The sequence below is a fragment of the Trematomus bernacchii genome, unplaced genomic scaffold (genome assembly GCF_902827165.1).
Source record: "Trematomus bernacchii unplaced genomic scaffold, fTreBer1.1, whole genome shotgun sequence".
In the NCBI taxonomy this organism is placed as follows: domain Eukaryota; kingdom Metazoa; phylum Chordata; class Actinopteri; order Perciformes; family Nototheniidae; genus Trematomus; species Trematomus bernacchii.
Window position 1 is genome coordinate 19,115,998 of NW_022987648.1, and position 60,948 is coordinate 19,176,945.

The 60,948-nt window shown below is 40.2% G+C and overlaps 3 protein-coding genes across 3 annotated transcripts; 2 read left to right on the plus strand and 1 right to left on the minus strand.

The window, feature by feature from the left end:
* Positions 1-25,348: 25,348 nt before the first annotated feature.
* Positions 25,349-33,681, plus strand: nme9 (NME/NM23 family member 9). The gene is made up of 17 exons (XM_034134434.1): positions 25,349-25,381; positions 25,473-25,530; positions 26,962-27,065; positions 27,165-27,236; positions 27,504-27,620; positions 28,424-28,505; positions 28,632-28,714; positions 28,807-28,899; positions 29,388-29,542; positions 29,828-30,024; positions 30,418-30,562; positions 30,644-30,751; positions 31,283-31,434; positions 31,531-31,675; positions 32,425-32,687; positions 32,889-32,972; positions 33,496-33,681. The coding sequence occupies exons 1-17, from the start codon at positions 25,349-25,351 to the stop codon at positions 33,564-33,566; spliced, it is 1,962 nt and encodes a 653-aa protein (XP_033990325.1). The 3' UTR covers positions 33,567-33,681.
* On the minus strand, positions 33,568-45,081 carry smarcal1 (SWI/SNF related, matrix associated, actin dependent regulator of chromatin, subfamily a-like 1). Its single transcript, XM_034134433.1, has 17 exons — positions 44,301-45,081; positions 43,870-44,209; positions 43,108-43,158; positions 42,715-42,975; positions 42,577-42,627; positions 42,291-42,474; positions 41,882-42,032; positions 40,475-40,636; positions 40,312-40,377; positions 39,414-39,554; positions 37,521-37,739; positions 36,501-36,571; positions 36,215-36,317; positions 35,855-36,037; positions 35,070-35,170; positions 34,467-34,563; positions 33,568-34,312 (listed from the first exon to the last, which is right to left on the minus strand). Exons 1-17 carry the CDS (start codon positions 44,655-44,657, stop codon positions 34,118-34,120), a joined length of 2,733 nt encoding a protein of 910 aa, XP_033990324.1. The 5' UTR covers positions 44,658-45,081; the 3' UTR covers positions 33,568-34,117.
* A 3,077-nt stretch (positions 45,082-48,158) lies between these two features.
* march4 (membrane-associated ring finger (C3HC4) 4) lies at positions 48,159-58,630 on the plus strand. Its single transcript, XM_034134484.1, has 5 exons — positions 48,159-48,448; positions 48,801-49,508; positions 55,021-55,176; positions 56,182-56,374; positions 57,879-58,630. Exons 2-5 carry the CDS (start codon positions 49,092-49,094, stop codon positions 58,292-58,294), a joined length of 1,182 nt encoding a protein of 393 aa, XP_033990375.1. The 5' UTR covers positions 48,159-48,448; positions 48,801-49,091; the 3' UTR covers positions 58,295-58,630.
* The last annotated feature ends 2,318 nt before the right edge of the window (positions 58,631-60,948 follow it).

The following is a 60,948-nucleotide window of genomic DNA, read 5'->3' on the forward strand; positions in this document are numbered from 1 at the left end:
TGACTGCAGCTATTAACCTGGAGCTGTTCCGGCTGTGACAGATAACAGAGACCTGCCTCTACTGATGCCACAATCCCAGCAACTATCTTGCACTTTAATTCGGGGAAGAAAAAGAAACTGACAGTAACATTCAAACTATCATGTGGAGCCATCACCTGCAACTTTGCTGCTTGTGCTAAACAACCAACAAAGGAGAAATACATAATGAAACATAATAATGGCATCCACAAAAACAGAATCATTAATTTCCACATTTTAATTAGAGCAGGTCTACTATACCCAAAGGGGGTTTTCTTTCAGTGCACTCTTTATATGAGGTGACCCATACAATGCAAAACTCAGTCATCATTTTCATCAAAATGATATTTCAGAAGAATCCTTTCTCACGTCTCATTGCCTGTTTTCTCCATTTTTAAGAAAGCAAACAAAAGGCATTTTTTGCTTCAGGCTGATTTTTTACAAATGGGAGGGGGGGTGGGGGGAGAGAGAGCTGGTAGATGCATCTATCAAACATGGCAATTTGCTTAATGGACTCTGACAAAGCCATTGGCGGTCTTTATTTAGATGCAGATGACTTCCTCTATAGTGGCTTGCTCTGTCAGTGGTGGAGCCGCCTGTCAGGGAGAAGAGAAGAAATCTCCCCTGTGTTTGTAAAGAGTGACAGTCAATCACGACCGCTGTCCGTCTGTGACTTACTGACTTACTGACGGACTGACAGACAAGTCTACACTCCCCCTCAGCCCCTTTGGCTCACACTAGTTCCCCTTCACTCTGTATATTTTCCATTAGGGCAGAAAAAAAGAGAACAAACCACCTCACATGGACTCCTCCATGCGCATGCAGGCACAGAGCCTCAGTCATGGTTGTCACGATGTAAAAGAAAAATGGGAAGTTGTCAGTGAGAAATACTATTAGGTCTAGAACTGTGTCTATGCTTCATTAAATCCCACGGAATAAATTCAAGCAGCATTGCTCTCTTTCCTAAACACAGTCTGGTAAAAAAGTTAGATAACACACTGTTTCTAATTCTTTCAGTTTGACAGTATTGGACATTATACACCATGACGTTTAAAATATTCACCAGCAAAAAATTAAGCTATTCTGTATTCAACTTCTGTATTGCTTACGGGATCATTTTTAGGCCTGGAAGAGCTGATACGCTTGCAACCAGCATATTGAAAGCAAAGGGCTTTCCTGCTATTAAAAAACTCACAGAGTAGTATGTGTGTGTAAGTGTAAGTGTAAGTGTAAGTGTGTGTGTGTGTGTGTGTGTGTGTGTGTGTGTGTGTGTGTGTGTGTGTGTGTGTGTGTGTGTGTGTGTGTGTGTGTGAGTGAGATTAGGAGGAGGGGCGGCACAATGTCGAGGCAACAGTGCCCTCTTGGGAGGAGCGAAGAGACAGCCTTTAAATGAGTGTCAATTAAAAGCATACATTTAAAACATCACATATAAAACAATGTCATGAAAATATAATTACATATGGAATCATGTAGGAAAACAGTTGGTTCTATACAAAGGTTAAAATTATTATTATTATATTCAACGTCAGCATTTTGATCTTGTATTGACATTGCATCAATCTACAGCTAAAACACTGAGTTCATCAATCGATGAACTGGCAATTACAATTGGGATCAATAAAGTACTATCTATCTATCTATCTATCTTACAAGAAAAATAATAAGCAACTACTTTTTAATCACTTAATTGTTTTGGTCATTTTTACAACAATAATAATAAAAGATGTATTTGCACTTTTGGTCATGTAAAGCTACACGGTTAGAGACATTGCTTTCGGCTCTGCAAAGATGCCATTTTTTCAAGTACTTTTTAACTGACTAAATGTTTAAAAATAATTGGCAGATTCATGAATAATGAAAATAATTGTTAATTGGTGCCCTACAGCAGTGCTTCTCAAACTTCTTTCAGTAATGTACCCCCTTTGAAACATTTTCTCAGCCAAGTACCCCCTGACCAACCCCGAACATTTTTGATAGAAAAAGCCTATATAAATAATTACAATATAGTGATGTTCCATCAGTGTGTGATTTATTAACTCCTTCATGCACGAATTACAACAAACTAAGGATATTTTCATCTTTATGCATTTTTTCAAAACAGATTTTTAAGTAATATATGTTTAACAAACCAATGAACAAAATGATATAATATGCAAAAACTATAACATACGAAACCCCATGCATATACAAGACATTTTGTTGGCTCAATTTTGGCTTTCTTTTTTTCTCCGTTGTCCACGTTCCCTGCTGTAGTGCTGCTACGTTCTAACCACGATTCCATTTCAATGTCTATTTGTTATAATCTAATATTGCAACTGGCTTCACGCTCAGCGTTGTTCCGGCTACAGCCTGATTTAGCTCTGGTTCTTCCTGTTTCCACCGCAGCAGAGCCGGCTCTCAGTGCCGAAACCCGGTTCTTAGCTGGCCCCACTCGGCTGCCCGGCAAGTATCAATACTTCACGCTTACATCGGAGGGGGGCGAGATTAACCTGAGCAATAACAGTTAATGGCGAGTACGGCAAATACAAGTTGTAACAACAAGCAGTAGTGCTGAGCAAAGTGACTAGAACGTGACCACACACTTTTAAAAACAGAGAAGAACCAGTTAAGCACCAGAAAAGCACAAGAACGGATCTTGAACCCTTGGTGGTTCTAGGAATATTTTATATAAAATTGGGTTTTCTATTTAACTAATTGTACTATGATTATTTTTGTAATCATGCATGGTAGTTTTTTAATTAACCTTTTTTTTTTTTTATCTCACGTACCCCCTGCAGTACCCCAACGTACCCCCAGGGGTCCGCGTACCCCCATTTCAGAATCACTGCCCTACAGCAATGCATTTAGGCTATTTGATGTACAGTAATACTGTGTCTCACAGTAGAACAAATAAATATATATTATTTAAATACACATCATTTTTGTTTGTTTTGAATTCATTCTTAAGTGTACAAAGCTGCAGACCACAGGGATTTCTCCAACATTTGTCTCAGAACAATTAGCTAAAGCCCTTTGGACCTGTGCGTTGAGGATGGTGGGATGAAGCCTCTATAAAAATAAACAAAACAAAGCAAATGAAGTTATTTTTTAATGAGGCTTAAATATGACTTCTGTATTTAAGATTTGCTAATGGAGATTAATTTTCAAAAGCCTAAACCTCTGAGTCTTTCATCACTGAGAGATTAACAGCAATTCACCAGAGAAGATGATAAGTGGTTTCTTCAAGGCCACATAGGAACCAAATCTATTGAGGGACTTCCGTTGCAGTGTACCATGGAAATCCTTCAGTGTGAGGTGAGCTTCAAGCAGAGACCTTCAAGGTCTGTCATACAAATGGGATGTGGAAAAGACTGACATCCTGCATAATACTTTATCAGAATTCAATTGAGGGTCAGTGGTGAAGTACTGTGGGCTTTAGACATCTTTCATTCAAAGTATTTTGTTTGATGTTTATGAAACAGAATAGGCCTAAATATTTTTTTTAAAGTATTTGCTTTGAGACATGATTCAGAGGGACAAGTACACAGAGGCTTGACAGTCACTGTCAGAGGAACCTAAATCAGATGGACAATATTTAAAAATGTAAAAATGCGTAATTGTGGTGTTATGGCAAAATGTTTAATACAGCGTATTTATGATATTCATTAATGATCACATGGTATTCCATATGATGTGTGTTACTGAGTTGGGTCACACACAGTTAGAGAGACAATGGTCGTTCTGAATTATCAATAGATGTATTCATTTTAAGTGAGCTGACACCGAGGGTATAGGAAGTGCAGAGAAGGCCTCAGGTTATAAAAACAGTTAACCTTTGTTAGTTAACTAATCCTAAAGATGTCATGAGATGATGACGTTTAAACATATACAGGTATAGCTTTCAGAGAGAAAAACATGTGACATTTGTGTGGTTGGCTGCATGATAAAATGTGTGTGCGTTAAACATGTTTGGGGAACATGTTCGTGTGTCATTTAGAAAAGTATATATAGCCCTGTGTTTCTTCTGTTCTGGGGGGCATTTCCACGATTGGCTGCTGTGGCAGCAGGTGATGTACTTCCCATTGTTGTTTGTTTGTTGCAACAACTAAATAATAATTACTTATCAGCTATATCTGTGTTTATGTTTTATTGATTCCTCTCTGTTTCATTCTTTCCTGTTGTGTTATGCTGGATCTCTCCACAACATTTTGGAGGTTCTACCGAGATGCCGATGCTGGAGGTTGCTGTGTTCCTTCTCTGGGGGTCTCAACTCACCCTGATCAGGCAGCTACATAGAAAGCTGTGGTAAAATCTCAAGGAAATGAGAAACCAGACTTGAGACTTCCACAGAAGAAATGCCGACTCACAGTAAGCAGAACGTATTTGGAATGAAATTGACTTTTGAAGTTGTATTGGTTATTTTTCCAAATTTAAGAAAAAAAGCAGAGGAGTGGAGTTAAGGCACAGCTATGGCTGAGATATGTGTGTTGATTGTTCTGTCTGTTGGTTGTCATTGTTGATTCGTAAAGGTCTTGTTTTATGTTGATAAATGTTTATACTGGAGAGATCACTGTATTCTGCTCGTAGTCTGCCTGAGAAGCTAAAGGTTTGACTGAGGGGATATGATCTTTGCTAGCCGTAAGGACATGTTATGCTGGAGGAATCACTGTATCTGACCTCGTAGTCGTGAATTCTGCCTGAGAAGATCCTAATGATTGTCTTAAGGTTCAGAGATTCATTTGGCTGAGGGGATATGATTTGCTTTGCGAGCCAAGTGCACATCCGGTCCGTTCGGTAATTAAGAGATTAATAAGCCCGATCTGAGTTCAGGGAGTTAAAAGTATAAAACTTGCCTGGCGACTCTGTGAATTCACTACATACAAAAGTGGAGGTTTCCATGTTTTGTCAGGCCGTAATATAATGTAGAGCCTGTGATAAAGCGCTAAATGTTTTGGTATACCATAGTTTGTTGTTAATTGTTCAAAGAAGCCCCCTTCTCCTGAAAAGGCTGAGAGCTCCAGCCGGGGTGTGTCTGTATTTGTCTGTGAAAGTATTTCCCCCTCTTTCTGATTCTGTAGAAGAGGAGACCCTTTGTTTTATCAGCTGTGAGAGCAGCAGCCCGGAGTGTGTCTGCTTGTTCTTTCGTCTAATGCCTGAAAGAAGGCTGCTGAGTGTTGAGTTTAAAAAAAAGAAGAAGTAGAAGATCAATGAGTGATCTGAAGTTGGAGTGAATACATTGAAAATTAATAGATCAATGTTTGATTTGATATAGTAGATATATTGAAATAAATAAGAAACAATGATTTGTTGTTTTTAGCATAGTTTTTGTAGGATACAGTTACGTCACATTGTGGTTTTTATGAGAAGTTTTGAGAACTGATTGTTACCGTTGCATTGCATTGTGAATTTCATGGTATTTGTCATTAACTAAGAAGTGTACTTAATTATATTTCATACAGTAACATTAAGGGAAAGTAAAAAGAGATTTACTGAGTATATGAAGTAGCTACAGTATATTGAAATAAAAAGATTTAGTGTTTTATTTTTACCTAGAATTAAGTTGTTTTAAAGAGTCTAGAGAGAGTCAAAGTTATATAAAGTGAACTACTATTCGGGAAAATGTTCCTATGGTTTACTGTTTTATGAGTAACATAAAAAAATATATGTATTTACTAGATATAAGAACAACATGCTTATCTAGGTTAACAGAAAGTTGCTATTAACCAGTTTCAGCTGCAACTATCCTATCTTTGTTCTAAAGAGAACATACGTTGCATTTACAATTAATGTTAAGAAAGTTCACAATTGATATCACTAAAGACCGTTTTGGATTAATAGGGCGTGTCTGTCATAAACATTCATGCTTAGAAGGAATAAAGTGTTGAGATGTTCTCAAAGTGGGAGTTTTCACAATGCCTTCTTTGTTGTTATTGAAACAGTGATAAAGAAAACTGTTCCGTGATGATTTCTTTAGGTTTTAGCTTTAGTAATGAAGATTACATTTTGTGAGGAAACCTTTCCACCAAGAATTCCTTTAAGTGTTCCAAAAATATATTCATTAACTGTAATCAGATTACTTGTTTTTCAAATATAGCGCGGGCTGAATACAGTTAGTTTTGTATTCTGTTACAAACCTAACCATGCTTGTAACACAACTTGGATAAACAATTAGAAAAAGAATAGAATAAGCAAATAGATAAAAGATGAGTCTATAGTGGTTAAGGAGGGTTTCCTTGTTTTGCTCATTGACTTAGAACTGAAGTAAAGAAGAATAGTGTTTTATGAGAACTGTCATTCCTCATGGTTTTTAAAGATAAATCATCAGTTTTTATAGACTTTGATGTTAAAATGGGTCATGGTGGAGAATTAATACCTTTTTGGTTTCGAATTTTAGAAGATTTTAAAGATGATGTTTATGTTATTTTCCTGACTAGAATTTAAAAGCAGGACGTCAACTAGACAAAAGAGATTTTACAATTTAGTTTTACTACTTTTAATGAAGTAAAGAATCTGGGTAAACTACCACCGTTAGTTTGTTTTAACATTCACATGTTTCAGCATTCCTGACCATATGGACACTCAGCCATTTTGTAACCCGTTGGGGGAGAGATTTAAATTGAGTTTTTCTCTAGTAGCTGATTGGCTGTGATTACAGCAGCACTGGATAGTTGTGCGCCACCTTTGGGTTGTACTCTGAATCAGTGTGTTGGTGAGATGTTGCTCACTACAGAAACAGAAGAAGTGTGCAAAGAACGCACCTCTGAGGAGGTTTTGACATTTTGCTTGTGCCTCGTTGTCAAGGCAACAGTGGTGTAAAGAGGAACTGCAGTTTTTGGGGATTTCTACTGTCCAGAGGACAACGTGTGTCTGCTGATTGTACCACATTGATCCAAGAGTTTCCTCCCCTCCAGACATCCCAGTGCCAAAACAAGAGTTTCCTTGATCCAACTGACTACAGCTGCAGAGGACAACAAATCACTGACTGTTCTCATTATGACAAGATCTTGAGACAGGCTTGTCTCAGACTGTTCAGACTCTGAAGAAATTATGCAATGATTTTACAGCATAACTGTGCAAGAGTTTTCCAGAGGGTGGTGCAGAACATTATGTTTAGTGTTTAAGAAAAGAGGCTGCTTGTTTAACGATGGTCTGGAATACTGAAAAGATTAAAGTTTAATATCCTTGTTTAGCATACAATACATCTGATTATTTTATCACACAGAATAATCTTGACATATAAACTAGCTATGGGTAAAACGTGTGGTCGTTATACCATTGTTATCATGAACTAAAAATAAATAGGGAAATAGTCTGGTTAAAGAAGAACATATTTGATATCCTAGAGAGGATTAGTTATATTGTGAATACTTCACAAAGTATTTACTAATGTATTTTGAAGAACAAATAACAAGTACACAAGTCCAATTTTGTTTTGTTTTTAGATTAAATTGTCCATTACCAAAACTGCTTTAGACTTTGATAGTAAAGGAGTATTTAGGCTTATTTTTATATATCTGACATTTTTGAAACATGTTGGCTATTTCCTAGATGGAGAGATGGCATTACTCTCCAATTGTTAAGAACATTTCTGAAGATTTAATATTTGTTCCATTTCTAATGTTCCTATTTAAAACGTAATTTTAGAGTAACAAAGGCTGATGCTGAACTTGGAAAACATGTGTTTGCATGTCGTAAACAAAGAGGCTTTGTTTGTTCAATCACCAGTTAAATCTCATACAGTAATAATGATTGATTTGGCTAAAGCTTAGTTTAACATCCTGATGAAACATTATGAGGTATGTTCACTTCTAAGGGTAAACAAATTGATTAAAATGGATTATTATTATTATTATTGATTAATTTGGAATATTAATTAAAAAGGCCGTTATCTGCAGGTTCACTGAGGAATGCCTTGCATGACCATTTGTCAGGCTTTGTGTTTCCTAGGGGCAGTACATTAATGAAGTTTATTGATAATTTGTTTGTTTAAACATCCGAAGAAAATTGTGCTGCGAACACGGGAAAAACTTTGTTGCATTGTTTGACATCAACACCATGATGTCACTAGTAAAAACTCCAGCTGGTAGAATATCAAAGTGCACTACTATAGGACATGAGATCTCGAGACTGACTTAGACTTTGCAAAGACTGAATGAATGTGAATTGATTTGTCAATTCCTGACTGTTACAGTAACACTGACCCACCGACAAAAGGTGATTTTATTTTGGGATGCACACAATGCTTTTGGCAATGGTTTTCTGACTATGCCATTGTTGAACCATTGTGAGATATGACGCATGGATTTTGTTTGACTCTGCATGATCCCTGCATGGCTTGATGACTATGTAGCTTGATTTTTAACATTGTTGATTCTTTTTGACAGGAGAAAGTGTTCCTGATGATGAGTCATAGGACTTTGAAATAACATTGTATGAGCAGATGGGTAACATGGTCTCTATGGGTTGGAGGACAATGTTTCCAGGAGGGGTATAATGGGTTTATTGTTCAATTTAGTAATTTAATTTCAAGATGTATTTGATAATATTTTGTTTCCATCCCAGTTGAAATCTTTCATTATTTCTTCTGTGACACATTGGTTTCAGATTTCTTTGAATCTTGTCACGTGAATCTTTGAACCCTCACATGATCCAGAGGGCAAATGAAACTTGTCGCCTAAAAAAACTTTTTCCCACATGGTCAAGCTCTCGATTGGGTTCTGCTAAGACGTATGATTGAATGTATTGTTCGAAGTTGAGATCTGATTGGTTTCAGCACCGTGGCTGAATAATGTTGCAGGAGATGTTTGTTGTGTGTTTAGGAAATTGTGGGTAAGTATAACACACAACACAAACAACATTTCATGGTTTCAAGAAGTTTAAAGATTATAGATAAGACTCTAAGACCTAGTGGTCGACTTTAGGCTGTTAACCCAGAATGCAAGTGCTATTTTCTACCCAGGTCAAAGCTGTCTTTTCCCTTGCAATCTTGAGGAGGGAAGATGGATCATTCTGAGGCAGATTGGAGTGTCAATGAAGGCAGCTGGATGACTTCCAGCTATTCTTCTACTGCTATTGTCTTATGGGTTTGGGTCAACACGAAGAACAAAACCCAAAACTTCTGAGATGATTTACAGCCAAGTATATTAGTAATCTCAACACTCCAAAGAACATATAGAAGATCCACCGTTAACTGTTCTTTTACTGAAGTCTCAGTTTTTCTGACTACAGTTCCGTCCAATTCAAATGGTAATGATGTTGCTTCAGATGTGATCAAGGGATTTTGCTATGAGATGGGACATTACAGCATGAAGGTTAAGATAGATATTCCATCTAAAGGCTACGCATGGAGATCGGAACGTGCACACCCTGAGGAAGTGATTACTGGACAATATAACAGAAGTAGAAAGAGTGGACACCAGTTACATCTTGCTATAAGTGTTTTGGAAGATTTTTCATTATGTATGTAAGTTTGTTAAACTTGAATGGGACAAATAGATGTTTTCCTCTGAAGCATACTGAGGTTTTTTAAATGATTTTCCATTTAAGTAGAGTAGGATTAGCGCAATTGTCTTTTCTTCCACTTTTTGTGTTATAATCAAAAAGGTGGTTTTTTGGCTATTGTGAGTAGGTACAGTACAGGTGACCTGTGACTTCTGCCTTGAGTAAAATTATTACCCATTGATAAATATTTTTCAGAAAGTCATTTTGGGCTTTCGAGGGCGGAACTCAGTAGGTTACTTGTAATAATAATCTTTTTTGATTAAGTGATCTTAATTAATAAAAGGAGGGAGTGTTATGGCAGAATGTTTAATACAGCGTATTTATGATATTCATTAATGATCACATGGTATTCCATATGATGTGTGTTACTGAGTTGGGTCACACACAGTTAGAGAGACAATGGTCGTTCTGAATTATCAATAGATGTATTCATTTTAAGTGAGCTGACACCGAGGGTATAGGAAGTGCAGAGAAGGCCTCAGGTTATAAAAACAGTTAACCTTTGTTAGTTAACTAATCCTAAAGATGTCATGAGATGAAGACGTTTAAACATATACAGGTATAGCTTTCAGAGAGAAAAACATGTGACATTTGTGTGGTTGGCTGCATGATAAAATGTGTGTGCGTTAAACATGTTTGGGGAACATGTTCGTGTGTCATTTAGAAAAGTATATATAGCCCTGTGTTTCTTCTGTTCTGGGGGGCATTTCCACGATTGGCTGCTGTGGCAGCAGGTGATGTACTTCCCATTGTTGTTTGTTTGTTGCAACAACTAAATAATAATTACTTATCAGCTATATCTGTGTTTATGTTTTATTGATTCCTCTCTGTTTCATTCTTTCCTGTTGTGTTATGCTGGATCTCTCCACAACAGTGGTGTGTACAGTCTTTCTTTGTCTGAACATGTGCCATATTGACTGACAGCAGTGATGAATTCAGCTGCACCGCTTTGAATGAGTTAGTGACATCTCGTCTAAATACCCTCCAACAATATTCTCCCAGTGCCCTCCCCTGGGACAGAGCAATCACATTTCAGTTTGCAGGAGTATTTGTTCTGCGTACAGTGAACGGCAAGCACGCAGCAGCAGTCATTACTGATGACATTCGACGACACAAAGGCCAATATTTGAATTGGGCACATGGGACAAAAGCATCAAATCAATGTTTCTCATTGACTTGATGGAACAAAAGAAATCGCTTCCTTGCATCTCTCTGATGAAAAGTAGGACAGAAACACACTCCTGAATTTTAGGCACTGTATGAATCTTATTTCTGAGGGCAAGGACCTTGTCACAGCAGCCATGATGGAGGGGAGGTGATTTTGGTTCCCATATGGCTGCATAATGAGCTCAGAGCGAGACTCAGGGTTACTAATAGAAACATGTCATACAGAAAGCAAAACAAACTGCAGGGCTTTGTCGCTAGCACAAAGGCACTGCCGTTTGAGTGTCTCATTTTAATATTCTCTTTCCTCACTGTTGCAGAGCACTGATTTGTCCTTTTACAAAATTACTCTAAATTGTTCAACTTGTTTTTCTGGGTCCACTTTGAAAAGGGAGGAGGCGGTGGAGCTGAACCGCTTAAGTGCAAGCAGTTCATTGAAATTCAAGCGGGAAGCGCATGCAGAAGTGGTCTGATCTCTAGAGGACCTATTTCACTATTAAATGAAATGTTACAGTTGGAGGGAAACCTCTTTGAGGTGTGAGGATAGCAGTGAGTGAAGAATATGAGTTTTTCTACACCAAAGGAAAAATGTACTGTAGGCTACTCAGTGTTTTTTTGGAGAAAATAACCTAAATAACTTGATGTAAACACCTGATTCTATACACTACATCAAGGACAAACCGACTGAAAAACAGTTTCTACCCCAGAGCCATACGAGAACTGAACACCGTCAAACGCTGAACTAGCACACACACAGTTACAATTTGCAACTGCACTACTTTTTAATAGTTTTATTAATTTATTAACTGATCGACATCAGAGATGCAAAATATCATCCCTGTGTTTTTTATATTGTAAACTGTATTTAAATTATGTGCGGGCATGTACAGTATGCATGTTGGTATGGATGTGTGAGCATATGTTTATGTGTGTATATGTTTATATAGATAGATATATATTTTTTCGTTTTATGTGGAAATGCACTGCGAGGATTGCTTTTTTAGTGCTAGTGGGAACTCGCAGATGGGGGTGCTGCAGCCCCCACAGCATCCCCCCTTTCCCGGTAGGGTCTCCCATGGCAAATTGGTCTCAGGCAAGGGGCCAGACTAAGATTGGTTCAAAAGACCTCATGAAAGACGACACACGAAGTCGTGGGGCTTCCCCCGAAGCCCGGGGTCCCCCCTTCCCCTTCTTCTTTAAAAGCAGCCAAAACATAAATAATAATAATCTTGCATTTAAAATTGTGCTTAAGTTAAATTACATAAGTATGCTATTAGCTACACAATGTATTAGAGATGTAAGTATTCATCATGCAGAATGCCCCCTGCCAGGATTTTTTCTATATATTTGATCATTAATCTTGATTTATCAACATGTAACTATTACTCACATTTTGTAGTTGATTAAGGTAGAGCTTTTTATAACTGCTTCCTGCTGGGTAGTTTAATCGTTTACGATGCATTACATTTTGAAGTGATCAAATGTGGAGTATTAAAAAATAGCAATGTCAAAAGTAGACAAAGCTGTGAAATAAATGTATAGTATCTCTATGATATGGGGAATAGTGTCCAGTAAGTCATGCCAACATCAAAACTACTTGAATCTACAGTCATTAGGTACAGCAGTGGATTAGAGCACACAACACATGATAGAGTGCCCACTGGGGGGCCCTTACACTGGAGAAAACAAGATGCAGTGCACTTATGTGTGCCATTATATAAAGAAAACACGATTTAGTGACACAATGGCTGCCCTGCATTTACAGCAGGTGACTCACTTTAGAAAGCCAGAGTCCACCTATGCTTGAGTAAATGTACTGCTTGAGTAAATGTACAAATGTACTTTTGCAATGCACTCTGCTCTGTGCACCTTCTATGTAATGAAAATACTGCTCAGTCTCTATAGCCCTCTCTTTCCATCATACTGTCTCGAAGTCCTAAGAATTTACTCATAAATGCAAGAACGAAGAACTGAGTTAAACAGGGATAAAGGTAACACAGCAAAATTAGTTGTTTCCTGTAACTTGAGACATCTTGATGAGGCTGTGGCTAATTGGGATAACTGGGTGTTTACCATAGACTGTATATATAAATGGACGTAGGGTCCGTGACGTCACCCATAGGATTCTGCAGAGTTGCCGAGAAGCCCTTAGTAGGCGGAGTCGGCCACTAACGGCTCGACAGTGGCGTCAGAGTTCCACTCCCGCCTGCTCCAGCCTGCTCCAAATAGAGTGGCGAAGTCCCTCCCCTTCCGGTGGACCTCCATGGGACCTTATTTCGGAAAAATTATGTATTGAAGTCAATGGAGAGAGAAAGATTATCTTTCGATCCCGTTTGAATTGTGCCACAAATTACACATATGATGTTTGTCAATTTAAAAGATAATTTTGCAAGTCAAAAAAAAAAAAAATGTGTCGTAAAACTGTGAAGTAACACATTTGTTTGTGTGAAACGCTCAATGAACTACATCTCTGGTCAACAACACACATCACCAAGATGGCCGTCACTACTGTCTTGTCAACAAAACGATTGACTACCCTCACTATCACCACAATGAAACACGTCCTGAAGAATGTCATGCAAAGCTGCCTGCCTGCCTTCCTTTGATTCTCTCTGAACTGCCTGGTCGTTTTAATGTTTAATGTCAACCATTGATACATACAATTGATGCGCCGGTGAAGATGGCCGCATCGTCTATGTGCTCCTCTCCAACTTTGCCCATTTTCGTATTTTGTACATATTTCTTTTACTTTTGCCGTTTTACTTTTAACATGGTTCGCAACATGCTAGCCGACCGCACCTACTCTGCCATACAATATAGCAGAGAGGAACTTCTCCAATTGCGAAACTTTGTGGACAATAATAACCCTCCGACAAACAATGGAGATTCACCATGGCTACCTGTTGCTGTTCTACCTGAGAGACGCAAGAAGAGGACAAAGCGGGGATGCCGGGCCGGGTTGCTGGTCAGACTGAGGAAACGAGAGAATCGGCCCCCTCTTCCGAGTATTCTTCTGGCTAATGTTCAATCCATTGAAAATAAGCTAGATGAACTCAGAAGCCGGATTGCTTTTCAACGGGACATTAAGAACTGTAACGTGTTAATTCTCACTGAGACTTGGCTCAACCCCGCTATCCCGGACTCCGCCATTGTCCCTGATGGATTCTCTATTTTTCGTCAGGACCGGACTGCTAACTCGGGGAAAAGTAAGGGAGGCGGTGTGTGTGTAATGACTAACAACAACTGGTGCTCAGATGTGAAGATTATTTCATCGGACTGTTCCGCACAGCTAGAGCACCTCATGATCTCATGTCGGGCCTTCCATCTGCCGAGGGAATTCACATCTGTTGTGATAACAGCAGTGTATATCCCGCCGCAGCCACTCGCCGACAACAACACGGCACTCGATCAGCTGTTTGGGATTATTGATAAAACCGAGACTTCACGGCCAGATGCGGCGTTCGTTGTGGCCGGAGATTTCAACACCGCCAACATGAAGAAGGTTTTGCCAAAATATTACCAACACATCAACTTCCCGACGCGCGGGGGAAACATACTGGACCATGTTTATTCCCCTTTCCGGAATGGATATAAAGCTCTCCCTCGCCCTCCCTTCGGCAAATCAGACCATATCTCACTACTGTTGTTGCCTGCGTACAAGCAGAAACTTAAAAGGGACAGACCGGTAACAAGGACAGTACAACGATGGAGCGTGGAGTCAGATGAGGCACTGCAGGATTGCTTTGCATCCACGGATTGGAGTGTGTTTGAGGACAATAACATCAACACACACACGGACACTGTCATCTGCTACATTGGGAAATGCATCGATGACGTGGTACCGAAGGTTTCTGTACGGACATTCCCAAATCAAAAGCCCTGGGTAAACGGTGAGGTGCGCGGCAAACTGAAAGCGCGCACTATCGCGCACACAGCGGGAGATTTGGAGGAGTACAGGAAGTCTAGGTATGATCTCCGGAGAGCAATTAAAAATGCAAAGAGACAGTACAAAGACAAGGTGGAATCTGACTTCAAAGGCTGTAACACTAGGAATATGTGGGCGGGACTAAGGACAATGACTGACTACAAAGGAGCAGCGGGGGGTGCTGCGGGAGTGTCTGCGTGCGCATCTCTCCCAGATGAGCTAAACAGTTTTTTTGCACGCTTTGAGAGCAGCCAGGCTGTGGAGGTACAGAGGGACCAGGAGCTACACTGCCCTTTTGTTTTAAATAGGGCAGATGTGTGTAAATCCTTTAAAAGGGTTAACCCACACAAGGCTCCTGGACCTGATGGCATCCCTGGCCGTGTTCTCAGGGTGTGTGCAGTTCAGCTGGCAGAGGTGTTCACAGACATCTTCAACAGGTCCCTGCTGCAGTCTGTAGTCCCCACATGTTTTAAACACTCCACCATCATTCCTGTCCCCAAAAAGACAATCATCACCTGCCCCAACGACTACCGCCCAGTAGCACTCACCTCCATCATAATGAAGTGCTTTGAGCGGTTAGTCAAATTATTCATCACCTCCTCCCTCCCTGAATCTCTGGACCCCCTGCAGTTTGCCTACAGAGCAAACAGGTCCACAGACTACGCCATAGCCCTCACCCTCCACACTGCCCTCTCACACCTGGACCCGAAGAACAGGAACACATATGTGAGAATGCTGTTCATTGACTACAGTTCAGCATTCAACACCATTGTGCCCTCCAAGCTGGCCATCAAGCTCAGAGACCTCGGGCTCAACAGCGCCCTCTGTGACTGGATCCTGAACTTCCTGACGGGCAGACCCCAGGCAGTGCGGTTGGGAAACATCACATCCTCCACCCTGATTCTAAACACCGGTGCCCCTCAAGGCTGCGTGCTCAGCCCTCTCCTCTACTCCCTGTTCACCCACGACTGCGTGGCCACACACAGCTCCAACACCATCGTGAAGTTTGCTGATGACACGACCGTCATCGGCCAGATCACAGACGATGACGAGACGGCGTACAGAGAGGAGGTCGAAAACCTGACATCTTGGTGCCAGGATAACAACCTCCATCTCAACATCAGCAAAACAAAGGAGCTGATTGTGGACTACAGGAAGCAGCAGGGAGAGGGACACGCCCCCATCGCCATCAATGGGACTACGGTGGAGAGAGTCAAAAGCTTCAGGTTCCTTGGGGTCCACATCACTGAGGACCTGACATGGTCTCTTCACACCACCACCATCACCAAGAAAGCTCGACAGCGGCTCTTCTTCCTCCGCAGGTTGAGGAGGTTCAAAATGGATTCCAGGATACTCTGCAACTTCTACAGGTGCACGATAGAGAGTATCCTCACTGGCAGCATGACGGCCTGGTACGGCAGCTCCACCGACCTCGATCGTAAGGCTTTACAGAGGGTGGTGAAAACTGCACAGCACATCACCAGGACGGAGCTGCCATCCATGGAGGACCTTTACTCCCAGCGGCTCAGGAAGAAATCACTACGGATTATCAAAGACCCCCATCACCCCAGCCACAAACTGTTCTTTCTGTTGCCGTCTGGCAGACGTTACCGCAGCATCCTGGCAAGGACAAGAAGATTCGGAGACAGTTTCTTCCCGCGGGCAGTGAGACTGTTAAAAAATTGAACTGTTGAAACAACATCAAACATTCATCTGCTACTCAGTAGCATGTATCTAATACCTAATATATATATATCATTCCAATAACTTGTATATAGACTCGTACTGCACTATTCCACATCATAACTTTATTTCATTTTTTTAACTATTATTATTTTTGTATTGCTCATGCTCTTATTGTTATTATGTTATTATGTTGCATTGTTGGAGAAGCCTGTGACATAAGATTTTCAACTGCATAATTACTCTGTAGCTATGTCAGATTGACAATAAAGAACCTTGAACCTTGAACCTTGATTTGTGCAGATAGCATGAAGTAGAGAAGATCGCCAATGCTAACGTTAGCGTTAGCATTTCTCCCCCGGGCTTAAATGGTGTATTATAGAATGATCACACCGGTGACAGTACTATTCAAAGGGTTCACGAAATATGACTACTACTCTTACTGTTTAACATTTTGGGTTACTTAATGTTACTTCATGTTAAGGCTAATAAAAAGGACAAGGCTGTAATGCTAACTAACGTGCTAGCTACTAGCTAGGTAGCTAACTTGATCAAGCCACTCCTGGTCCTTTCATCAGACGGGAAGCAAAAGAACGAGCAAGACCCATTGCTGGTATAATAACAACCTGGTACTAAGCACACAGGCATCTTGTTAAAGTTATCTTATCTTAGCCAGCGCCATATAGATAGATTATATCTATATTGCGCTGATCTTAGGTATCTGAATGGTGGAGGAAAACAATTGTGACATCACTTACGCGACTCTGGGATTTGTAGTCTTTCTAGTTACGTATTTTTCATAGTCTTATATTTCAACAGTTTTACGACAAACTGACTTTTTTGACATGGAAATTATTTTTTAAGATTGACAAACATCATATGTGTAATTCATGGCACAATTCAAACGGGATCGAAAGATAAGTTTTCTCTCCCCATTGACTTCAATTCATAATTTTTCCGAAATAAGGTCCCATTACCCGGAAGTAGGTGGGCGTGACTTCGCCACTCTATAAGGGCAAAGAGGCGGAGCCGAGGCGGGACCAAGCGGCAAACTCTGGGGAAGAGCCGGGACGCCAATACGGAAGTGCCACAAACTGCAGTTCATATATTGGCCGATAGGCGATGACTGCAGAAAGGAGCAATTTCCATAGACCCCCATGTTAAAATGCCCAATTTCACAGCAGAAAAAAAAACGTTTCTAGCCCTGGCTGCAATACATTTTATTATGTATATAGTTAGATTCCACCTTCATGATTATGAATCTGTGAGTGAATTGTTTTCTAACATGACCCTTTTATTTATATTAGGTCTTAAAGTTTTTGCATAAATTAGGGCGTGGTCACATTGAGTGACAGCTCTGTCAAGTGACTGCTGCTGTTAGCTTCTTGTCTCTCTGCTAGCTGCTCCGTCTCCGTGAAGCTACAGGGACTCACTCTGCCTGCTGAGTTCATCCAGGGAACACAACTTGACCCCGGCCGTGTTTGTTTGTTCTTCATGCTTATATATCGGACTATTGTGACTCGCTCTGCGGTTAAAACAGACGGTGCATGAATGCCGTTTTGCGGTAAGTGAAATTCGAGTACTTATGTGTTTATGATTTTAATCAGCTACGTAATGAATGTTAAGGCTTGGGTTAGCGTGTAAGCGAGTGGTAGCTACATCGGTGCTAACGATGCTAATCGTAGCCTCCAAGTTAACTTAAAACCATAGACCGTATATATAAAGGTTAAAACGAAATAGACAAGTGTTAAGCGTTAAGTGGGATAATACTGGAGAACAAAAGGCTTCTGTTTGAGGTTGATAAAATAAGGTCATCCTTGTAACTTAGAGAGATATTTTATTATGTAGGTAGGAACTGTATGCATCGCTAAGGTTAATTTAAATTGGCTATGCTCGAGTACTATGTAGACAAGCTAACGTCGAAGTAGTGTATGTGAAATCAACCTCACAATAAGATGTGTGTATATTACAATTATTAATGTCATATTTCAAGATGATTACTTAGATATTACAATATGGTTGGTTGAGCTGGAGTTCATTATTGAGCTTACACGTTAACATCACAGTCATCTGAAGAACGAACCCAAACCTTGTTGTTTTTATTAATTGCATTACCAAATTGGTATCAAATAAACAGTAAGCATTGGTAACACAACTTCCAAAGTTACAGTAAAATAAAAAGGACCCTGACTCGTACAATACACAATCCAACATGTTCAACAGAAGATAATCAGTTATATTGTTTGTACACATGGTACTTTACATATATATCTGTTTGTTTAAAGTGTGCAGATGATGCAGACAGGCTGGACCAGAGAGTGAGAGACAGCACTGGACTCCTCACAGCAGTGAACTTCAGCACAGGTACAAATACTCTTTTTTCATACTGTACAAAGAATCAAGAAAGATATTGGTTTAAATAAATGAAGTATTGACTTTAATACACTGATATACATTCCATTAAACAATACTAAATACTAGATCACCTACACATCAGTGAAGTTGAGGGTTATTTCCATGCAAAGGGTTACATTTAGATGTTAACAAGCAATATGACTGTCAGCTTTCTAATTTAAGGTATTGAAGGCAAAGATATTTAACGCATAGTGACAACTGCTATTTATCTCTCAATATTGTCTGTAAAAACGTGGTAAAAGTTATTCTTTCAGTGAGACAACAGAGCAAGCTTCTACAGTTGCACTAAGTTTTGATAACAGTTAAATATTATTTTGATAATAAAATACATTTCAATGTTGATGAATTTCATACTGTTCATTCATAATCTGATTGTCTTTGTAGCTCACTGTTGAAATAAAAAAAAACATTACAATTACAAAATAATTATATCTACAGCCCCTAAACACAAACACACCTCTTTCATAAATAACACACTTGTTCTGCAATAATATGTTTTATGTTTCCTGTAATTTTTGTTAGGAAAGGACATGCCTGAAAGACACAACTCAGCATCTCCTCCTTCTCTGAGGGTCAAGAAGAACATCCAAGAGGAAAATTAAAAGCTGATGTTATGAGATGTTAAGACCAGTACAGGACATTCACTAAGAAACTACTTTTATTGTGAAAACACAGTCAGCTGATCGAATGCACCTATTTCCACATCTACACTCCATCAGCTGATTATTTCTATTTGCTACACTTTATGAGCTTCACAACACATGTACCTTGTACCGCAGAGTTTGCAACGCAAATAAATGGGGCCAATCTTCAGTCCGATGTAAATGTGTAATCTAACATTTTCAGTAAGAATAATGGACAAAAGGAGTGCAAATACAAATTCAATTTATTTTCTTCAGGGAGAAACCTCCGTGTGATGGACGTCCAGTCTGTTGGTTTGGAGAGGACTGAGGGTCTTTCCTCTGTGAGGAGGATCAGACCTGATGGAGGAGCCCATGCATAGCTGATACCACCTGCACAGGCCTTGTCTGTCACTTTATTTGACTAAATGTGTTTACTTATACATTTAATAGGTTTACACCTTCTGTCCATATGTGCTTTTTATTTAAAACATGTTTGATTAACTTTTGGTTCACATTTCAATAAATTGAATTTGTATTTGCACTCCTTTTGTCCATTATTCTTACTGAAAATGTTAGATTACACATTCACATCTGACTGAAGATTGGCCCCATTTATTTGCGTTGCAAACTCTGCGGTACAAGGTACATGTGTTGTGAAGCTCATAAAGTGAGGCAAATAGAAATAATCAGCTGATGGAGTGTAGATGTGGAAATAGGTGCATTCGATCAGCTGACTGTGTTTTCACAATAAAAGTAGTTTCTTAGTGAATGTCCTGTACTGGTCTTAACATCTCATACCATCAGCTTTTAATTTTCCTCTTGGATGTTCTTCTTGACCCTCAGAGAAGGAGGAGATGCTGAGTTGTGTCTTTCAGGCATGTCCTTTCCTAACAAAAATTACAGGAAACATAAAACATATTATTGCAGAACAAGTGTGTTATTTATGAAAGAGGTGTGTTTGTGTTTAGGGGCTGTAGATATAATTATTTTGTAATTGTAATGTTTTTTTTTATTTCAACAGTGAGCTACAAAGACAATCAGATTATGAATGAACAGTATGAAATTCATCAACATTGAAATGTATTTTATTATCAAAATAATATTTAACTGTTATCAAAACTTAGTGCAACTGTAGAAGCTTGCTCTGTTGTCTCACTGAAAGAATAACTTTTACCACGTTTTTACAGACAATATTGAGAGATAAATAGCAGTTGTCACTATGCGTTAAATATCTTTGCCTTCAATACCTTAAATTAGAAAGCTGACAGTCATATTGCTTGTTAACATCTAAATGTAACCCTTTGCATGGAAATAACCCTCAACTTCACTGATGTGTAGGTGATCTAGTATTTAGTATTGTTTAATGGAATGTATATCAGTGTATTAAAGTCAATACTTCATTTATTTAAACCAATATCTTTCTTGATTCTTTGTACAGTATGAAAAAAGAGTATTTGTACCTGTGCTGAAGTTCACTGCTGTGAGGAGTCCAGTGCTGTCTCTCACTCTCTGGTCCAGCCTGTCTGCATCACCTGCACACTTTAAACAAACAGATATATATGTAAAGTACCATGTGTACAAACAATATAACTTATTCTCTTCTGTTGAACATGTTGGATTGTGTATTGTACGAGTCAGGGTCCTTTTTATTTTACTGTAAATTTGGAAGTTGTGTTACCAATGCTTACTGTTTATTTGATACCAATTTGGTAATGCAATTAATAAAAACAACAAGGTTTGGGTTCGTTCTTCAGATGACTGTGATGTTAACGTGTAAGCTCAATAATGAACTCCAGCTCAACCAACCATATTGTAATATCTAAGTAATCATCTTGAAATATGACATTAATAATTGTAATATACACACATCTTATTGTGAGGTTGATTTCACATACACTACTTCGACGTTAGCTTGTCTACATAGTACTCGAGCATAGCCAATTTAAATTAACCTTAGCGATGCATACAGTTCCTACCTACATAATAAAATATCTCTCTAAGTTACAAGGATGACCTTATTTTATCAACCTCAAACAGAAGCCTTTTGTTCTCCAGTATTATCCCACTTAACGCTTAACACTTGTCTATTTCGTTTTAACCTTTATATATACGGTCTATGGTTTTAAGTTAACTTGGAGGCTACGATTAGCATCGTTAGCACCGATGTAGCTACCACTCGCTTACACGCTAACCCAAGCCTTAACATTCATTACGTAGCTGATTAAAATCATAAACACATAAGTACTCGAATTTCACTTACCGCAAAACGGCATTCATGCACCGTCTGTTTTAACCGCAGAGCGAGTCACAATAGTCCGATATATAAGCATGAAGAACAAACAAACACGGCCGGGGTCAAGTTGTGTTCCCTGGATGAACTCAGCAGGCAGAGTGAGTCCCTGTAGCTTCACGGAGACGGAGCAGCTAGCAGAGAGACAAGAAGCTAACAGCAGCAGTCACTTGACAGAGCTGTCACTCAATGTGACCACGCCCTAATTTATGTAAAAACTTTAAGACCTAATATAAATAAAAGGGTCATGTTAGAAAACAATTCACTCACAGATTCATAATCATGAAGGTGGAATCTAACTATATACATAATAAAATGTATTGCAGCCAGGGCTAGAAACGTTTTTTTTCTGCTGTGAAATTGGGCATTTTAACATGGGGGTCTATGGAAATTGCTCCTTTCTGCAGTCATCGCCTATCGGCCAATATATGAACTGCAGTTTGTGGCACTTCCGTATTGGCGTCCCGGCTCTTCCCCAGAGTTTGCCAATAGTATGAAGCTGCAGCCTCGGAGGAGGGTGCACTCTCAGGACCGCATGCACTCTCAGGACCCTAGTTGTTTTGCAACATCGCCACCTAGCGGATTGGATGACCGCAAAAGTACAACCAGCGAGTATTGAGTCTCATACACTGCGAGTCTCTTTAGACATTGTAATGCTTGTTATTAACCATCTAAAAATGCATGAAAATATGTTTTTCTTACTGAAATTACATTATTATTATTAACAACAAGTTGTTAATATGTTTTTGATTTTTAATAACAAATGTATTTTGTATGTCAGATGTAAAAAGATAGTCTTTTATATTTGTCTTTATCAAATTTGACATACAACATAAATATATATATATATATATATTGTAGTAATAATGATATAATCTATTTATAATTGTAAATGTATATTGTATGTAGACATACATTTAGATGTATATTTTGTTAAAAGAAAACTGTTAATTTAGTTTTTGGGAGAAGGGGTGGGGTTAAATAAGTGTAAACTCCTTTGAATCAATTTGATACTGCTTATGTTTCTACAGTATCATAATTCTCTTGTTTCATTTCATTATTATATATATTTTTTTTTTATTGTATTACACGTTCGAAATAAATCAAATCAAATGTGTCTTTGAAGAGGTGCTAGATTACTCAAAAACAACTGTTAGTGTGTTTATGCACCAGGCTGCAAAAGATAAACATGCAATTTGACGAGAGAAATTTCAGTGCAGAATTCATTTTTATTTATTGGGCACTGTGGATTCTTCACTGGGGTGAGGCGGGGTCTGCTGTTCCCTCAACCACCAGACAACAGCTCCAGCTGCAGTACCCCGGGAAGCCCTCTTCTGAGTAAAAACCCTGCAACACTCCTCGCCGTCCACTTCCCCGGTAGCCTGTGCCAACGTCCTTATAAAGGTTGTCGCAGTAAAAGCACCTGGAAATTTGGTATTCCTTCCGAAATTCCCTTTTGTGTCCCTCTGAGAAGACATTCCAGTTGACGACACCTGAAGTAGAATGTCATAAGAAAATTACAATTCAGACAGAAAAACAACAAAACCTTCCTTAATTTAGCTGACCTTACTCTTAGTCAATCAACTTCATAATACTAGGATAGGAGAAGGCAGAAGTAAAGACACTTTATAGACTTTGCAACATGTAGTGCATCGTTGTAAATCGGTCAAGGATCTCCCCTCTTGGATTGAAATATGCATCTTGAAAAAGAGAGAGCCTAATTGGTCAAACTGAACATTTTGAAATACTTTCACAGACAGACATAAATTAGGCCTAATTGTTAGATTCTGACACGACAGATTCTAACCTACAGAATAGGCCGACATAATAACTGACTAAAACACCTCATGCAATATTACAAAACATGTCAAAATGATGAGACTGTCTGATAAACAGTAAATAGGCAGTCAGCACAGTTAAGATTATTTACAATGAATTCAAATAGTAATACAATGACTATTAAAGAAGCATTTACACTGAATACAGAACTTATATTAGGCTACTGCTGATTTAATGTAGCGGACAGACAGATCATATTGACATGCTTTTGTCATCCTTTGAAGTTTAATTAATTAGCTGACTATAATTAATGATCAGGGTTGGGAAGTTTACTTTTTTTAAATGTAGGTTACAGATGACTAATTACCCTGTTAAAAATGTAATACGTAATGTAACTGACTATGTAACTATTTGTATTGATAATCTAATGTTAATTATGGTTATTTTATGTTTTTTGTGAGTCACTTTGGATAAAAGCCTCTGCTAAATAACACAACCATAACATACATTAAACAAATAAACAAAAAGGCTAACAGTTGGTTTTGCAGCGAGTCATCATAGGCTAACAGATGACATTTAGCACGTGTTACTGTAATTAGTGATTAAATCAACAATTAATGTAGGACACCTAGTTGGGCTTGCCAAAATCACGCTACAGTTTCATTAAACAAATAATCAAATATGCTAATGAAGCTAATGCTATTAGCATTAGCTTTTGCCGAAAGCTATAGCTAACAAATAATTGTTTTTAGTGCCTTTAATACTGTTAGAAGCTATCATAAGCTAACAGATGTTTGTTTGTATTGCCTTAAGACTATCATAGTTAATGTTAGCTAATCACACTTCATTTCAAGACACCGGAATTGTTATTAATGTTAAACAAATACAACTTTAAAAGCACTTCACACTACTCACACTCTCTACGTTGTCGTTCATATTCATGTCTCCTGCTCACTAGGTGGCGATGTTGCAAAACAACTAGGGTCCTGAGAGTGCATGCGGTCCTGAGAGTGCATGCGGTCCTGAGAGTGCACCCTCCTCCGAGGCTGCAGCTTCATACTACTCGAGTTTGCCGCTTGGTGTTTACCAATTGGAGGGTCATTGGTTTGATCCCCAGCCCCTGCAGTCAACATCCTTGTGGCAGATACTTAACACCAAGTTGCCCCCATAGGCATGTCAACGGTAAAGAAGTGTATGTAAATTGCTTTGGTAAAAAATGCAGCTAAATGCAATGTGGATTAACAGGACTTTATTCTTAGCTAGCATTAGCCAAAGACATGCCACATGGCATCAAAGCTGATTGCAAAATAACACACATTAAAACATTGGTCTATCAAAACTATCTATAAAAAAGCACAATCAATCATCATGAAATAATAAAGATCAGGGGACCATAGCCCCTTCATTGAGATGTGATCAAAAATACACTTGATATAGTGAGGTAACTTACTGTGGTCTCCCCATGGCCTTCAGCACATTCAAATGATACTATATCCTGTTGAATATGTTATTTAAAAATATAATAATAGGCTATAATAATTTTCAGTTTACAAAGTAGTCTTTGCAAAGAGCATGACACTGCTTATTCAGATACTTTGTATTATGCATGTTATGTTCTGGGGACGCAAACGGAAACGCCCTAGGAACAGCAACGCATTTGAAGAGAGTAGAAGAAGAAGAATTGTAGTTCTAGCTCTCACTCTGACTGCCATGTGTCTTTAAACTAACCAGACTGTTTGGCGATACGAAACCACGACCGGCGTTTGAGTTAAATAATAGCGACAACAACACAAGATAACGATTTTAATGAAGTGCACTTCCATCGAAAAACAGAACTCCCCGGAAGGCTTCGTTGCTTAGCAACCACGGGGCCAAACAAGTGCGAGCAGCAGCTGAGCAGTTGGATTTAGTAATCAGCATAAGCTTTCTAGCATTTCATGTAGATTGAAAACTATAATATTAACTAATCAAATGGCAGGCAAGAAGAAAGAAGCGAGTTTGCAGGTTGGAACACAACATGGCGTCTGTAATGTTGACAAAAGTCAACTAACTTCACGAAGCCCTGATGTTATTTGTTTTTTTTGTATTTTTCCAGGCGTCTGTCACAAACCAAGAGCAGTGGGAAGAGATGCTTGCAACCAAAGGTTTAACAGGTAAGAACTTCAGATCTAACCTGATTGTAGGTCAATTAGTAAAGCACATTTAATCAACACACTTTGACAAAAGTGATTTACAAAAAGATTGGATAAGCAAAGCAGGCATGATCAAGTAGTGATACTGACATGAACTATACAATATAAGTAAATTAATAAAAGCTTAACATGTATTGATAAAACCATAAGAAACCATGAAAAAGAGGATGTGATCAGGCATGTCTTTATAAGGATTGAATAGAGGCTAAGGATCTAAGGACATAATTGTTAGCTGCAAACTATTCCACAGATTAAGGCCAACAATGGATGAACTGGCACTGGGTTCACAGTTAACCTGGTGTCAGTCCATGCAGGGCTTCAAAAACCATACCACCATAAATCTCCCACATGCAGTTCGGGGGAACTCCAAATGTGTTTTTTCTTAGCATTGGCCACTCATCCATAAAGCCAAGCTCTGTGAAGTTTACAGCTAAAAAGTTGTCCTATGGACAGATACTCCAATTTCCACTTTAATAGTTTCAGCTCCTTCAGGGTTATCTTTTGTCTCTTTGTTGCTTCTCTGATTAAAGCGCTCCTTGCATGGTCCCTTGGTATTGGTCCTATCTTAAAATGACTAATACAGTTGTGGTGGCATATTCTCTCGTTTTATAATAATGGATTTAATGGTGCTTTGTTGGATCAGGTGTCAGATCCTGTTGCACTAATAATGTGGCTTCTTTTGTAAAGGGGGTAATGTTCCCAATGCTCTTCAATTTTTTTGAATATTTGAAAACAAGACTGCTTCGTGTTGGTCAATTTCTTACAATCCAAGTAAAAATCCATTATAATTCCCAGTTCTAAATCAACAAAATGACAAAAACGCCTAGGGGAGTGAGTGCTTTTTCAAGGTACTGTAATCAGCAAACTCATTAGTATTCCTACCCCCAACCAATTGTGTCATCCATCCCTTACACGCAAAGCCACTCAATCACATAGATGACCCAGATCATCCACTCTACCAGAACTTTACCCCCTTTTCTCTGGACACAGATTCCCATGTGCAGGAAGGCCCATTTTGACAAGAGGTTTGTAACTACAGTAAAACGATCATAAAATACGTAACCTTCGCATAAGTTATAAGTAAACCAGTCTGTAGTATGTCAGTTTAAGTCCATCTTCGTATCTATCTGTATAATGTTTTAGAAGTCTGTGTCTCGGGGACAGATGACAACTTGTCCATTTAAAAAAAATCTTAAAAATCAATTCAGCATACACTGGTAACAAGTGAAAAATAAATGTGAATGGTGACTGTCATGAGTTGAATTTATTGTATGTTGCTGCCACACTGTGTTCACTGGGAAAACTGCAGTTTGAATGCTTGCACCAGTCCACTCACCCTCAATCACACACTTTATATAGACTGTCAATGCTCACACACTGTGTCTGTTCCAGTTGTAGATGTGTACCAACAGTGGTGCGGCCCCTGTCGAGCTGTGGTTAGTCTCTTACGGAAAATAAAGAACGAACTGGCTGATGACCTATTGCATTTTGCCACAGTAAGTTCTAATTAAATATATAATGTGAACAATTTAAATTTCAAAAGAAGAGGAGCCGCCTTAAACATGTTTTTTTGTGTTTGTGTTCGTGTGGTGCAGGCCGAGGCAGACAGCATTGACACTTTGGAGAAGTATCGAGGGAAATGCGAGCCCACCTTCCTCTTCTATGGGGTGTGTGTGTGTGTGTGTGGTATATATACTGTGTTTGCCTGCTTGTATAGTAAATGTTTGTTTCCATGCTGTGCTTCCTTTGTATAAAATGTTCTTTCTCAAGTTATTCAAGTTTATTTCCTGTCTATATTTATTTTTACATATCCTGTGTATTATCTTTTCATAGTTTGTCTTATTCCTGAGCCTGCTTACATGGACCTAAAGTATTTAAAGCATTCCAATATGTTATCACTTGTTTAGTTGAATTGGATTGTGTTGAATGAACAGGGTGGGGAGCTGGTGGCGGTGCTGCGAGGGGCCAACGCTCCTCTGCTTCAGAGGATAATTGTGGAGGAACTGGCCAAGGAGAAATTGGTCCTGGAGACAGGTGTTGAACGCAAAGGGGTGAGCAGTAAAATACATAAACATACTTCAATGCAGACATGCCAATTTAGGAAAAGCATGTTGACTTTAATTCTAGGGAAGTATCCCAGTCAGCCATGACAATTTGGAGGTCTTTAAACTTAACGAGCTAGACAAAATCAATATTTTTTTATTTACTCCTGTGCTTTTCCTTCCATGACATGTCAAATGTCTTTCTGTTAAAATGACCTTACTCAACAGAGAAACTTAATCAGCAACTGTTAAGACATTTTATTAATTGCGTTGTTTTTTGCCTTTTATTTAAATTTTTAGAACAGATATATATAAAAAAAATTAACACCATGCTACAAACAGAAGCAACAGAAAAACACTGCAACATAACTGCCGACATTAAATCAGACAAAGAGAAAAAAATATTTTCTATAAATGCAGCTGAATCCATTAGTTTACTGAAATAATCGGTACATTGTTGTGTGTTCATTTACTGCTTTTTTCCCAAATAAAATAATTAGGCTTCAAAGCCAGCTAACACACCCATACCACGGTCTACAGGTCACTTAATGAGTGTTTTGACTTATTGACATTTTCGACTTCTCTCCTGCTATGGGAACCTCTCAAGAAGTCACAGGAACAAGTTGACCCTTGATAAGCTTCCGTTGGTCACAACATTCCCAGGATGCACATTTGTCACTGTTTTCTGCCATTCTTTAGATCAAAATTGTTTGCAGAATAATCAACATTAAAATAATCAATGGCATTGCAGTGTTTGTACACACCCATGTTCAGGGAATAATGTTTTTATTTGGTATTTGTGTGTCCCTCAGGTTACAGATGAAGGTCTGGTGGATGATGAGAAAAAAGACGAGAAGACGCCTGAGCAGTCAGAAGAAGAAGACAGCATAATAGGTACTGTGGAGACGGTATATCCTTATACTGCAAATGTTGTTACCCTGATAATCACGGTTGTTAACCAGCGTCATAATGATTCATCTTTGCATTATCAACCATCACTCAAGCGGTTTTCTCCCGTAGTTCCTGCCAGTAAATCCTACACAGTGGCCATCATAAAACCAGATGCTGTTGCTCACGGCAAGGCAAATGAGCTCATTATGAAGGTACACAGACGGCTCACATTCTGAAAGACAATATTGCCTCAACCTTTCCTGCTGACATTAGTTCATTAACCTGACGTTAATCCCCTGGCTAGATTCAAGACGCTGGGTTCGAGATCCTGGCCCAAGAGGAACGCACGCTGACTGAGGCTGAGGCTCGAGATTTTTACCAGCATAAAGCAGAAGAGGTATGGAGCTAAAAGAGCACATCTCACCCAAACATGAGAGAAAACAGTTGACATAAACACATTCTTTGTGCTTGGCACACTCGTCTGTGTGATTAGTCTGGGCAATTACATTCTGAATAAACATCCTAATGGTAGAGCAGTCACGACCAGTGCAAAAATCATTGCAATTAGTTTGCAATACATCACACTTCCATCTGCATTTCTGCAGTGCTTAAAATAGGTCTGCTGTGTAAGCAGCTTTTTTTTGTGTTGCTTTTTTTGCTTATCGTGCTGTTTGTGATTAGACTAAATGATTCGAGATTCAGAAATACAAAACATGAGGAAAGGGGCTAGTTAAAAAACAATGAACATGAACAAATATTATAATATATTTTTGATCCGCCTTTCTTCATTATTTTTCACCTTGTAAATGTAAGGCCTGATTTAAAAACACTTTCTTTGCCTAACATGTGTGTATTCTCTTGTCTCTGTTGTTATGTGGTTTGTAGGCTTGCTTTGAGGAGTTGGTGCAGTTTATGTCCAGTGGTCCGTCCCACGTTCTGGTTCTCTCTCAGGTTGAGGGCTCAGCTAACGTTGTCCCAGCATGGCGGGAGTACATTGGTCCAGCAGACATAGAGGAAGCCAGGAGGGAAAAACCAGAAAGGTTAGTTGCTGGAAATTATACTTCATTCACAAAAAGAGTTAAAACTGTAAGATCTGGTATGATAAGATCATCCTTCAGTATTTGTAAAGAAGAGCATTTGTGTATTCACACGGTTGATTGCAACAGTGTGAAACGATCTCAGCCTTAAGGCGGGTAAAGCAAATGAACAGCACATTCTCGCATGCTCCGTCACACACACCCAAACATTATGCTTCTCTCTGGTTGAGCACCAGCCGAGCAACCATCTGCTCTCCTCTCCTTTCCCCCCCCCCTGGCTTCCTGCAGCTTGCGGGCACAATACGGCACACAGACACTGTTCAACGCCGTGCACGGCAGTGAGGACATCGACCAGGCCAGCAGGGAGCTCGCCTTCTTCTTCCCCAACTTTAGGACGGCCTCAGCAACGGAGCAGGATGGGGAGGAAGAGCGTGTGGAGAGGACACTGGCTCTTATCCGGCCTGACGTTGCCAGAGAAAAAAGAGGTGGGGTCGGGGCCAAACGCAAACACAAGTTCACACGTATGCGAACGCAGATACACACGCATAAAGATGGTTCATAGTGAAATGGTGGGACTGCTTATTGAGTTCCACATCAAAAGGTGTTGAATGAAACATCTGCAGCTCCAGATTCTTTCATTGAATGATCACTATTGGTTATTTACATTATTTTAAAATAAAAATATGCCAGTTTATACACCTAGCTAAAACTAATGCAGTTTAATACAATACAATAACAAACTGCTAACAAAGGTAATCTGCTCAAACTGTTTCAAAGAAAACATTCATGATTGTAGGATTTATTGTATGACTGCAGTAGCCAGATGTCTCTACCTAAACCGGCAAATGATTGTGTCTTTTATTTTTACAATTCTGCAGAGGAGATCTTGGCTCATATCCATAAGTCAGGCTTCACCGTGGCTCTCCAAAGAGATGTGCTGTTGACAGAGGAGCAGGTCAGACAGTTTTACTTCCAACACGTTGAGGAGGACTATTTTCCTGCACTGCTCCGAAGCATGACCAGGTAACAAACATATGCTCTAAACAACATTCTAAAGAGTAGTATGTTGCTCCAGATATGCATTTAACAGGTGTGTATTTACAGTGGGCCGGTGCTAGCTTTGGCTCTGGCCAGAACGGGAGCTGTCTATCTCTGGAAGAACATTCTTGGTCCCTCTGACGTTCATGAAGCCAAAGATGAAAATCCTGAATGGTGAGTGATGTGAGGCTCTACTCATTTACACACTTCAATGAGTCATGAACTCGCTGTGGAAACATTACTAATAGAGTTCTCATTTTTTAATGGATCTGACAGCTATTTAGGAAGAACCCTGTATTTCTTTTGACCTCTTTTTAACCTCGTCAGGTTTTTTCAGGTTATTTAAATCACTAGTGTAATAATAGACAGAAAAGGCTTGCCATTCTACAATCACGCAGGAGGAATTCAACAATAACAGTTTCTCTTCTGACAGTAGTACAGCCAAAGGCAAAGACACATTTGTTGTAATCTCTTTCTGCCTGCAATGCACCATGTTCACTCCAGTTTCTGCCATTTCTTGGAAGGCAATCTTAAAAATTGGGGAAACCACTAGTTGAAGTAGAAGCAGACAAGGCAGGCTGAAGAAAAGTACAAGAAAGCACATAACGTAGTCCAAAAAGAATTCCATGAAACCCTCAAATAAGAGCTATTAGATATTGATGGTAGCTCCCTGCAGAGCTGACTTCTGTATCCCTCCTCCCGCAGTCTAAGGGCTCAGTTTGCTGTGAAGAACGAGCCCATCAACCAGCTGCATGGCAGCGAGAGCCTGGAAGCGGCCGAACAAGAGATTAACTTCTTCTTCCCTAAACAGAAAACTCTAGCAGTCATCAAACCTGATGCAATGGAGGAACACAGAGGTACCTTTGGGCCATCAAGAAACAATATCAAATGTACTCGTGTTGTTAAAATGTGCATGAATAATGAATATTACATTTTCTATTGACTCTTAACAGATAACATTTTGCAGGAGATCAGGGGCAGCGGTTTCTCTGTAACGCAGCTGAAGGAGGCGGTGATGTCGAGGGACATGGCTGAGGAGTTTTACAAAGAGCAGAGAGAGAAGCCTTTCTTTAAACAACTGGTGGAGTTCATGTGTCGGTAAGTTTGTACCCGAACACAGTAAAAAGAAAAGAGCAGAGGGACCACAGCAAACCCGCCCTCATTCTGTTGCTTCTGGAAGTTTTAACAGTCATGTTGGCTGCTTCAAATCGAGGCAGCCTCAGGCCAGTTGCTATGAAGTCCGTCTCAATTTCCATTCCGCCCCGATAGCTCTGTTCACTTGGCTGTTACAAAACTGCTCGGTTACAAAGTGCAGAGAGATATGTGCAGCTGGGCAGTTCAGAAAAACACCTTTACTGTCTCTACCCCTCAATGTTAGCTCAGGTTTAGCCTCATTTTTGTTTCATATTCTAGCCTAGGGGTGGCCTACATGTCTAGCAATATATTTACCTGCAATTCTCCAAATGTATTCACACTGGGGAATGCAGCTTTTTGTAACAGTAATTTCATTGTTCTACAAATTAATTTCGGCGTAGAAATTGTGGTTTGTTGTTTTTTTCATATAACAAAGAGCACACTAAGTTGATAGCCCAAACATAAATAATAAAAAGGTGCAAAGCTCTTTCACCTCTTAGTTTGAAAGTGTTGCATTGACATTGAAAAGTTAAGGTTCTTCAGTCAAAAAGCATGTGTCAGCATTCACTCTCATATAAACTAGCCCAGCATGTAAAACAATCCATCACGACAGCACAGTCCTCTGAATGCATAATCAGGCTTCACCAGGAAACAGGTAAAAGAACAGAATTGACACAACATTTGGTCTGTTTTCCTTTCATGGCTTGTTTCAGGGGGCCCTGTTTGATGCTTGTACTCACCAAGGAAAATGCAGTGGAGGAGTGGAGGGCCATAATGGGCCCCACAGACCCAGAACAAGCGAAGGAAACATCCCCAGACTCTCTGAGGGCGCGCTTTGCCTCCGACATCCTCCACAACTCGGTCCACGGCTCCTCCAATGAGCAGCATGCAGAGGAGAAGATCCGTTTTATCTTCGGTGACATCTGCTCTGACGCAGAGCTCACCGCTGATGGAGGGACTAACACGATCACTTCAGGTAATCATATGATGTGTGTGACAGTCTCTTCCATCTGGCACACCATCTGCCTACAAATAAACAGCAGCACTTCACAGTTTGTTTCCTGTTGCCTTTTATACACCCTTTTTGCTAGAAACGATATTTCACCCAGCTATATTTCCTATCATTGAAAAGAAAATGGTTGAAACCTGAGACTTGAAATAGATACATTTTTTGCAGAGAAAGAGCAAGACAATTCTTCAGATGAAAACACAGGAATGTCCAGATCTTCCACTGAAGAAATGTCTGATAACCATCATGAAGGTATAAAGTTGTTCCAATTTTAAGAGCTTGATCCTTCGAAGTCCGTATCTCAGCTATGTCAACATTAAAGATGCTACACTAGAGGGGAAATTCTGGAAAACATTGCTAAAATTGAATTTGGAGGCGAGACATTTGCCAGACTTCTGTGTGTTGGATGGGAGGGTGCAGTCATTAATAACATTGTCAGGAGTCTGAGTAGCCAGCAAATAGATAAGTCTCTTAATAATGAAAATTCAGATTGCTTCCAGTAGCAAGAGGCCTCTCTTCAGATACAGATAAATGAGGCCATTGATCTTCATAATGTCCCGAACATCAGCTGGCACGGAGTTGTAAAACTGCGTCTAGAGAGAAGTAAATCATGACGGCTGCATTGTGGAGGATCATTTAAATTGGACTGTGTATATCTTCTCATGATGCCATTAGGTTTGTGTCCAATGGCTGAGGAATGGGAACATTACTATTAATTATTGTCTTAGTGGTTACATTTAGATAACTTGAGCTAATGTTCCTCTGTGATTTACAGGTGACCAACATAATTCAGATCCCTGCAGCCCACAGAGAGAAGGGAGTGACGATCCGGAGCAGGGAAACTGAATCCATCCTAGTTTCGCTTTTATTGTGGGGCTGATTCTGTAACATAATGGTGAAACACAAAATCTGTCACTATGAATCATGAAATATACAATAAGACGTGACATGTACAAACTTTAGGTGATGGATCTATAATAAAGTGACCATGTATTCCTTTGCCAGTTAAAAAAGGTAGTACTTTTTTTCAATAGCCTTTAGCTCAATCAAGACTATACTGTACATCCATCTTAGATTGCCGACATTGAACCGTCTGTATACATTTTTACTTCTACGATGCAGGCTTGAATTTGTTCCCTGTTTAAAGCTTAATGATGAGAAGATCAGTTGAGAAAAAACGTACTCTTAAGAAATTAACTCTGTATGGATGTCGAGAATATCAAGTTAAAAGTTGTTACACATTTATTAATTATTTTCTCATTTGTCAAAAATATATATAAGTTTGTTCAGTTATTTTACATCTTTTACAAAAAGTAGCTCTGAAAAGTCATGATAGGCTTAACACAAGTTGTTTAAAAAGTCCAAACAAAATGATGTTAATAGGGAGAGTTTCAGAGTCATCTGCTGAAGTGGTCTTTGATGCTCCTCTTGCTGGGGTTCTGTCCAGCCACGCCGTGATGTTGAGCAGAACTGTTTTCAGGCGGGGCGGCGTCCCAGTCGTCTGCAGCCTCCAGTAAGAGGGCATCGTCCATCTCGTCTCCCGCAGTGAAAGACCTCTGGAACATCTCCATGATGCTCCTCTGGTTAGGGTCCTGAACAAATCCAAACTATCCGGTCACTAAATCCACTGACACCATTTTAATCTAGCTAGGTAAGCTCTGTTGTACTGTGTCGTAAATATGTTAATGCTATTTAAAAACTGTGAACAGGATTATACATTTTGTTCTATACGGATGCAGAGCTTACCTTAGAGTGGAAGCTGGCGATTACTGCTTTGTCAGAGAGGTTTGACTCAGACAATCCCACTTGCTCCAAGACATTCATTTTCTGCTGGATCATTGGCCTGGATCAATAAAGATATACATTCTTATAAAAGAGCAGGAACAATAAATGCACTCCTTGTCACAATATGTGTGTCAGACAATCAACGCTGCCTTGAGCCCTTGCCTAAATGATACAAACATGGGTTAATGATTAGAGGTAACTGGGTTATTTATTTTGTTAAAGTTTCAGCTATTCTGTTAACAGTTCTGTCATCAGATTATTTAATACGATTTGTTAAAAACATTGTTGTTTCTTTTGATGTGAAATATTATGTATTTAATTTAAATAAAAAGCAATGTTAGTTTTGTTCACAATTTGTTTAGTTAGTTTACCTTATTCTTTTCTCCAAAATAACCGATAAAAGTACCGTTAAAAGACCGGATCGATAAGCGGTATCGATAAAAGTAGTAGTACCGTTAAAACCTTAACGATACCCATCCCTACGAATATGTGAGGAAAAGGACTTTAAAACACATATTTCTAATCAGTTTAATTGGGTCTCACTGCCCACTGATCGACACATACCACATGTGATCATCAGCTGTTCCCTTGGCAACCAGGTAGTGAATGTTCACATTGCTGGTCTGTCCAATACGGTGCACCCTGTCCTCTGCTTGCACGAGAGCCTGCAGGGGGGGAAAAGCAATTGCAATCTTATTATTACCAGATCTTTATTCAGGTTTAGGTTGACTACTGCTCTGCATACAGGAAGAAGTCAATAAAATGAGTCATTAGGCGCTTTCACACCGGAGTACTTTTCCCCGTACTTTTCCCTTTTAGTTCCGAACTTCGGATAGTTCCAGAGATTTTGCGTTCACACCAAAGAGAACTTAGTGCTGGGAACTAAGTACGGCAAAAGTACTTGGTGTGAAAGCGGCTCTTGTTCAGGCAAAAAGCCGCCAACAGCTGAAAATGAAAGATGTGGTAACTTATGCAGAGGTCAGGCTGAGTACAATAATGAAATTGTTTGAATGGAGGTTTTTATATGGATTTGTCCCCCCTTTGCTGCCCAATTTTAGAAATCCCCATTGGACGGTACTGCCATTTGTTGTCACTGCAAACTGTTGGCATGAAAAGGGACTGGGACATTTCTTTATTGGCTGGAAGAAAAGCCACGTAAAATTCAGTTTTTTCAACCACTTCTTCTCTGTCTGTCATTTTTGGGAGATACTTCAAAAGCTAAGCTTCTGTTGATGGAAAGAAGATACAAAAATAGAGTTGAAAAGGAAAATACTACAAAATAAAATGCAATCATAATAAAATAGTCACATTGAGTGCACAGTATGTTGTAGTATTAACTTGTTGCTTACCCCCGGGTTCCAGAAAAGCTCAGCGAAGACCACCAGGTCGGCGGCGTGCAGCGTGAGGCCCATGTTGGCTGCAGTGATGGACAGAACAGCCACGCAGGTCTGAGTGGAGCTCTGAAACCGATTACACAGCAGCTGCCGATCAGCAGAGGGTGTGGAGCCGTCAATACGGATAAAACTCACATTCTATAGGAAGAGATTAAAAGCAAACCAGCACAAATCAACAACAAGAATGAACAACCCTTGTATATTAAGGTCATAGTAGTAGTATTACTAAGCTCAAATGTGCTGCCCACTCTTGTTCCCCGCAGCTACTCTCTCTTTCATACTAAGCTTTTGTGCGTATCCAAACATCTGACTCACCTTTTTTCCCAGTTCGCTGCTGATATGATCCAGGACTAACTTATGATGGGCGAACACAAGAAACTTTTCCCTCCCACACTCCAGCATGTCTGTGATGTACTCCCTGGCAGTGACAGACACAAAAAAACTCAGTTTCACAGAAAGCAGTTAAATATTTAGTCCTCAAGTGAAAACTCTTTAAGATATCTCCAAAACCAGCGCGATCACAATGGCCTGACAAAAGACTCCGATTCATTTTACATTTAAGCTGATTTGATTTAGTGACTGTTAGAGGGTCTGCTCTTACATAATGGCTTGCAGCTTGGCTTCAGCTGTGTGGTTATAAAAGACAAGGAGGGCTTCCTTCTCTTCCTTCTTCTGAAAAAAGAGATAAGAGCAGCACAAGATAAGAACTGACAGTAGATTCTGACTGATGATCTGATGAGACTGCCATTACTCTGAGGAGCAGTGTGATAATAAAGAATCACGCTAAGCGACTCAGTGTCAAGATATTCCTAAAATAAGACTTGCTGGGGTAATCTGGGTCAGTTTGAAAAGCTCTCGTTTGTGTCCCGGCCTGAAAAGGACTCCCTCAGTGAACCAATTCATGGAACTTTCTTGGGCTTAACAACCATTTTGAAAAGTTCTTTTTGGCTATGATGACTTTTTTTAATCACAACGATTACATTTCAAGTAGAACAAACCTTTTATTTTTTCTCTTATTACATTTTATCAACAGGTTTGGGTTTTGAATACTTTGGCATTTAAAAATCCTCCCGTATAGATGAAGAATCCTCCATTACTCTAAGTCCAACAGAATTTTTCCCCGTCTTTTTTTCGAACATAATTCAGGGTTGTATTTCTGACAAACTGATGTATTTGTCAGGATTTTACGTATTTCTTGCAATTCTTACCGTTTTTGGAAGGTTTGATTGAAGATGTGAGAATTGTAATTTCCCTACACGATCTCTTACAAGGCACAATGAGTAGGATTTAAAAACAAAACAGTGTAGACTCAAACAAAATCCCTCTCTGCTGAAGATACTGCTTCTGAAGAGTGTGTCCTGCTTTTATTGTTCTCTTTTTCTATAAAAAATGTGGACACGGCGTGAAACATGGCAAATATAGAGAATAATCTTGATCCGAACAGAGAGAATCTGGTGTTGGTTTTCACACTCGGGGAAGAGAGTTAAGTTTGAATGTTTAGTTTACAATCTGCAACCAGAAAGCCTACATTTTGACTTAAGGTTTGTGAACAATTCAAAAACTTGAAATGATGTGACTTGATGAGTTTTCTCAAGGACTATGAGAAACATTGTTAACTTACATTGCGCTGTTGATTGGCCAACTGGTTGGCAGCAGCTGACAGAGCGGCTTTTATGCGGCCGTTGACACCCTCTATTGTCACCGTGACAACCTTGCGTTGTTTAGCAGGAAGCTGAGAGAGGACTTCGCTTTTGAGCCGGCGTAACATCAAACACTCCTCCAGCAACAGCTTCAACTCTCCCAGGTTAGAGGAGCCCGAGTAGTCCCACCCCCAAGTCGACTGGGACAGAGAGGGAGAGCGGAGAGGAAATGGATAACAGAATATATGATGGTGGAAGGAGGGAACGCAGATAAAAGATATGAGGAGAATTTGACAGAAGAACCTCAAGAGTATTTAGACAGAAAGTCAAGGCAGAGACTAACTAGAAGTCATAGAAATAAAAGTAATATCTCCAGAGTCTCCATCGAGATGCGAGAGCCATGTTGTGCCTCTTCATGGAGGAATAACTGGTATTTTCCAGAGCAGGGAAAATCTCCACAATCTACAAAATGAGTCATAAGGACCAAATGAAAGGGTGTAATTGGCCTTTAATCATGTAGCGTGCTTCCTATTTCCACGGAATAAAAATAATTAAGAAGATTAAGTGGCAAGGGCAGAAAAACAAAAGAGGAGTGGATACAAAATAAATCAGAGCAGAGGAATCTGAACACCTGAAAAACAGTTTCAATATATTTACTGTTCACCAATTAACATTAAGACATTACGTTTAAGTGAGTGCACTCATTTCATTTAAACAATCCTGCTCGTCTCATCACACCTGTTAGATTTCCCATCCTAGTGCACTTAGTAGACATCCCATCCTAGCAGCTACAGCCTATACGTTTGAGTAAAGCAAATATTTACTAAACCCACACCTGAATAGGGATGGGTACCGAGCCCCGGTATTAAACGGGCCCCGGGGCTGAATTATTAAAGACCGTGGTACCGTTAAGGTCCAACGTTATCGGTCTTTTTATCGGTACTGGAGACATGTAAAAAAGATATGTTATATGTATTATGCTACATAAACATTATATTGCAGTTTTAGTGTCGCCAACTCGGTTTCTAATACGCAAAAAGACAGCAAAATGCGTCTGATTATTTTTAGTATTTTCGATCTTTCCAATCCAGATGAGAGATCTCTCTCCCCTGTCTGTGTGCGAGGGGGCGGGGCAGTTTACACACACGCAGCTGCTACATGCAGCAACACACACACACGGAGGAGATGGCGGAGAGAACTCGCTCCGAGGTGTGGTTAAACTTTACCCGTCTCGATGTGGACAATGCTCGTTACCAAAAGTGCAATAAGAGTTTAGCATGTCAGGGCGGTAACACGAGCAATTTGTCGAAACATTTAGCAAAAGTGCACCACATCCAGACGGAGAAATGCACCGTTTTCGACTGTCTTTCTAGTAGCTCTGTAGCCCCATCCACGAGTAACTTTTCCACGTCAGGTATGTTATGTATGCTAGCAGCAACACACAGAGTTAACTCAATTATACAAACATGGGTTAATGATTAGAGGGAACTGGGTTATTTATTTTGTTAAAGTTTCAGCTATTCTGTTTACAATTCTGTCATCAGATTATTTATTACGATTTGTTAAAACATTGTTGTTTCTTTTGATGTGAAATATTATATATATGTATTTAATTTAAATAAAAAGCAATGTTAGTTTTGTTCACAATTTGTTTAGTTAGTTTACCTTGTTTTTTTCTCCAAAAGAAAAAAAAAGTACCGTTAAAAGACCGGATCGATAAGCGGTATCGATAAAAGTAGTAGTACCGTTAAAACCTTAACGATAACCATCCCTACACCTGAAGCCTTATGTTTTCTGAGATGTACCGGAATTACAGCTCAACAGCAGTCAGCATCACAGTTGGACAGACAAAGATGTTTTAAGGCTTTAGCTACCTGTGCAGCAGCGCAGTAGCGCATGCCGAACTCATGGAAGCGAGGGAACAGTGTGGGTTTGACGGCCAGGATCTGTGTGTAGAGCTCAGAGGGTCTGGACATGGCGGGGGTGCCGGACAGAAGCATCACTCTCTTCGCTGCCTGAGGAAGAACAAACAACTCTGATCAGATCAATGGAGGAGGAAATCCAGCTGACAAGGTAAGAAATAAAATCCAACCATGAGCCAAGCGCAGCAATGTGTCTGCTCCAGCTGGTTTGTGGATCAATGTAATCAGGTGAAATAGATGATACACCACATATGCAACGCAATGATTTATATCCCGTCATCTCTTGATAAAGGACAGGAATCTCATAAGAACCTGTGGCCGAAAATCTGGTATGTAGCAACTGGTTATTCAATATTTTGGAAATTGTGAAGTGTGTGGACGGCTTGAAGTTGAAATACTCAGCCCAAAAATAGATGAAGACCATGTAAAAAGTATTTTTTCTCATTGGTTTCAAAGTGAATTTATCTTGTGTGAAAAAGGATTTATTTCATTATAATAGTTTCAATATTGTGTTGTCAGTATTTGTAGCAAAGACAATGTTTACCCTGGGACAGATTGTGTGTTTTCCCTTTAAATATTGGTTTAGTTCCACTCCTCCTGTAACGGCTGGCTCCAGCCTCTTTTGGTTCAGGCTAAAGAATAATAGTTATCTGAAGTTATAAAATCCTAGATCTGGATTCCCTGTAAATCTTGGTTTTGTTTTGTGTGTTTAAAATAAATAAAACACACAATTATAACATCTGATTTGAGACTTAATGTTAAGAGGGCCTCTCTAGGTTTAACCGGGCACATTTTCCCTCAGTTTTCAATCAAAAAGATCATTCCAATAAAACAGAAAGACAATGCGCACCTTCAGCAGAGGCAAGGCTGCTTTACACCGAGCAGTCTTCATGTTCTTCAGAAAGTGACTCTCATCCTGCACAGAATGACAACATAAGATATTTTGTTTAAAACATACAGTCATTATTTTGTAATGCTTAAGGTGAGCCATTTCTAAACACTGCAAAGCTCACCATGATGAGAATATTGAAGGTGGTTGCTAGCTGCTGCTTGTCGATCCGGCTCAACAGGTCGTAGCTGACGATGTTGACCAAACCAGCGTGAAGATTTTCTTTGGCCTTCACCACCACGTTGATGCTGTCAGGACTCAGGGAGGGGAGCCAGCGTCTGAAGGCCTGCAGGCAGAGACACTCATGTCACAGCCGCAGTGAAACAACAGAATAACACAGAACTAGCTCTACTTTATCCCCGACCACTGGGAATAAGTCAGACTCTGACATTTGACACCATAGAAACATTCATAATCATTTTGTAACTGACAGCTGGTTTGAATGATACTAACCACCAATAATTCACAAACTGATATCACAGCCTTTCCAATTAAAAAATAACCAATTATGTCGTTAAGAAAAAATCCCCTGTGGCCCAAATCTTTCTGACAGTTCATCTACTTCCTCTCCATGCGCCTGTCAACCTGGCTTACACTCACTAAGTTATAGCTCCCATGTTTTGCAGTAGATGTTGCCAAAGACTAACAGTGGAGATAAGAGCCAAGCCAGACAGAGTAAATTCCCTTTAATGGGCCGGCTTCCGGTAACTAAACCCCCTCTGCGATTCCAACTCCTGATTGGGAGACTGTGTTTGATCCAAGATATCTATTTAGAGAGCAGACAGTTTTGTCTTGTCAATAGACAGAAGGCCAAAGTAAAGCTCTGCTCAAAATGTGCCGCTAGTGGCAGGTTGGTAATGCTGCTGTGAGTTAAGCAGAGAATAGAAACTACAGAAGATGAGAAACATACCAGAGAAAAGGGGACACATGAAATTAGGTAGAAACCATTGAAACTATGGAAGGAAAACAGTGACAAAAAGACACTAACATTCAAGGAAGTGTGACCAGTCTAACTTTCTAATGTATTATATCAAATAAGGGGGAAATACCTAAAAGTCCACCTAAAATACTATAGTTATATAGATATGGTACAAGCTATATTAGCAAAATCCAGGGAAGCAAATCTTTATGATTAATAATGGCCAAATGAATACGCTATTTAAGCATATCTTCTATAAATCAATTCCTTCACAATCCAAATTATCACCTGCAACTATGAGAGAAGAAAATGGATGCGAAGAATTCAATACTGCCATCTGCCCTACTGAAGATAAAGTACTTAACAGCGTCAAGCAGTCCTTGGGGAACAGTATGAACATTCCTAGAATGCAGATGATGAGATTTAAGCAGCGATACAATGTGTAAGGCAACACATTTGTCAAAGGAGGCCAGGAGAATATCATTAAGACGATAACTGTTGAATTAATTCAGACCGATAATGACACAATTAAATCGAAACAAAGTGATAACCTCTGACACTTACTAAGCCATTTTCTCTTTTAAAGCTCACTCTGCAGAATGTTTTTTTTACCTCGGCCCAGGTGAATCGCACAGAGGAGGGAGCCACCACCAGCAGAGGCCACTCATTCCTGTAGTAAGCAGCTATGCAGATGGCCTGCACCGTCTTCCCCAGGCCCATGTCATCCGCCAGGAGGAGGCGGCCTTGTTTAGACACTGCAAAACTACAGGGACACAAGGAAATGCTCAAATTAAAAGCTACAGCAGCAGTGAGTGGAAGTAAAACTGATCCAGACCATTATCTCATCTATTATCATACTGTATCTGAAAAAAAGTCACGGAGGAATGGCATAGAAATATTGGCTTTTATCAAAGGTTTTTCACTTTGTATGCACAATACTGAGCCCATTTTAGATGAATAGCAATCTCTTGGTATTGATTTATTGCAAAAAGAGCACTGATTGCATTCCAAAGGCACCTACTTGACTCCTTCCCTCTGGAAGGGCATAAGGCTGCAGGTGAGCGAGGGGTCGATGCTGGAGAGGTCGGCCTCAGGGACGTCTAAAGACCTGGCTTCTGTCCCATCAAACCTGGCAGAGAAAGCCTGGACTATTGCCCTGGGCAGAGGCTCCACCTCCACTGCTGCTATCCCACTGAGGACATCCACTGGGTATGGAACACAGCACGGTCAGACAAGATGGCAAATGTACCAGAGACAGCAGGACCACAGAGGGAAAGAGGCTAAATAAAGCAAATGTTGACACTCACAGAGTCTCTTGTAGTCTGCAAGGGAAAAACTCCACTTTTTTGTTTTCAAGTCTGCCACACAACAACATAAATAACAAGTCAGTATCACACAAATTCACCATTATTCAATTATATTAAATGCATAGGTTCACTGTTTACCATAGCTCTTTGTTGGCATCTGCTTGCATGCTGCAATGACGTCCACATGGTAACCGATGTCGACCTCAAACTTTGTCGGGGACACCAGGACGCACTGGCCCTGCACTGTGGCCCCAGGTTTCTGCCAGCCCTTACACAGCTTCAGCAGCGCCCCCAGTGCTGCCCCGTCACAGGCTGCGCTGGTGGCTGCCACTACGTCCAACGCCTCCATTCCCTCCAGAGGCCGCAAAGACACAGAAGCCACGGCAGCAGCTTCCTCCACTGCAATACAGGGTAAAGAAAAGAGAGGGGATGTAGCAGCAGCCTGAAGAAAACCAATACTCTCATGCCTTTAATGTAGGCTAATGGGAAAATAAGGAGTGCATCAAATGATTATTTCCCTGATGTTCATACTTAGCACTCGATAGTCCTCCAGACTGAAGTTCCACATCTTTGTGGCTGGGTCTAATGCAGAAGATAAGACTTTATTATAAGACAGTGCAGACATTGAAATGAACATACCAAACCAGGCATATGGTACAAATAACTACATTTTGAAATGTGGTATTTTTATCTAGAAAACTGTTACTGGTTAGTATGAAAGATTTCAGGACGTGGTTTCTTTAGCAGAGGAAAGCTCTGAAACAATGGCCAGATTTATTTATATAGTGGTGAGTTCAGTCATTGGTTATTTTGCCTTGCAGGAGAGGTTGTCCTGATTGTGTGTTTAGATAGTGAATTGTGGCAGTAGAGCTGGGTATTATTTGAAAATTGCAACACCTGCTGCTAACACAAAACATTAAGTCATCACTCAGGTTTGATACACAGACCTATTTGGTGCATAACTAACATCATCATCATACCGCCTTGTTTATTTCTGTATGAGGCATATGAAATATATAAATCAGCCTGAGAAAGTCTTACAAAAAATTGGGCTTATGGTTGAGGGGAACTATGGCCATTTTCAGAATGCATGCCAGTATTTTTATGGTATAAGTCCAAAATACAAATAAACATGAACAACTCTCTCCAATTCAAAACTATAGCGCTAACAATTTGATATGCAATTAAGTGTTAATTCTGCAGTTTGGAAATAGACCCTTATTCCCCCTTTGCTCGGACCATAAAGCTATCGTTGAACAGTCTGCCAGTGTATTTGCCCTGGCAGATACTTACCATAGTTCTTTGATGGGATGGATTTGTAAACGACAATCAGCTGGGCGTGGTAGCCCACTTCTACTCTGAAACGGCCTTCTGTGTGAGCTACACATTTTCCTCTTACAGAGATGGCAGGCTTTTTTGCAGGTACAGCGTTGAAAGTTGATGAGGGGGAGGAAAGCGGTGCCACAGGACTCTGGCTCGGTTTTCTGGTTTGCTTGTAGAAAGGCACAACTGCACCATCAGAGCTGTTGGAGGTTAGGTTTGGTTTGGGATGAGCTGGCTTCACACCAAAGCTTCCTCCAGTAGACAAGACAGGGCTGCTCACATGTTGAGGAAGTGGGTCAATGACTTGTATCTTCAAGGAAAGACAGTACACAGAGTTAGGAAATACTTTGTTATGTTTACTCTAAATAATAAGTGATTGAACATTACAGCACACATCTTACCTGTCTGGTAGATGCAGAGTTAGTATTCTGGTGGATTTTGTTGCCAGAGGTAGATAATAGCTGCTGCTTTGAGCCTTGGTTGAAATTATTTAAGCTCCCAGAGTCTTTTTTGAAGGGCGGAACAAACCGTTTAGGTGCAGAAGCTGAGCTCAGGGTTTCTCTGTGAGGAGCAGCAGCAGGATCAGAGTCGAGTCGACGTTTGGAGGTCTGTACCTGCACTGAAGTACTGGTGGAGTCTGCCGAGGTCTGCTTATTGTCGCTGATAGTCTGTCCAAGTCTTTGTGCTCTTCTCTCCAAAGCTCTGCGTCTGTTTTCATCGATCTTTCGCTGCTGCTCTGTCGTCAGCTGATTAGACATGATGATGGTTTACTTAGCTGCAACTAACGTAAACACACTACTAACGAGGCTCTCAGAGTTAGCCAACACTTTGAATTACCTACAAATACATGATCCATGCAATGAAAGGGCTATCAATACAACTATATCCTAAGAGTTAGTCAACTTTAACCGCAGCCTCCTTTGCTAACGGTACCAGCTAACGTTGCTAGCGGCAGTCAAACTGAGCAACATAAGCTAGACATATGTCGACAGCGGTTAAAGTGAGCACTTATTCGGATATCACATGACAAACAGTGCCATCTAAAGACTGCAAGGATTTAAAAGTGTCTAAGAACGACGCAGGGCGATACATTTGAAGCTAGTTGACATGTTGCTAAAAGTTAGCTGGTTCGAGAAGGGACTGCCGCGCAGGAAGTGACGTAGAAAAACAAGCAGGCACGTGGAGAAGGCGTCGGTTGCTTGGCAGTGTAGAGACAGGAGAGACTTCCAACAGAAGTATATCAATATATTAGCAGGGGTCCCCACACTTTTTCAGCTTGGGAGCTACTTTTAAAATGACCAAGCCCAAATGATCTACATACCCTGCCCAATCTGTGTCGTGAGCGGGTGGACTACACGGCGGATAAACTGTGGCGCGTTTACACTAATTGCGCCGCATAAGCGAATAATAGTGCGCCGCATTTGCGCTTCAGATGAGGAGGTGAGGCCCCCTCATAACAGCATGAACCCGTATGGCACAATACAACTCAGACTGACTTACCTGTACTTCAATCAAGTGGCAAATGCCATAGTAAGGATGGATGATAGGCTAACTTTTAAAAAAATGAAAAAAAATAAAATGTTTTTTTTCTTTTCTTTTTTTTTAAATGCCATGCGATCTACCCACACTACCCTTGCGATCGACGTATTGGGCACCCCTGTATTAGAGGGTTAGATATTGTACTTGAGTCAATGGAGAAGTACCAGAGTGTATGAATACTCTGGTTCAACTACAAGTCCTTCAATTAAAATGTTACTTAAGTAAAAGTAGAAAAGTATTGGCATCAAAATATACTTAAAGTACCAAAAGTAAAAGTAGCCTACTCATGCAGGTTGGCCCATTTCAGGTTCAGTTGAATCCAAATATTGATTGATTAAAGTGTTATCAAAGCTGGTAAAGGTGCAGCTAATTCTACTTACTTTGTATGCTGCAGGTAGCTTGTGAATTGTACTCCATGTTTAACTCAAGTAATTTAAGTGTTGATTATAATCCAAATCTGCTAATTAAAGGGGACCTATCATGCAAAATGCACTTTTGTACGTCTTTTATACATGAATATGTGTCCCCGGTGTTCCAGGGAACTCAACAAGTGTCAGAAAACACAACCCTCTCTATTTTCCTCCATACCCAAATCTAAAAAAAAGGGGCTGCAACGGATCTGATAAAAACTGATCCAGATTTGAACACTTTACTGACGTCAGGAAAGTGGCGCTACGGCTATTGGGCCAACTCTCCACCTATCAGGGGAATGTGAGGTTGGGCCACGGCCGGCCATTGCCGCTCGAAAGCACTGGAGACACTGTAGTACATATGCCAGGCCTGTAAGTGGCACTGTAGTCTGCCACAAAAGCAGCGAAGAAGACTTCCCGCATATGGTTACCATGGTTACCCTTCTGTTTATTCTCCGCTGTGGCTTTTTTTCTCCCTCCCCGAGGCAAGCGTTTGCTCCTCCTGCTGCTTTAATTCAATGCAATCCCTCCCCGTCGAGGATTCTCTCCGGTTAGTCCACCAGCAGATGACAAACACCCACCTCTCCGCCTCTTCCAAGGAACGAGGGGACCGTGCGGCAGAGTTTCAGTTTATTTCGCCGGTCAAGATGTGAAAAGTGCCGGTCAAAGGTCTTCTTTGTTATTTATTGAGCTTTAAAACAAATGAATAACGACTCTATATAATAATAGGCTATAATAAAACACGGAAGACAGAGATCTATTTTTCTCCCCCTCTTCTGACAGCCCAGCAGCTGTTCAGAGCGCGCTCCCCTCTCCTGCAGGGGGGCGTGATCAGCTGCAGCTCACAGAATCAGCCCCGTGCAAAAACAGTGCTGGAGAACAGCATATAGAGCGAAATGAGGCATGGCTTAAAATCATGATCTGTTTGGTATTTTGAAAACAGAAACGTATACCTTATATAGGTATGGCCCTACAATATATCATTTAAATATAGCATGATAGGTCCACTTTAACTTAGGTCCTTTAAATACATGTAGTGGAGTAGAAATACACGAGTTACCTCTGAATTGTAGTGGAGTAGAAGTAAAAAGTAGAAAAACAATGTAATACTTAACTCGAGTACAAGTACCTCAAAGTTGTATGAGTACAGTGCTTGAGTAAATGTACTTTGTTACTTTACACCACTGATATCAACAATAGAAACATTTTTCTCTCATTTGTTGTGTTGTTGATCCAACTGTCTTCCATCCCTGTTGTATTCAATAGTTATTTTATCAGACACTTACTCTGCAATTACCTGCCAGACAGAAAAGCAGCAGGAGTTAGAGCTACTTATTGTCTCAGTTGAGTGTTGGCATTAAATACTCGCCCCATGGCCACTAGCCTGACGGCAGTCTAACATCAATTCTTACACAAAAAAGCACAGGTGTGTTCATTTCAATCATCCAGGAAAGACACACAGCTGAACTGCTCCCGCTGTTTCTGTCTTTTCTATCTCTGAATTGTGAACTTTTGTATTTCTCTATTCATCAAAAGGTCTCCAAAGTTAGCATAATCATTGGTGGTGAAAAATAATAAAGCATATGTACTCAAGTATTTCACTCATGTACCATTTTTAGGTCCTTGTACTTGATTTTTAGTAGTCTATACTTTAGTTAAGAAATATAAGATCATCAGCATTATAATATTCAACAATATATAAAGTAGGCCTATATGTAAATGATCTTAATTTATAACATTTAAACCCTTCTTGCATGCATGACAAACAATAATCTGTTTTTGCATTATAGTAAGCCACTTTTAATTAAGCAAACAATCTAAAGACTTTTTCCATCACTAGTTTAGTGTTTTAAGGCCATTGTTTTTTATTTTAATTGACGATAATGTGGAGAATAAAGTGCTTTTCCTAATTTGAGTAGCCTGCCATTTCTCCCTTTGCAGATGTGGTCCTTGTTTAGGTTTGAGCCACTTTCAACCTAATTGCTATTTGTGCTGAGCAAAGTGACACTATTTAGCTGAGCTTTTATGAATAATTTGTGTTGGCCATGTGTTGCCTGATAATTGAGCTGTTTAATTATTGATGATTAAGGGATGCAACTTCATTTTCTGCTTTCTGTTTGCATGATGGAAGCTATAAACATCTCCTACTTTGGGAATAAAACATGAACCTGACCTTTAACATAATGCATCCTTCTATAGTGATGAATGACTTGGCTAAAAGTAGTGATATACCATTTTCCTGTGCATTTGTCTCAGTTGTAATGAGTTGGCTGCTTGCATCACTGTGCGGAGGTGACGTGCGGCGTCTGGGAGCTGTCCCAGGAATCATGGTGCTGAAGCTGCAGCACCTTTTCAGCAGCCAATGATCACAGGACAATCCGGGGCGACGGATGCTTTCACCCGGGGCAGGACAGTCCTACAATGCTGTTGGATTTTAACGGAGGGATGTAAACCCATCGGCTTGTTCCTCGGACATGGAAATGCGACAATTGGGGATGTAAGCTCCACGCAGACTTGCCAGCGACCTGCAGTCGGCAGGAGATCTATCAACAAAATAAACTGTAAGCATTAAGGCTGTGGAAATCGGGATAGCTCGCCAGGTAAGATATATTTCGCTTCGTGGCACGACATCGATTTATTTGAAAGGCTGAGAGCTCTGCTGATTAAGTGTGTGCATTTCGGTGTTGGAATATTTGAATTTACAGATTAACCGCTGGCATTTTGTTAGTCAATATCAGCCCATTGTACTACAAGGCATAGGACTATGTGATATACTTGCTTTGTGCACTCGTCGTGAATCTGGAGGGAAAAGCCTGTCGAAATAGTTTATGTTGTACAGAACAGACAGACCATTACAGCCATGAATGACAGTGGGCACTGAGTGAACGAGCCGTAGCCTTATTACTTGAATGCATATTCCTATCAATCTAACATTTGCCTTTCCTCTTTTAGCTGTGACATGTATTGAACTTAATGGCTTCAGACACTTGTTTGCATCGATGGGATTTGTTTGCCTTTTGGATGTACATTCTCGTGGGGAAACAATAACATACTTTCAATTAGAATAAATCAACAAAGAGAACTGCAGACTTCTTTAAGCCCCAACACACGTTGAAAAACGCACCCCAACGACCCCATCCCCATATGAGAAAGTGTTGGCTCATGACGGGGACATATCCAGTACATGCTGTCTTCTTCCAGCACCTCTGCATGGTGCTGTGAGTTTGTGGCCGGTTCAGCCTGATGCTGCGCTGCCAGGGCATGCTGAAGAGCCGCTGCTGCGTCCTGCTCGGTGACCTGAGGGTGCTCCTTCTCGGGCCACCGACAACTCTGCCTCCGCTGACCCCCATGAGCGTCCAAGGAACTGAAAGCCATCAAACAGGCGTCGCCATCCCCGACAATAACAATACGTTAACGAGGAGCCACCAGCCCGCAGGGGACCGGGTTACCCCCCCTGCAGCGGGAGCCCCCGGGCCGCCGGGCGGAGAGCGGTCGGGCTGGGTGGATGCTGCCGAGCTGTCGGTGGCCCTGCGCGGCTGCAGCAGCTCCTCCGATGACTGCTCAAAGGGCAAACTGGAGGAGCGGTTCTCCCTCACCAGCTACTCTGAGAGCGGCTTCAGGACCCCGCTGTGCAGGATCTGCTTCCAGGGACCAGAACAAGTAAGTCAAGGAAATACAAAAAAAATCGCATACTGTAACTGTGAGAAGATATTTATGTCGTGCAGTCTGATCAGGTCTGTGTAATGCATTAATTACACAAACCTTCTCATTAGAATCATAGGGAAATCAGTTATGTTTAGTTAGATTGGAAACTGCACTGCTGGGGAGCAAATCTGCTAACCAAGTGAGGGGATTGTTTATAATTTAGCCCCCAAAACATCCCTTTTACATACAGGCTTTCTATTACATGAGGTATTTGAAGGGAGAATACCCACTCCCAGTGTCTTGGTTGATATCCATACTGGAGAACCCTCTGAGCATCCCACTGGATCCTGCACGCAGCCCTTTGCATGGTTTAGAAAGACAGACAGCTATAGCAGCGGGAAGATAATGAAAGACAGTGTCCCCATGGCTGACAAGTGTGGAGAATACACAGGGATTCGGTTACAACTCATTATAGCAAACCAGTGTGAATTCCTAAAAAAGAAAAATCGAATAACACTTCTCTCTCTGCTGCTCATATGAAAAACCAGAATTCTGGGGAAAATAATGTGCACAGCCCTTTAGGGCCATATTGATGATAATGTCACACTACATCAATCAAGAGAGGAAAATCTAAGAAGATGGCTTATGTGTGCCACAATAAATGATATGAAATGACATCAGAGAAGCAAGTACTTCGTTACACTGTTTGACAGAGCATTTGAGAACACATTGACAAATATGTCACATCTCACCAATTGGTAATGGATGTACAGTATGGAGGTTGCAAAAAGTGTGAGGCAAGATAACTGAGGTGTAGAACATAACTTTTTACCCTGCAACCATGGTTTACTGTGTGTATGGTCATTGCACTGTGCTATAATCTCTCAAGGTTTTATCATCTAATTACTCCAACAGCAATTCTGTGTATCACCCCACCTCTAAGCACAGACTTTTTAATTATTACTGACATTGGGTATATTGTGAGATTGCAAGACAAGGCGTCCTCCATGTTTTTTTGCAAAAATTCAGATAGTCAGCACACTCTGCAGTGCATGCAAAGCACCTCCTTCCAAATGTGCAGTCTTTCCCATGGCCTCCTCAAACTCATCTCATCGATGTTTGCCGGAGACATTGCAGCTAGTCAATAGCACTTGATTTCATGCCATCTTATCATTATGCAAGTTCTTATCCATCACCGGCCTTCCTTTTCCTGCCGTGTCTGCTGTTGGTTTGGGTGAAGTCCAGATATAGATCTGCTGAGGTGTAAATGGGAACAAGGAGAATGAGGCTCCATCTGAAAAGAGAGATGAGTGAACTTTCTGTGTGTCACTGTGTGATCCAGGCAGTGGGGACATTAGTTATCCTCCGTTCTCCTTTAGCCTCCAGCATGTCACATATACCGAGGCAGCCAGTATCTGATCTGACAATCCACCTCTAAAACACTTCCATCCCCAAGGCTGAGATACTCAAGACAGAGTAGAGAAGGGAACGGGAGGCATTGCTTTCCTCAAGCACCCCACTAGAAAAGGGCCTTGAGTGTCTGACAGAGGCAACCAATGACAAATGATTGTACTGTGATTTAATATGACACCAAATGATGTAATAAGTCTGTGTAATCGAAATTCTGTCAGCTTTTTTTGTTGCCATTTTCTTTGAGGTTCCTTTTGTGATTCATAACCAAAGTCCTGCTGTTTTTAGGATGGCCACTGAAAGGCATTGGTCACTGTAATCATTGCTCTTGGCCATGGAGCTATCCCTTCAGAAGTCTGCAAGCAAAATAAAGTGGATATCTTCCAGAGTTTTTTTAAGTCCCTGTTTGGGTTATTATCCCTTCCTGACAATTTAGGAGACACTATAGAGGAAACACAAGTACAGATTTGTATAAAATACGACTGTTTGTTTCCCTTCATCTCCTACTTTAGATTAACTAAGCAAAGGAACATTTCAGGGCTGATCACAGAGACCAATAACACATGTAGTGTATATTATGGACATGAGAGTTTTGTATTAATATGTAACACATGCAATCCTTCAAGTCAGACTTCTTCTGTTGGAGTTAAATAACATTCCCACAAGTATAATAAACAGCTTAGCCAATGTCACAAAGTCATACATATTTTACCTCAATACCTCAGGTTATTCATGTATTTTTCATACACACCTAACCTGAGACATTTCAATTCATTATCACTTCGATTCAGCTAAAGGTCAGCGAGGAGCTTTACAGTAGGCTTTGGCTTGTTTGCTTTATTCAAGCTTGTGCTTTCAGACAAGATCTTGACTTCGTCCTTCAAAGAGTAAGATATTTTTCTGCTAGAGCTTTAGATCACACAGATTTTCAAGAAAGGGTCATGTAGTTCACAGACTTATAAAAAGGATATGTAAAAAGTAATATAAAAAAAAGCTCATGGAATATATTTGTATGTAAGGGATCCTTCCCTGAGTTGTCATGCACTATTATGTTGAAGTGCCCTTTAGGGCCAGAGCTTCACTGTCCCGTCCTTATTGGAACTGCATGTTGATAATATGCGAGTCCCATGCTGCTTAGACAAAATGTTGTCTTTCCCTCGTAAATCATAACACAGATAATGCACTTGCAGTGAGTCTGTCGGAGGCACAATGGGAAGCCTCGAGGGGTCAAGTTAGCATCATTCCTTCTATATGGCCCCACAGAGCCGAGACATTATGCTGTCTGCGCTCCATCATATGCACATAGAACGGCTCCTCTGCCATTTGTCAGAAATGGAAAATAAACAAGTTACACAAGCACAGGACATGTGTTGGCCTTGCTGAAGTCTACAGACAGGAGCTGAACATCCATAAACTTAAATCATAAACCATATTTCTTTATGAAATTACTTCTAAATATCCATTAGCTGTCACTGTAATGGTTCCCATAAATGAAGCAATGACTGGAACATCCTCCAGCTTGTTTTATGACAAGCATTAACAGGTAAATAAATGTGAAATGATATGACCTTTAATATTATTTTTCACCGACTCTTTTCCCTCAGACTTGTTGAAAATGGTCATAATGCTAATATGAAGCTGTTTTTCAGTGACTGCATTATTGCAGTAATGCTTGTGGCCTGAATGTCATTGCCTATTGTTTAAATTGCTTTTGTTCAGTTTCTGTGGGAGCTAGCTTATTAAACAGCAATATCCCATCGCCTGCAGTTAATATAGTTCCCTTGCATTGATCGTAGACCCCTAAGAGAAGAATAGCCACCTCTGATTTAGTTTAATGTTGTTATATACATTGGGAGTGAATCCAATTTTATAAAGAGAAAATTAAGTGTCCTAAGCTGTTTTTAGGATTCTGCAGCCCAGAGAATCTTTTCAACACATTCTTGATCTGCTGTTTTCCTTGAACCATTGCTGTTTGATCAACAAGTGACATTTAGATATCACTTTCTGTATGTGTGGGCTGTAATGCCACATCTGTTATCAGTCTCTCTCTCTGTCTCTCAACCTCAGTTGTACTGGACTGATCTGGGTTCAGCTCTTGGCTGCAATGAGGCCAGTCGCAGTGAGCGGTCTGAGTCCCACTGGACACGGCAGAAGTGTTCTGGTGCTCCTGCCAATACACTCCCAACCTGACCATCTGTAGATGGGCCTTTTCTGCTCTAACTCCCTGCTCTCCCCTCCCTTCTCCTCGACCAGGGTGCTGCTCCGTCTGTCAGAGATGCCGTGGAGAAATAATTTAACTCTCTGCGTTTTGCATTTCTTCCCACAATCTCTGTGCCATGTTGGTGCTCAGGGACAGGGGATATTTAAAATGTAATGAACTATACCTTGGTTTGGAAAATTGAATGCCTTGAAGCTCAAAGGGGTGGGGAGCTTTCTTGCAGCAGAGGAGGTCAGCCAATTTATTTTTTCATTCACTACAGGCTTTTCATCCAGTCCCATTAAGATTAAAACATCTATACAAGACGACCCTGATTAGAATTGTATAGATCCAAGTTTCTTTAAATGCAGGTCATGTCCTAAAAAGGGCGGAAGGATTAATATACATCATTTGGGCCATCATCTATATCCAATATGACAAGACTAGTAATGTATTTTAATGAGTTTAGGGCCCAGAGCGAGAGATTATAAATCTCATTTGTTCCTCAGGCTGAATGTGGCGCAAGACTAATGGTTGGTTAGGCTGAGCACATATTGCTGTTAAGTGAAAACCTTTTGATGCCAAATTAAGTGAATTATCTATTATTACTTTAGCTGATAGGTTTCTGACTGTTTTAAAACTTGTCAAGCCCCACTGGATAAACTGAAAACCCGTGTAGGTCAAGATATAGATAGGGCTTCTAAATCTCAGCGCATTCCCCTGACAGTAATGCTTCATTAAATATTCACACGGTTCCATAGTTCATGAGCCGACCGCTGAGATCCTCTTCATGAGTAAATTGATGTTTCTGCCCTGCTCAAATGCTTTACTAAACAGATCTCCTCTCCAACAGCTTTTGAGTGCTAGTTTTCTTTCAGCTACTTAAAATACCTCTGGTCACTGAGGCCTAAAGGCTAACCACACTATACAAGCATACTGTCAGTGAAAGAACCCTATGTTTCTGTCATCAGGCAGACTTGAAATGTCCTCAATTATATTTTGACTGACCTCAGAAAATACATTTCAAGATTGTTAACATAAGAATAAGCATATTATCTTTCCCAATAAACCTACTTTTTGTTTGAATTGCTCTGATATATAAATGGATGACACAAGATTTGACCTTTTCCCTTTAATAAAGATCAGGGGCAGGTAGAAAAGGAATGCACAAAATGTGTGTGTTTTCCTATGTTTGGTCTGTGTGGAGTTACCATATTTACAACTGCAAAAGAATATGTATATGTGACAGCTGGTGTACATTCATCGCAGCTTTGTTGTGGTTTGCTCTTTGATAAAAGCTTCAGTGACTAATCCTCCACTTCAAGTGTGGAAATCAAGCATTATGCCTGCCAACTTGGTGTGAGGCAAAGCTTTAATTTCACACCTGAACTCTGCTGTATTATGACTGTGCAGAGCTGTGTAGCCTCTATATGTGTGTGCGCACTTGCATACTTATCTAACTGTGCATGCAGAGCTCTCAAAAAATCAATAAGCAGGCACAAAGAACTGCATAAATATGTGTGTGTAGTGTAACCTGCAGTATATTGCATGTTAAAGGGAGTATACAAGATGAGAAAACAAAGGATTATCAGCAGGTAAATGATTGCTACACAGAGGCGTTACTTCCGAATCATAAATCACTGCTCCGGCTGCTCCTTATGGTCGAATGCAATATTATGTGGCTGAAAAATGTATAAATGTTCTTCTTGTTGTTGGCAGCATTTAATTGAAACATCTATTCTCCTGCTTAAAAACCCAACCCAGTATATCAGCATATATACGCATCAGTGCAGCATGTTTCACCTGCAGCAGCAGCGATTATCCGAACGCGACGGACTGTAAATGTTTGTGTTGAAATGATCTGAATCTTGGAGAACCTTCGTCCTGTGGTTGCTGGTATTGACGACCTCTCTCCCACAGGGGGAGCTCCTGAGCCCCTGCCGGTGCAGCGGATCAGTGCGCTGCACCCACCACCCCTGCCTCATCAAGTGGATCAGCGAGAGAGGGTCCTGGGCCTGTGAGCTCTGCTACTACAAATATCAGGTCATTGCCATCAGCACCAAAAACCCACTACAGGTGAGCTGTTTTTGTAAAGAGCAGCAATGTGGACATTTAAAAAGGAAAAGAGCTGATTGAAAAGCAGTGATTTTATCCCTTTGTGAAATTACTAACTAGTTGGCAATCATGACAAAGGTATAGTAGGGTTTTAGAACAAAGGCGTTAAGAAAGTCAAGATAATGAGGGGTAACTATAAAAAAGCTTAACTGAAAAACACTTGGAACTAAAATGTCTGTTACATAACACAATTGTCGGTGTTTATCATCATGGGAGTTGATAGCCCAAGGCTGTTCTCTGCTGGGACTCATTTGGCTGCCTTTTTGTTATTTTACATCAAAATGTATTTGGGACAAATCACCATTTTCAGGAATCACACTATAATCTGATCACAGACCGAGGAATTCGACTGAAGATGAAAGTTTTTGAATTAAAAAAGACTTTCCCCTCAGATCTCCAGAACAGAAAGATTTCATTAGCAACTTTCCTCTCAGTTTTAGACTTTCCTGATAGGCTGAGTAGAAATGAGTTTTGAAAGGTTTTTTTTCAGGCACCACTGAGATATGAAAAAACACTTTTTGATGATGTGCTTCATATTCAGCTGCATCGTTCCCTGAATGTTTTTTTTATGTCAACAAATCTGCAAATGCTTAACTAAATGACAGGTACAAATAATGTGAATGTTTTGCAAACACATATTATGCACAACTGTATTTTCCCTCCCTCAGCAGCATTTAGGAGTTTAATGATTATCAGCCTGATAAACTTATATATTGATTTTATTTTAATCATAGCTCTCTATTATGTCAACAGATTTCACATCACTGTATAAGTTTAGTTGAAAGCAATAATCTTAATTTTAAATAGGTTCAATTTAATATTATTGCTTTCACCTAACCTAATACAGTGATGTGAAATCTGTTGACATAATACATTCAATTAAAGTCAATGCTTCAGTTTTTCAGTGTGAAAGAGAAGTGAGAATTAAAGTAACAGAGCCCTACTGTGGTCTGTGTGTTCCTGCAGTGGCAGGCCATCTCCCTGACGGTGATAGAGAAGGTGCAGATAGCAGCGGCCATCTTGGGCTCCCTGTTCCTGATGGCCAGTATCTCCTGGCTGGTGTGGTCCTCCTTCAGCCCGTCAGCCCGCTGGCAGAGACAAGACCTGCTGTTCCAGATCTGCTACGGCATGTACGGCTTCATGGACATCGTCTGCATCGGTGAGGTGCTAGATCATTACATTGACTTGTTTAGTGTACTGTACATCAACACTATAATTCATTTATCTTCCTCTTGGAATTAACGAGTGCATTAGACTGAGAATGATATTGTGTGTTTCCAGTCTGGTGCATTATGCATTCAAAGCAAACATAACAAAGGTCAAAGATTGACCTTCCAGTCAATAAATATGACCGTCGGCTGTGACATGAGCAGTTTACACTGTTGACAATCAATACAACTAATCTATATCACAGACTGCATCATATAAATATGAAAAGTGTGGAGTCTTATTTCTGTATTACAGACGTAATTGTTTGTCCAGCGTTATTAATAGTGTTGTACTATCTAACAAATCACAGTTATAATATTAGTCATAGCTTTCTTTAATGAAACATTTAAACGTTGAGCATTCAGTTTTTGCAGCAGAGTTCATGGCATATATTTAAAAATGTGTCTCACTGTATAATACAAACTGCAACGGCCAATGCAGGCAAACTTTGACGCCCACTGTGCGCTGATGTAAAACAACAGGAGAAAAGTGGATCAAAGATATTTTAATCATCTTCTGGGTTTGTGTGGGTGTCCAAATTCAGACTTGTATAGCGTCCTCCTCGTGCCGCTGCAGCTGTTTTGGACGTCTGTGTGATGGCCCGTCACATTAGGAAACTCTAAATGCCACTGCAGCAGACAGCTGGATAAGAGGAAGAGTGGATTGATTGTCTCCGGTTTGGTGGCGAGGAGTCATTAACTCTGCACTTTACAGAGATTAACTTCTCACCTGGCAGACTGAAATATCTGACTTTCACTTATCCACAAAAACAAACTGGGACTGGATTTGATCAATAATCTCTATAATATAAAAGAGGCATGGAATTATTCAGCATCCGTTTTAAGCAGATTGCTGCAGCAGTGAGCCATAGGATAATATTGTACCATAACTGTAATAAGAAAACAATTAAATGCATTAGCTGTATGTATGAGGATGCCGCTCTGTATACTGGCTGTAGGGATGATGAATGGTACGGACGGTAATAAGCTCAAATGTTAAGCAGGCTACAAAACATCCCATTCTTACAGTATTTCTCTCTGCATGACTTGCAAATGAAATATTTGCAGTACAGAAAATGAGGTCTAAGCACCTTCAATTTTCCAGATACCGAGTTCAATGAACATGAATCAATAAGCAATTTTAAAATGTGATAAGATGTTATCGAACAACCCCAGAGAACAGATGCATCACTTTTGCTAACCTTAATCTAAAAGTAGTGAGTATTGCTGTATCATAAATTGTGCCACGTCTACAATTTTTCCAAGAAATAAAGATCTTATCTCAGGATTATGGTGCCATACTGTAAAGATAAGTTGCTTTGTTGTCTGCTAATCCCTCAGCTAATACTTCCTGCAGCCTTTAGCACCCACTGCAGAGATATATATCACTTTGAGGTGTCATTAAGACGGCTGCCAGGCAGTGACATTGTCTAATTGATGCTCTGATCTCCGCAGCGTTAATCGTCCACGAGGGACCTTCTGTGTTTCGAATCTTCCACCGCTGGCAGGCTGTGAACCAGCAGTGGAAAGTCCTGAACTATATCAAGTCTATGGACAATGAGGACCTGAAGAAAGCTGTGGACAGAACTGTGTCTCAGCCCAGCCCAGTCTACCAAACTGGGGTCGGAGTGTCCACCTCCACCTCCTCGCTGATGGTGGTAGCCTCCACAGCCGATGGCTCCATTTCTACCACCGCGGTGACGCCTGCAGGAGGACAGGGAGCACATCTGGATCCCAACAGCAGCGCAGTGCCAGACCAACACGGTCCCTACAACATCCTCCATCTCCTCAGCAACCTCAGGCAGCCGGAGCCCCGCAGCCAGCCCAGCAACAGCACAAGAGAGCTGGTCATGAGAGTCACCACAGTCTGAGGAGCCAAGAGAGGCCTTATCTCACTCGGAGGGGGAAGATTTGTGACCCAGCTGACAGTTGAAAAAAAAAATGTCTTATCTTAACTGCACTGGATTAATACCATGTTCTTGTTTGTCTCATAATGCATCTCTGATGTCCTTACATGGATTGAATAAAAGTCGAAGTTGTTTGATTTGCAGAATTGGTTGGAAACTCTTTATTTTGGATAGTTAGGGTCAAGAATATTTGCTGAAATGCGTATTGATATTTATTCCTGATCCTCTGAAACAATATACGGAGTCAATCATCTAATCTAAAAAGGTCCCTTTACTAAATTCAGTTGATTGAAAAGTTTTCAAACGCATCTCCAGCTCTGTTTCATGAATAAAGACTTAGAAACTGTAGTTCAAGAGGTTCGATTTTCTTCCCCAATCAACATGTGTTTGCATTACAATGATTCTTAGCTAGAAAGATATCCCTATTGGTTATGAGGAAAAACATTTTGGATATTCATATAAGTGTAATAAAAGGCGTCTGGATCTGAATTAGCATAAAGCAGTGCAATATTTTACTTAGTGTGTTATATTATAAGAAAGTTATAAACTCAGTCTGCATGTATAATTGATAAACTGCAATGTTTATCTTATGTCCAGACGCACTGCATACATTGTGTCCAGGTTGAATATCTGCTGTTTGTCAAAAGCAGCATAGAGAGTACGAATTGCAACTGGGAAAAAGTGTATGACAACTTTTTTCAGATTTTCGTTCTAAATGATAGGCAATATATAGAGACTTGAATCAATACAACAATGATGCACTGTTTTGTACTGTTCATGCAATTTCCTTTCCAAAAACCATTATGTGATTTTGTTGCATTCACTCTTTTCTTCTTTTTGTGCCACCTTTTCTCAAATTGGCCCTTTTTACAGTACTTCTAACAATACAGCAATTTACTATCCATCCATATACCAATACTGAAAAACTACGCAAAACAAATCCCCACGTAAGAAAACATGTGGCAGCTCCAAAGCAGTGGTTACACTTTCCGTCCATTAGGCACACATTCATGTTCACACTCGACCCACAAAGCCAGTGATTTCCTCCTCTCTTGGCTCTCAGATTCAGATATGCTCTTTGATATTTCTCCACAGCTCTTTTTTCATGTCCATGAGAGATCAGTTGTATCCCAAGAGACTCTAGATATCTAAAGCATGTTGTAGGAGGGACAAAAAACACGCTCATAGTGGGATGGAGATTGGGGCGGGTGGCTTTTTTCATTTCACCCTTGTTTTCCACAACTTCGACACACTGACACTGTGATGCTATGCAGGGAAGACACTGTTCATAACTGTATAGTTTATCATTTGCAGTCTCCGAAAAAGAAAAAGACATTTGATGCTAATATTATCCATTACGAGCAAAAAGCCCAAAGCTGATCATAGTGTGAAACCATTTTCAGGAGCTCTGCCTCGGATGCCTTTGAGCCTTTTCCAACATGAATTACTTTATTTACGCTTAAAAATGCATGTAGCTAATAGAGGATGTCATGCAATTTATTTGTATTACTAAAGGATTATGCAATGCAACAGTTCACTGTATCTTGTTTTATTATTATAACACGATTTACTTGTTTAAAAAGGAACATCTTTGTAGCGTTAAAGATTTTTTTTTAAACTATTGCATCACCTTCTGTTTAGCCTTTTGTATTTAATCGAAACAATCTCAATGTTAACTGGTGGATGTGCTATTTTGCTTCTCTGCTGTGTCTCATTATAATCAAATGCCAGTATCTGCAGAGAACCAGGTAGCACCGTGATTTTCTGCTGAATTATTTAAGCCATGAAGTGCTGATATCAATGGGTGGGAGCTGATGTATAGAAGCAACTTGCAAAGACCTGGGAGGTTGCAGAGAGTTCATCATCAAGCTGCTTGCCTCAGTTCTCTTCACACCTTGTCTCTTTGAACTGGGTTCACATATGTAGCTTTGATAAATCTCACAAAACAAACACATTTCACATAGGAATGTATTACCTCTTTCAGGATTTATATAAACACATCTTACACACTTACACACAAGTAATTGTATTTTTTTATTGTGCACAGCTGCACAAGTAGAGATCTATTTCATGCTTTGGAAGTAACATACTGCATGTTGAACTTTTGAATATGAACACACATTATTTTCAAATTATCTTTGTTCTCTGTTAAACATACCCCAACCTCTTCAAGGTGTGCTTTCCATTTCCATTTACAGTTTTCAGGGTTTATTTAATCGATGGATAACCTCAAGACTCTGGTCCCATTATAAAAACATGACCAAAAGTTGTTCATGAAACTCAATCATTACATGTTACTTGTTAGATTACATGCTACTTGTTAGACGCTTTTATTCAAAGCGACTTACATACTCAATACTGTGGACAATCCCCACAGGAGAAATTTTGGGTGAAGCGTCTTGCCCAGGGACACAACGACATGCTGACTGCAGTGGGGTTTGAACCTGTGCTCCCCTGATCCGAACACCAACGCACTAGTCGACTGCGCCACAGCCTCCCAATTAAATGTTAAAGTTTTTAAAAGTCCTATCATCTCTGCTAAAGCAAGTAATTGAGGCACTTTGCAAAGCCTGAATGTGTGAAATTCATTCGGAGCAGACATTTCAGACACAGTTTCT

Excerpts from the sequence above, each read along its gene's own strand:
- nme9 (XM_034134434.1), top strand. The coding sequence starts at position 25,349 with ATGGCAGGCAAGAAGAAAGAAGCGAGTTTGCAG. Across the intron at positions 30,025-30,417 it reads CGTTGCCAGAGAAAAAAGAG|AGGAGATCTTGGCTCATATC; the intron begins GTGGGGTCGGGG and ends ACAATTCTGCAG. Across the intron at positions 31,435-31,530 it reads TGCAATGGAGGAACACAGAG|ATAACATTTTGCAGGAGATC; the intron begins GTACCTTTGGGC and ends GACTCTTAACAG.
- march4 (XM_034134484.1), top strand. The coding sequence starts at position 49,092 with ATGCTGCGCTGCCAGGGCATGCTGAAGAGCCGCTGCTGCGTCCTGCTC. Across the intron at positions 55,177-56,181 it reads GCACCAAAAACCCACTACAG|TGGCAGGCCATCTCCCTGAC; the intron begins GTGAGCTGTTTT and ends GTGTTCCTGCAG. Across the intron at positions 56,375-57,878 it reads CATGGACATCGTCTGCATCG|CGTTAATCGTCCACGAGGGA; the intron begins GTGAGGTGCTAG and ends TGATCTCCGCAG.
- smarcal1 (XM_034134433.1), bottom strand. The coding sequence starts at position 44,657 with ATGTCTAATCAGCTGACGACAGAGCAGCAGCGAAAGATCGATGAAAAC. Across the intron at positions 37,740-39,413 it reads GCTACTGCGCTGCTGCACAG|TCGACTTGGGGGTGGGACTA; the intron begins GTAGCTAAAGCC and ends TCTCTGTCCCAG. Across the intron at positions 34,313-34,466 it reads TCGCCAGCTTCCACTCTAAG|GACCCTAACCAGAGGAGCAT; the intron begins GTAAGCTCTGCA and ends GGATTTGTTCAG.